The 60119-nt window shown below is 44.9% G+C and overlaps 3 protein-coding genes across 9 annotated transcripts; 1 reads left to right on the forward strand and 2 right to left on the reverse strand.

The window, feature by feature from the left end:
• The first annotated feature begins 310 nt into the window (after positions 1 to 310).
• NRIP2 (nuclear receptor interacting protein 2) lies at positions 311 to 17145 on the forward strand. Of its 2 annotated transcripts, XM_053971461.1 has the most exons (7): positions 311 to 982; positions 5562 to 5738; positions 10155 to 10237; positions 10666 to 10793; positions 12613 to 12665; positions 13477 to 13561; positions 17051 to 17145. In XM_053971461.1, the coding sequence occupies exons 1-7, from the start codon at positions 752 to 754 to the stop codon at positions 17125 to 17127; spliced, it is 834 nt and encodes a 277-aa protein (XP_053827436.1). In that variant the 5' UTR covers positions 311 to 751; the 3' UTR covers positions 17128 to 17145. The 2 variants fall into 2 exon arrangements, with proteins under 2 accessions (XP_053827436.1, XP_053827437.1); XM_053971462.1 differs by lacking the exon at positions 17051 to 17145 and having other exon boundaries at positions 13477 to 13569.
• Positions 12394 to 30644, reverse strand: ITFG2 (integrin alpha FG-GAP repeat containing 2). 6 transcript variants are annotated; one of them, XR_008435911.1, is made up of 14 exons: positions 30519 to 30644; positions 29157 to 29252; positions 28643 to 28684; positions 27629 to 27806; positions 27188 to 27327; positions 26626 to 26774; positions 25453 to 25547; positions 23631 to 23681; positions 23077 to 23168; positions 22454 to 22571; positions 21691 to 21864; positions 20561 to 21541; positions 17090 to 17210; positions 12394 to 14579 (listed from the first exon to the last, which is right to left on the reverse strand). XR_008435911.1 is itself a non-coding variant. In XM_053971459.1 (12 exons), the coding sequence occupies exons 1-12, from the start codon at positions 30612 to 30614 to the stop codon at positions 21399 to 21401; spliced, it is 1374 nt and encodes a 457-aa protein (XP_053827434.1). In that variant the 5' UTR covers positions 30615 to 30644; the 3' UTR covers positions 17405 to 21398. The 6 variants fall into 6 exon arrangements, 1 of the variants encoding a protein (XP_053827434.1); XR_008435913.1 differs by lacking the exon at positions 17090 to 17210 and having other exon boundaries at positions 20972 to 21541; XR_008435909.1 differs by lacking the exon at positions 17090 to 17210.
• Positions 30645 to 30766: 122 nt separating this feature from the next.
• On the reverse strand, positions 30767 to 51022 carry FKBP4 (FKBP prolyl isomerase 4). The gene is made up of 10 exons (XM_053969974.1): positions 50618 to 51022; positions 47051 to 47195; positions 45719 to 45861; positions 41787 to 41907; positions 41068 to 41224; positions 39940 to 40030; positions 39515 to 39598; positions 38658 to 38843; positions 37883 to 38122; positions 30767 to 34679 (listed from the first exon to the last, which is right to left on the reverse strand). Exons 1-10 carry the CDS (start codon positions 50699 to 50701, stop codon positions 34581 to 34583), a joined length of 1350 nt encoding a protein of 449 aa, XP_053825949.1. The 5' UTR covers positions 50702 to 51022; the 3' UTR covers positions 30767 to 34580.
• Positions 51023 to 60119: the final 9097 nt, after the last annotated feature.

Here is a 60119-nt window from a genome sequence, read left to right on the forward strand (position 1 = left end):
AAATGAGACTGGGCATGCCTGCCAGGAGCCTTGAGGAGGATACTCTCCCATTTACCAAGGCACTGCATCATCTTCCAGGCTGACCCGAGTTGCTGCCAGTATTTACAGAGACACCGAGAAGCGTCAAAGCTCCCCGGCAGAGGCAGTGGAGCGTGCAGGCTGCTGCCGGCAGCTGTAGCGTGTCCCCGGGAGCCGGGTACAGGCGGGCACACACACGGACACGGACACGGACACGGACACGGACACGGACACGGACACGGACACGGACACGGACACGCTCGGTGCGTGCGCGCAGCCCGCCGAGGTAAGTCCGGCCCCCAGCATCCAGCGGGGCCATCCTTCTGCTGCTGGATTTTTCCAGCCGGAGCATCCTGCCGGCTCTGCCGTGATTTATGGAAAGCGGTTTCTGACGCGGGGCTTTTTCTATTACGACACGGACCCACGGACTGGAGGAGGCAAAGCTGCAGTCAGGGCAGGAGAAGTGAGGGAGGGGAAGAGGCGGGAGCAGAGGGATACGGAGGAGTGGAGAGGACAGAGGGAGAAGCAGGCACCGAGACACTTCAGAGATGGGTGAGTTATAACTAAGAGAGCAGGAGGAAAGGCAGAGAAAGGAAGAGAAGGAGAGCCGTGAGGAAGAGAAAGGGAAAGGAGATCAGAGACTGAGTCAGCTTCCAGAGGGCAAACACCAGGAGACGAGTTCAGGGAACACCCCAGCACACCAAGAAGGACCTGTTCTGTCTGAATCTTCACGATGAGCACAAGGAAGAGCTGCCCCCTGCCTCTGGGGCAAGGAGACCAGGAGGAGAAGCAGAGCGAGGGTACTCCCGACCTGGAGCGACAGGAGTGTGAGGTGGAGCTGAGGAACAAAGCTATTCTGCAACAGAAGAGGCGCCTCAAACAGGCCACCCAGTTTGTGCACAAGGACTCTGCTGATCTGCTGCCCCTGGACGGCTTGACAAGGCTTGGCACCTCCAAGGATCTGGTGAGTCCAGTGGGACCACGTTTGGGAGGGGGTCTTCCTGATGGCCTTCATTCCAGTTGGGAGCTGCTGTCAGGCTTTATGAAAGGATCATAGGTTCAGCAAAAATGAAACTTCCCTTCAGGATGATCTAGGAGTAGGTCAGGGTAAGGGGAAAGAATTAATCTCTCCATCTTCTTGTGCCTCCCCATAGGAACCAAACTCCTCAGGCAGACATGGACTGGTAGGACTGTCCAGAACCCAAATTTCCATTCATCCAATACCTATGTATGTTCATGTGATATGTATATTTCCATGTGGGACATCTCTGAAAGCCCCCATGTATTCCTGCATGATCCAGATCAAAAGCAGAATGCTGCCTGGACTCAGCAGGGAGGGAAATACAATTCATGAAATTCTGAGAAACTTATGTTTGACCTTGTCACCTTTTTGCATTTTTCTCTCTTTCCCCCACTCTCTGGATTTATGGAGGGGCAAGCAAAGGCAGGACTGCAAACCAGGCAGGCAGGCAAATGCAGTACCTGGCACTCTGGATGACTCCTTTGGGGAGGCCACCGGAGCGAGGCCTGTGGGCATCTCCTTGTGGTGACGTGGATCAGGGAGCATCAGGGAGGGAGGTCTGTTCCAGCAGCCTTGGCAGTCTGGAAGGGCTTCCCCGAGGCTGGAAGCAGATTCCCTCAGGATCTATTACTGGCTCAACTGCACACATATTCTCCTTCCTCTGGCAGTTTTGCTGTCCAACTTCATTCCACTGTAGAGTTAAACTGCTCAAGGATGTGGAGATCTAAGCCATTTTCCCAAAAGAGTGCTCACATCTGGTTGTGATGGGGGCACAATCACTTGTTCCATCTGTGGCAGTGGGTGTCATAAAAGATCTTGTCCCTCCCTGCAGTCTGTGCTTCCCTTTGTATCCTCAGACAATCGCAGCAACACCACAGATGCTCTCATGCGTGTGCCTCCAGTCATTTCCCAGCTCCCAAGGCAGTGGCACAGGGCCACACGTGTCTGGGACCGGCAGGTCCCTGGCACTGAATGGGACCTAATCCTCCTTGCTGAAACCTTGGGGTGCAGCGGCTTGCAGACGAGGGGTCAGTGCCACGTTCCTGTGCTGGCACATCCTGCTGCTCCCACCACTCTCCCCGCAGCTCCCTCAGCTCCCTCAGCAGCTGCTGGGAGTCTCTGGCATGGCAGGGTCAAGGGTGGCTCCTCCAAGTCCCCCTGAGCTGTCGCCTCATGTTCTGCAGCTGCACTCATGGCTGTCAGCAGGGACCGGTGTGGACTGTCCCTCAGGCCCTGCGCACAGTCATGGCTGGAGGGTGAGAGCCGTGTCACATCAGTGCTGTCTTAGCGAGGAGCAGGGACTCTCCTCCCAGTGGGGAAGGAGCTCTGGCCATGCTGGAGCCTGGAGAGCCAGCGCTGCAGCACTGCAGCTCCAACATCCCCTCTGGAGCACAGCCAGGTGTGGCCCCAGGCCCGTCCCTGGGCAGGGTACGGGGATGAGCCACTTCTGAGGCTTCTAGTGCGTGTTTGCTGACCCCAGCCACAAAGGCAGGCAGAAACACATCTGCCAGCTTTGCTTTGGGATTGACTCCTGTCACACCATGCCTCAAAGCGACAACTGGTACCCTGAAGCCCTAAGGGGTTCCTTGAGAGAGACAGTCCTTGTCTAAATCACTTGCCACAGGGAGCTCTCCTGCTGGAATTAACCATTCCAGGCAGGAGAACTCATTGTATGCCAACAGTGTTCGGTCACTGCAACCCACTGCAAACTTCGTGTTTGGTCCATAACAGAACAGCTGAAACTTTTTTACCATGGACCTAGGGAGCAGTGAATAAAGCATGATGTGTTTTTCTCACATGGACATTTTGCTCCGGTATTAGAAAATAAAGTGTACCCACTGTGCCAAGTTCAACACACAGTGCCATACCTGGGGTCAATGTGGTACCTCCGTTTCTGCTTTAACTTGGAGCAAAAGAAGAACCAGGTCTTAGATTTCCAAGTGGGATTCAGCAGTTCCTGTAACTCAATGGGACACTGTGATATTGCTGCGATGCTTTGGGCACGGCAAATCAGAGTCCCAAATATGCTTTTGGCTTATTTTTCTAGACATTTCTCCAGCGCTATGAAAACTCCATCTCTTTTTCCTAAGTTGAGCTGGCTCCCTCCTGGAGGACAGGAATACAAAAAAGGAATGTACTGAAATTAAGAAGGAGTAGGATGTGCTGGAGAGTTTGATTTGGAGAGAGAGAGTAAAACACCCCTGATTCCTATAGCATTTACATTGGGAGGAAAGTTTAATTAATTCCCCAAAACAGGTCTCCATTGACAGTGCCAGAGACTCCAGCTGTGGCAGCTCCATGTCCTAAAATTAGAGCAAGGCCTCATATAATTTAAAATAAAATATCTCCTTTCTTTTGCAGTCACAGGCTGTTACTTTTTGCCACTCTTTTCTGTGTATTCTAGGTGTGCACTCAGCTTATGCAATGCATCCAGAAGTGCCTGCAATTTGATGGGCCCATCATGTCTCCAATAATGAGTAATTCTATATTTCTGTGGAGATCTCATGTTTCCACCTTTGCAACAAAAAGCATGATCAGATTTTTTTTTTTTTTAAATTAAAAAAAAAAAAAAGTAGTTACATGAGCTAAAATATTCTGGAAGTACTAAGAAGGTCTGATGATCTGGCTTCTCAACTCCCAGAAATCAGGATTCTCAGCTCATACAATGTCACTAATCATAGCAAGGCCTGGAGGTTTCACATTGGAGAACCTGAGCCTTCCCTAAATTGCACTGGGAATCTTCTTTGATCCCTCTAAGTGCCCTGAGAGGGCATCCTTTCCAGCTCCTGTCCACAACACTCACGACATCCTCCCTTACCATCCTCTAAATCTAATTGTTTCTGACCGGTCCAAGAGCTACAACACTTTCTCCACTTCTCCGTCTCACTGGTGAGAGAGAAGATAGGCAGTGCCCTGGCAGTCTGCTCTTGAATCAGATGCCTCCAAAATCCCAAAGCTCAGCTAATCCCCACCAGCACTTGGCCTCTTCCCAGCCTGAGTGACAAGAAGGGGACAGAGGTGGCAGCTGCAAAGAGCTTGCTGGTTCTGTGGGAAACGTTGCAGGAAGGGGGAAAGGTCCTTTGCATGCCGGATTGTGAGAGGCAGGAGGGAGGATGGGAATTTGGAGACCTGCTGTTTGTTCCCTGCCCTTTTCCCATGGCCCAGATGTTAGCTGGCAGCCAAACTGGCACTGTGCTCAGAGTATTTAGGGAGCTAAGCACAAGGGCCAGCTGTGCTGTGGGCCGGCACAGTAGGCTGGGAAAAGACCAGGAACAGAGGGATATTTTTACCCCATTTTTTCAACTGCTGCAATGTTTCTCATGCAGCATGTGAACGATCTGACTCTCACCCCTTGAGTGGCAAGGAAGCAGAGGCATGAGGGATGTAGCATCTTGCAAAGAGCAGTGCTGAGTGTGACCAAAGAGCCAGTGACAGCCATCCTGCACCAATCACTGGGCAAGTCTGACAAATCAGGGTGCTCCAAATTGCAGCTTGCACACTTCTCTGGCCTCAGATCTCTGGCCACACATGAAGCTAGTCTGAAACACAAGTAACCTGTGGGGCTAATGCAGCCCAGCTCATTGGCAGGTCTGGTCTAGTTCAGGTGTTTGGCCTGCCCATTGACAAGATCCAGCATCAAACTGCTGCACCACCTGTGAGATGACTTCATTTTTTCTTTAGAGAGAGAAAGACAACATTTTAAGCTGTAGCACATTAATCCCTCTAGATTGTTTGCCTTTCTTCAAACAGGCTGTTGTTACTGGGAATGCCATGGCCAGCTCAGAGCAGCTGCTCTCCTGCAGAAGGGCAGTGGAGCTGAGTACATGGAGAAAGAATAAAGCTACCTCCAACAGGCACCTGTTTCATTGGTGTTGCCATTGTTGATTCAGTAGCTGTGCAGGGACTGGATGGATCAATACCGGGCAAAAATCTAGAGCATCTGATGGTGGGGAGCAGAGACAGACTCCAAGGAACATTAGAAGCCCATTTTAGTTTTCTCCTCGAGGAGCTTTCTGCTTCACTACAAATAATTGCTTGTACACCTAAAATATCTGCAGTCCTGCCTTCTTGCCCACATGTACATCACACACATGCTACGTTCCTCTCCTCGTGCCCTCCCACATTGGAAGGTGTGAGTGTGCCTGGTGGGATGTCAGCACGCACCCAGCAGGCAGGGCACTGCATTATGCTGAACAGGAATGAGTCTCTCCAGTGCATGTTTAACTGAAGGAACAGATATGTGTAGGGAGAGCATGCATCAGGCATGTTCTTCTCCTCCAATAATTCTCCTACCAGAGACCTGCCTGTCACAGACATTCCAACACTTTAACACCAAATTAGCAGCTACCAAAAAAAAAAAAAAAATCTTGGGATTTAAAGAAAGTTTTTTTCGATAAGCATGTCTTTCATCGGGACAATCAGTTGGGTCAAGCATTTCCAACCTGCACCCCTGAGCTAGCAAATATCCTTGTCCTTAGCTCCACACTTAGCTGGGATTTCTCTTTCTTTGTGATGGAGACAGCAGCCTCATAGTGTGGTCCAGCGGCGCCTCTTGGAAGGCAACCTGAACAAGCTGCGGGGCGAGGCCAGGGGTCAGTCTGCACGAGTTCAATCTCCGCTGGCAAAAGACCAGGATGAAAAGATGGAAAAGGGAGAGGACAGGAGAAAAGAGACTTCACCCCTGCTAATACAGTGCCAGGTAAGGCAACAACACAGTGCTGCTGATTTCAAGTGATGGCAAATGCTCAGAGTTCCAGCTGCTTGCCTCCCAAGGGCCATGCTGAGTTATAAATTGCAAAGCCAGCTGCAGCCAAATAGAAGAGATTTCATACATGGCCTTTCCTAGAGTCTGGATGTAGGTTTTCCAAAAGCCAGAGGAAAGCCGTTCTGCTACATGCCTTCTAGTTGCCCATATTTGAACATAAATTACCTTAGTCACATCTCCTTCCTTTGAAGGCCAGCTTTCCCATGATATGAGGTATTTTATAACTGTATGTAGAAGCAAGGAATGTCTCCTTATCACTTGAAGACAGGTGCCTCTAGCTGATTTACATTTAACTAATTCCAGTCCAGTCTGATTCTCTCAGGTGTCAAAGGAGCTCCTCAGAAAGTGGCTAACTGTGCTCCAAATTAGCACAGCTGCATCTCTTGATGGAAGCAGTATTTTTAGCTTCCTTTTCTTCTTATATCCTCCTATACAGCAGAGCACACAACTCCCTGGCCCCTGCAGTTAGAGAAAGCACATCCAAAAGCTGTGGCCCATGGATAAGAGCTGGATGGTTAGAGCTGCACAGTAACATGCAGATATGAGACTCACCAAGATACAGACCTGTTGTACAAAACCCATTTTAAAGCTGGTTTTAGTTCAGTTACCTGTCCTAAAGAACATCTCCCATATCCAACTGTAAAGGCTACACTTCCAAGAAAAACATATATACCTTTGAAAATTCATTTAGTACAATGAATTATGATAGGAACACAGCCTGGTAGTAAGTTTCTGAAAGGCTTAGATCAGTTATCTCAGTACCAAGCAAAGTCACTGTCTGGTTTGTTTTGCAGCCTTCACTGCTGCAGGTAGGCATTGCTTACCCTGCATTTTAGACTTGAATACAGCTGGGTTAACATAACCACACCTGGGCACAGACCAGTAGGATGAATGGCTCTCAGGGTAATTTCTCCAATTACTTGGAGCCTGGTTTTGAGCAAATAAAGGTGTTTCTTTTTCTTTAATAGCCTCTCCTTATTGTTCTGCAGGAGGAAATTTAGTGATAAAGGGTGGGGTTTTTGCCAGGCATGCACACTGAACAAAGACAGGCATGTACAGGTGTTGTATCCCAGGGGCAGTAGCTAAGTCAGCATTACAGTCCACCAGTCATTCCCTTTTGTGTTTCTAATGCACTGAACCCCAGCTGTCACCCACATTTTACTTACCCTCGCAGAGGAAGGTTAATGAGCATCACAAGCAAGGAAATAGACCTAACACTGCATGTAACACTCCCTGACTTCTGCACAGGTGTTTCTGTCTTTTTCTGCCCTTCTTAGGAGCCAGTCACTGTTGTCACACTTGATCTTACACTGAAGGAAGGGAAGCTCTCCTCCCCTTCTTTTTGTCTTGCTGCTTTTGATGTTCACACTTGTGAACTTCAAAAAGCCTCTCCTGTCAGTAACAGAGCTGTGGCAGGAAATAGGACTCAGGCTGCCAGTTTATTTGAACCAGAGTGGTGAGCTGGTACCTTTTCGAGAACTGCTTGATTATAGTGCAGTTTTTATTAGAAATGGAGCACAGCCCCAGAGAAGTCTTTTTTTCCCCTGACTCCTGAGAAAAGATAATCTACCATTTACACACAGGCAAGTATGCTGAAAATCCCAAAGTGGTAACAAATGAATCACCTGACTTGTAACTGAATTTGACTAAGGAATAAACCCAAATATATGTAGACTTCAGTAGTAGATGGAGATTCAGGCAGTAAGTGGTTTCACTCTAGCAAGTTTTAGTTGCCCTATGTCTAAGGTCTTTTAAGTCCCAGAGATTACAGACAGACCTAGTCTATAACAGTTGTACTGCAGTCACACACCCTCCTATTTGCTTAGGTGGATTGCCAGATGCTACTTGAGCAGAAATGCCCCTTTTTGTGACAGTTTTTGAAAAGCACTTTGGAAAACTAGTCATGACTGACATCTGCAACATAAAATCAAGCCGTTATTTTTTGTGGTGGGGCTTGTCTCTTGTTGACTTGCAAATAGATGCTGAAAAACTTCACTGCTGCACAAGACCAGTTTTCCTCTATGCCAAAGCAACCTGGGATTGATCAGCCTTTTGTTTGCTAAAGCAGCTTCTTGACTTTGGAACTGACATCATTTCAGAAAACACAGCTCTTTATAGTGATCCTTACTGATGCCCCTTCCCCACTTTCTTGGAAATTCCCATAATTGACATTTAGATAAAAAATAAATGTAACTGGTAGTAACAGACTGGAAATTCTGGAGTAGAGATGAGAGTGGGTAAAGTGACGAAAAGTCCTCCTCTTCCAAGAAGCCTTGCAGTGCTTATGAGCTGCATTGTATTTTTGGTACGCTGGACCAAGGACTTCCCTCAGGCTCCTGGTGAGTTCTCTAGGGAAATGGTTAGTGGTGAAGAGCTGTGTACACTCAATGAGATTAAATGTTGTTTTCTACAGAATAATCACTGTCCTATTATATCCTCTCAAGTCTCTAACTTGCAGATTTCCCAGCCTGCTCTGAAACAAAACTCAGTAATCTGCCTAGTGATACAGCTTAGGCTTATTATAACAACAGCAGCTCATGCATTTCAAGCCTGCTGCTCTCCTCCCAAGTGATTCCTTAGCAATTGCTATCCATGCTCCAGGTCTTATTTCTGAGCAGAGAGGATCTGGAGGCAGATGTTTGGCATGCACCTGCACTCTGTGCTTTATCTTGCCTCTCTGCTTAGTCTGGCCACAGCCTTTTCAGGCAGGGCTGATGTGCCAGAGAGGACCAGGCAGCACAGACAGTGCAGAGCTCTAAAATCAGAAGGGAGACATTTTGCCATAGAATCACAGAATGGTTTGGGCTGAAAGGGACCCTGTTGGTATTGTCTGTTTGCAGCACTCCAGTATTTCTCACAGGAGTTGTTTTCTTTTTTATAACTGCTCACAGATAGCATAATTTTGAAAATGAAATCTTGGAAATACTGGATGTAGCTCTCAGTGAAGATTAATAATCAGACACAGGCTTAGATAAGAAATCAGGAAATTGAGACATTTTCCTTGAGCCTGCTGATGCTGCACTGAGTCCCTCATAGTCATGCTGATCTGCTTAAGGTGTTCAAGCATTTAAACTGGTCGGGACTGAGCATAAGAGTAGAGAAGTGGCAGGTCTGTTGCTGCTTCTGAGTCGTTCATGTCACACAGTCACATAGTGGATGGAAGAGAAGGAATCACAGGAAAAACACAAATGATAGTAGGAATACAATGAGCCTCCCAACAGGAAAATTTTGTGAATGGGGTTTTATTGGTGGGGTTTTTTTTTGGGTGGTGGTGTAAGACAGAGCCTTGAAGAACTAGGCCATCAAGAATAGGTATGATTAGGTACCATAGGTGAAGATGTGTTTTGTAGATGACAATTCCTCCATCTTTTCCAGTTCCTTTACTAAGTCCTGTTCCTCTTTTTTTCCCCTCAACCTAATTTTTATTGATGTCCTTGATGACCCTATGTTTTCAGACCCCTAAAATAAATGTAACCTCCTGTTACTTCATCACCTCAGGCCTGCCATTAAGGACCTCTCTGCAGAGGGGACACAAAACAGATGGCAGCCACATCTTCTTTTCCCTTTCATGTTCAAAGGGGTAAAGAAATGAAATGAGCAAAGCACTGGGAACAATTCCAGTAAAATCATGCACAGGTTACTTGGGTGCAGGGAAGTGTGCAGGCCCCTTTGCTAAATGACACCAGCTGTGACTATTGTAACATCATGTCTTATATCCTTAAAGAGCATAGGGATATGATGTAAGCCCTACACAAAATAGTCATCTCTTGATTAGGTTGTGTCTTGGATTCAGGAGTCACATGGATTTGGCAGTTATCTTGGGAACTGCCTTAAATTCAAGCTCATTTCAGGTGTGTTTGTCCTGGGTGCTCCTGCTTCTCCTTCAGACTTCTCCCTCTGGCAGCTTTTCTACTGAGAACAAACGTTTAGCTCTGGGACATTGTTCCCTGCAACACCAGAAGAAATGGAAAGATGAAACCCAGAAAAACTAGCACATGCTTGTATTCCTTTAGAAATCTTTGCATATTACTGCTCTGCTAACAAAGTCCATGTTGGTTTTATGAACAAATTCTCTAACTGTGCATCTCTTGACTGTTAAGTTAAAGTCACTAAGATAAGTGTCTGGGCAATCAAATACAAATGAAGGAAGACAAATTCAAAAAGAAGTGTTTGAGAGCAATTTGCAGAGCACTGGGGAAACCACCATTGTCTTGGATGAAACTCTTGCCTTCTGACTACTGCCTAAAGCACCACAACTTGGCTATGTTGTTCAGAAAGTCCAAGTCACACAGTTGGAGGGGAGAATATGCTGATTTTGAGCCTACAGTAATTATCTGTTGTTTTTTCTAGTGCCAAGGTCAGGTATTGAAAGCGACTGTTAACACTGGGTGTCTACCAAACCTCATCTCCAAGAGGTGTTTAAACCAGCTGGGGTAAGTCTTTGCACAGTATAAAAGGAGGGATGGCTAAAGGAAAAAACATGGCAAGAACCCAGGCACTCTGGATTCCCAGCCCCAGTGATAATGACTGGCAGTTCTGCATGTGCACATGGCTATTGTGGGGAAGATGCAGAGGGTGGGCTACAGAGAAAGGCATTAGAGCACTGGCAAAGGTGTGTGCAGACCCCAGACTCTGAGACAAAGCTGTGCAATTCTGTTTGCATGTACTGCAAAGCTGCCCAGCTGGTGGCTGGTGCTGAGGTTTTGCTGGTTGAATCTGCCTCCAGACATACGGTATGAAAGAGATTCCCCCTCTTGTGGGCCTGTTCCCAGCGAGACCCAGAAGAACTGCCATCAGTGAGAAGTCCTGGTTTTCCTCCTCTTCCTCCTCTTGAGGCAGTAACACCTCTTGTGTCCCACAGGCTGGAAGAAGTGTCTGCCATGGACTGTGGAGACCTCTCTCTTCCCATCCCCAGCGCTGTTGGCCGAGTAGAACATTTGGAATTGCAATTTGGCCAGGAGACAGTGCTGTGCTCAGCACTGGTTGTAGGTGAGAGTGCCAGCCCCTCCTCTCCCTTGTTTCTCCTGTGTCCCTCTTGCCCAGCCAAGGGCATTTAAAGGACCTTTGGAAAAAGCATAACATGGTGGAAGGTTGGTGATGTGGCCACCTCCACTGCAGGCCAACATCACCATACACAGTGAATACCCTCAATGTAACCAAAGGCAAAGGACATAGTTAGAGTACAGAGAAGACAGAAGACATTGAAAGTAGGGAGAAATTAGGTGCTTCTCCAGTCTTAATTAAGGATGTGAAAAATTCTCATTTCAATTCTAAAATGGACTTTTCATAAAATTCTGCAGATGGCTTGATTAATCCTCTGGTGCCTTATGTTCTCCTATGGACTGGGCACTTGTATCTCTGGCTGGCTGGAAGTCATCAGAGAAAGTAACAGAGGGTACAGCTTATTTCCTAGAGTACTTCTCTGTGTGCTCCTCTGCCTCTACTGCAGGGAGCACCCTGAAAGAACCTGGAAGCCCCAGAGTGCTGAGCCTCCTTCAGTGTCCTGAAGCAGGACCCTTTGAAGGAAGCAGCCATAGGAGACAAGGCAGGCCCAGAAAATGGCAGAAAGGCTGCATGTTCTGCACTTACATCAAGCTGTGCATATGCTGAAAACAACGTGGTTGTCTTTTTAACCCTGTTCTTTCTCCCTATTAGTCTTCCAGCTTGACCTTCTTGTTTTAATCTGTTTCCCCATCTTTGATGAGTCCTGCTCATCTCCCAAGGCCTCCCCTGCTCCCTCTTCTCATGTACATTCTTCCCACATTTCTAAGTTATCTAGAAAGAGCTTCCTCCTCTTACACACTCCAGCTTGCTCTTCTTTCCTGGTTTCCACTCTGCTTGTTCTTGCCCTTCACGGGGAATCTGTATTAGTACCAGCACAGGTGAATTTACCCCATTTAGTTGGAACATGGAAATGGCTGCCTGGAAGGAGCAGAATTGCTACACCTGTGTCTTACATCTCCCTGTGCACACAGTACTCTCACTTATGTGATTATAAATAAATTATAAATTACAGCCTCTGGTTACAGGGCAAGTAGAAGTGTTAATGACATTACAAGTGGCTGCTGATTCCTGCAGACTCCAGGACCTGGGAATTCCTCTTTAGCTTTAACCCCTGGCATCTTCTATGTTTGCTGACACTGAAGACTTGCAGCAGTTACGAGTAGGACAGACAAGTTACATGGAAAAAAAAAAAAAAACCTTAATAAAATTATTTCATAAGATCGGCTAGACTGCAGCCATTAGGTGCAGGCTTTGGTCAGACAACTGAACCAATAGCCTACTTGCATGTGACCCATATCCCCTCTCCTCTCCATTTTTCCATGCTTGTTCTCCCCTGATTCACCCTGCTGCTTGCCTTCTGCCTTTTGTCCTTCCCTTACACAGCCCATAGTAAGTTTCATGGGATCTCACAAGCCCCTTCTGATATATTAAATTTCAAACAATCATACAAACTCCCTCAAATTTAACTCACAGTAGTCATGATAATCATGGTTTCCTTCTCTTATCAGCTGCAAAGTTCATTTTGACATCTTCAGGACTGTGCCTAAATAGCCCCTTTAAAGAATCATGAGTGAGTGGCAGAAAAGAGAGATTTATTATTGTCACTGCTACCATCTGCTTGTTAATGTTGGTGTGTTTAACTCATCCTTTTCCTTGTTATTTTTTATCTCCTTTATATTGATTCATAAAAATTTATGAATCAGATGTTCTTGTATTTCATATCCATTTATAGGAGAGACACACTTTCTTTAATGAGGCAATATTACATACTCTAAAGTCTGATAAGTCTCTTCTCTCTTCTCAGATGATGAAATGCTGGAGTTTTGCATTGGCCTTCAGACTCTGTTGGCTCTCAAGGTAAGGAACAGCTCCTTCCTTATTGCAGGGCTCCTCTCAGGAAGCTCTCCAAGATCTGGTTGTTGTAAGCATCAGAATTACTTAATGTCCTGGTCTCTCAGGGCAACGCTTGTCGCACAGCTGCCTGACTGGGTGCAGTATGCTCTGAGTCACTGATTCCTTTCCAGTCCTTCTCAAAGGTTTTAAGAAAGAAAGCACTCAGTAGGATACTATCACATCTCCCCTTCTCTGTATTCCTGACTGTACAAGCTGCAAGCAGCAAGAGGAAACTGAAGAGGAGACAAGAAAAGGCACGAGTTGGACCTGTGCTGCCCTTTGAAGGCAGATGAGAACAAGCTGTGCCCTTGCTTTAAGCCAAATGCAGCTCCATGATCACACTCAGTGTCCAATATTTGCTGGCCATGAGTGGAAACGGTCTTTTTGTCAGCTTGGCTCAGGGTCAGTGCTCTGCTGAGCCTGGCTCCTGAGTGGCTCAGGATATGGCTGCAGCAAGCTGGCTCCTGCCTGCCACACGTTTGTGGCCACATGCCAGGCTCATAAAACAGGAAAAACAATGGGTTGAATGGCTGAGTGATGTGAGGACATCAGCTCAAGAGAGGGTCAGAGGAAGAAGGGAGGGAAATGTGTGAAGGGTTTGGAGATGAACCCCACTACATGGAACTGGAGCAAGGAGGCAGCATGTGGGACAGGGACAGAAAACTGTAAGGTCTCTACAAATCCAGAGAGGTGTTACAGGTTCTCCCTGGTCATAGACATCATGAGATTTGCTATCTGAAATGTCCAGCAAATAACTGTCTCTCTCCTTCTTTAGTGTTGCATCGACTTGGAGGAAGGAGTCCTGAGATTTAAAGCACTGAGTGAGGAGCTGCCTTTTCTACATGCCTCTGAAGAGCCTGGTCAGTGACTGGCTACATTCCCCATGTCTGGAGACTTGCTGCCATGAGAGAGAGATGAGGGTGAGGCTCCCATGCCCCTAACCTTGCTGAGTTCTAGGCTGAGGCATTCAATGGGGAGTGAGAAAAAGGCAAGTGGGTGCTGGAAGCTGTCACTGGGAGTGCCTCAACTTGAGATATCTCTCCTTTCAGTGAACCCTCTTGCTTGTCCTGATGTACCGAGTGGGCATTTCATTCTTTTTCTGCTATTTGGCCCTAGTCACTCCAATTTCTGGTTCTGTGATAAATTTATGCTTCCCCTTTAATGACTTTACAACACACTCTGCTCACATGAGAGTCTCTATGAACAATCTCCAGTTGTTCTATTGATAGGAGAACAGCGTTTTCTTCAAAGACCTCCAAAGATTACCACAAATGTTTCCCTTCTCGTTGTCTCAATGCCAGCATACACCAGTTCTGTTTCTTTGTCAGAAGGCTCTGTTTCCCTTTCCCTGTACTCTGGGAAGCTGGATTTTGCTGCTTTTTGCTGGCTCAGAGCAGAACAGAAGTATTTTATTGGGAAAGATGGCAAAAACAGTTTTAGAGTTCTCAGTTCTAAGAAACCTTCGCAGAAATGTTGAGTGCAGATGCCTAAAGCACTGACAGGGGCTTGGGCTTTGCCATTGCATCTCTGGGCACTAAGCTATATTATATGAATGGCAATGCTTACCATCTCTTGGTGTATACCCTGTAACCAGATTTGCAAACCCTGTTTTTCTGGCCAGGCCACTCCTCTCTGCACTCCAGCTGCTAGAGCTGCATCCCTCTTTCCTCTGCCGCCACTCAGTTTAAATGCTGCAATGAATTACAGCACCAAGTCTTCTGCCCTGTCAGCTCCTTTCTTCCAACTTGAAATCCAGTGATTAAACACAGACACATCATCAGCCTTGAGTCCTGGCATCACACAGCCCATCAACTTTGCTTCTCTTGCACAAAATGAGAATTTGTAGTATCAGCTCAGGTTAGAGAGCTGTGAACTCATCTGAAATGTTAAAGGTGATTATTAAGTCACTTAAAAATTGGGTTTATTTAATTTCTTTCTTTTCTTTTTAATTTCCATACTAAAGCGTAGCTGTGTTAAAAATGTATCATCTATTCTTAACTAGCTCTAGGAAAAATGCACTAGATCAGGGCTTGTTCCATACCTCATGGCTACTGATTCACTATCCAAACTGCAAAATATACCTTTATCCACCTTTAAAATGCTATGACAACCCCATTTTACCTATTTTCCTGGATTAAACACCCCTGACTCTCTTCCTTTCCTATCAAACTGGTCATTGTCCCTGTTGTGCTTCTCAAAAACAAGTGTATATGCATTTTTGCTTTTTTTTTTTTTTTTTTTTTTTTTTTTTTTTTTTTTTTTTTTTTTTTTTTTGTTACTTCTTTTCTCTACAGCTGTATGCTGTAGTTTAACACATCAGAGTAAAGCCTGGCTGATATGATTTGGGATTCACTTACCAGCGAATAGTTGGCGTGACTGGCATCTGCTGCTCCTACAAGGAGCAGCAGACTTTTACTGTTAGTCATCATATCTTGCAGCTTCTGATACATTCCTTGACTTCTCTGCCACTCTTCTACTTGTGCATCTATTTCTGGCTGCATGAACTGCTTTCCATGAATCTCTTGAGTGACACCAATGGTTCTCTCATACAGTCAGGAAAACATGCCTGCTCAATGAGCCTGTCTTCCAAAGTAGCAGTAATTCCTCCTGGATTTGTATCACTTGCATGCCTGACTGGCTTCTCAAATCTCTCTCAAGGAGTCTAGATAGCTCACACTTGTACTAAACCATCTTGTATTCTAGCTGCAGTCTATGTGGTGCCTGGGCCAATTCTGCTGACAAAATCCTGCTTGTGATAGATGAAACACCTGTTGCTATATGCATTAACTCACCCAGTTTCCAACTCTCACTGCCCTCTAAAAACAGCATGTAGAAAAAGGGCAAATAATCTATACATAGAGATACCATGTCCATTACAAATCTTATTAATTTCTATGATCCATTAAAAAAACCCTCTAAATCACAACCCAAAAGCTGACTTTGGCCCTAACCCAAACAATAAACCCTAACAATGACCCTAAATCTAAGATGTAAGGCACTAAATCCCAATCCTAAATTTAACACCTAAAACAAACTCTAAAACTTAATGCTAATTTTAACACCTAAATCAAATCTTGATCTCCTAACTATAAAACATAACATTAAAAATAACCCCCTAAATTTAACATCATAACCCCAACATTTACCATGTGACTTTAAACCCAAGACAGAAACCTAAGCATAAAGACATTAACTATAAACCCTAATCCCAAAAGCTAACCATAATCCCCAACCCTAAACTCTAAAGGCCTCTAAACCCAAACTCCAAGGCCTAAACCTAACGCCTAACTCTAAACCCCAAACCATATAACAAAACCTAACCCCAACTCCAAACATATCCCTAACGCTACACCTAACCACAACCACTTAACCCTATCTGATGGCTTTTGTCATTCCCACAAGGGGCTTTGCTTCCCTCCAGAGTGCCCTGGGGCTTTTGCTGAGTTTTGCTTTGCCCTGCTGCCTTTCAGAGTGTCTCAGGGCTTTTGCCAGGCTTTGCAAAGCCCATATGGGGCCCTGCTTCCCTGTGGGATCACCATAGGGCTTTGCTGATGCCCAGGCAGGTCTCTGCCGCCTTCCAGAGTGTCTGACAGCTTTTGCTGGGCTTTGCTGATGCCCACAAATGCATGGGAAGGGGAGGGCCACCAACAGCTCTAAGTCCTGGCCACTTCCTCATGAGAGCAGTGCCCGGTGTCAGTTTTGCAGCTGGGTCCTGGCTAGGGCAAGGGTGTAGGTGAGTAGGAGCCTTCAGACTGAAGCCAACAGGAATCTTTCCCATGATTTAAAAGGAGTGTTGGATGGTATCCTACAGAAAACTGCCATGACAATTCTGTTTTGACTACTGCCTGTCACTTGCAGCCCTGCAGATACTGCACACTAGCCGCTGCTGGAATTCACCAAGTGCTGTTCCTACATGTCTATCTTGGAATAACTGCTTTTGCTCACATTCAGAACATCCTCCAGCCTTTCTGAAGCCTTTCTGTGGTTCACATGCCTCATATCCTAAACCACTAACACTTCAGGCTCATCTTTGAATTAACATGCTACACTAGGTGAAAATGTCCAGCCCTATCTATTCCTCTTTTCTCTGCTTAGTGATTCCTTCTTTGCATCCTCCTCTCCTTCTGCTCACACTGGTAAGTGACAAATTTCCTTCAAAAAGGAATTCTTTCCTTTTTAGAGAATCCTTTTAACACTTGCCTTGTACCCTGGTTGCTAATATGTTCCCACATTGTGCCACAATCTTGCCAGCCTTTTCTCTTTGTTGTAAACAACTGCATGTATAAATTCTCAGTCACAGAGAGGATGTTTCCAAGAAAGCACTAAATCAGTGTGAGTTCTTTTTGCAGCTCTGAAATCAGCTCCAGGGCAGAAGACATGCTCCTCACCTTCCTCCTTCAGTTGGACACACAGATCCACTCAGTAGAAGTCTCTTTTGTCCAGACATTGAAGAATCTGTTGCCAACAGTTATCTTGGAACCACCCCATCAAACTTTGCTGCAGGCAGAACTTCCAGAAAAAAACCCATTTATATGACCAAATGAGAACTGCAGGTAATGATGCCATGGCAGACACCTCACTTCAACCCATTCACTAAATCACAGTCTAATCCTGCAGGGTCAGTACCTGCTTTCCTCACCAACATAGCCCCTGGTGGGTTTTCATCTCCCCAAGTTACTTGGCATAAAACAACACACTGTTACTGCATTTGACATGTGTATTCTGAATTCTAGCCCACAAACATTTTCCTTTCTCCAAATGTCATTACATCGGAAGCACAGCCTCCATTGTGAAAGAAGGAAGTCTTGGCTTTAATATGTGATTGTAAAATAGGACTTATAACATCTAAAAGAAGCCAACACAACTCCCATCTACAAACATGGTAATTTTTACGTCTTACAATACTGGGAAGCACAGTGAGTAATTTTTGAGTGGGTTTGCAAGGCTGAAGACTGTCTTAATTGTAGTTTCTCTTGGAAAAGCCTATTATACAGATACACTTCCCTACTCCCAATTCCAGTCATCTCTATTGCTTCTGGGAGATAAAGGGAACAAAGGAATAATCTAAAGGTCTTTTTCACTGAAGATCAAAAAATGCTAACACTTTCATACAGAAAGCAGAAGTTCAGTACAAACTGCCAGCTCAGAGCAGGACATTGCACATCCAGCACGTGTCCAACACTGGCTTCCTCATGATGAGGCCTTTCCCTTCAATACAAAAAAATGGAATGTTATTATTTTAGGGATAATCTCTCTGAACCACCTCGGTGCTCAGCTCCTATCAGGGCTGCTTTCTAATAGAGTGGGCACAGCAGTTGTGGCAAAGTCTGCAGGGAAACACCTGCCATGGCAAATCTCTGGAACAGTGTGCAATATGCTCAGGGTGAGGAGAAGGACTTCTGTCCTTCCTGAGAACATGCACTCTGCCAAAGCCATAATCAGGACCACTTCCAGGAGCTTGGGGTCACTTGGTTTTGAACAGAATGGGAGCTGCAGGATCCATATTCCCAGAGGCTTGCTCCTTCTTTCACTCCCAGCAGGTGAGCTATGGCATTGAAGACCATTGAGCCACATACGTACATTTGCATTCAATCCTCTTTTCAAGAGACTCCACTGGCACATGCCAGGATACACCTGAAGAGTTACAGAAATAACTAAATTATAGCAGAAAGATCATAAAAATGAGGGCAGGGATGGAGAGCAGGTTTATTATGTCTCAGGAAAATAAGGCAACCCTCTCCCTTTATTGTTTTGCTAGTAAATTGAGCATCAGAACCAAAGCCATGAATCATTTATCTGCAAATACCCCCAGTGCCTGAGAATACTGTCAGACTCCTCACTTGCTGTGTGCTGGCACTGGGACATACAAAGGTGTCCTGCAAATGCTGCCCTGTTGAAAAGTTTCCCAGCACCAGCAAGTTTTGCCAATCTGCTAGAGTAGGATACAGCAAACATTTTCTGCTGTGTGGGAAGGAACCACTTCTAATTCCAACTCTGTGGCTTGTGTTGGCTGGCAAGGACAAAGAGACAATTAGTTACAAAGAAAGTAAAATGTAACTCCATCGCTCCAGAGACAGGGCCTTAAGTGGCTCATTTCCTGAGAAGATGGACACTTCACAGAAAAACTGTTGCCAGTGGAAGTAGCCTGAACAACAGACTTCAAGAAGTATTTGGCACTTAGGAGTTCAAGGCAGGAAAAACTAAGGAAAGCCATCTTTTGGCCAAGGAATGGTACAGATGTTCAGTTAATTCTTCTGTAGACACTTTTCATTTTGTCTTGTGCACAAGAGGCACAGGAGCAAAATGCATCTGCAAGTTATTATGTGCTGCATGCAATATAAAACTGTCAGGGGAAGCCCTCAAATGTTAGTATTTTTCCTCTCCAATGGTTTTTAAGAGCTGAAAAGTTTTGGGGAACAGATGTTTTTGTAGAGTCTGTATTTTCTCACCTCTGCTTTTCATAGTGTGCATTGCCTGGGCTTGCACAGCAATTTTATCCTCAGGCCAGCAAAAGAGGGTTGGGGTGCACAATATTTGCAAGGCTTTTGCCCTGTTTTCTTTTAAAGATGGCTCTTAGAAAAATGTCATCTCTTCCTCAGCAACCGTTTCCCATTCTTTCTCAACAATTAACAGTCCAACAGTTTGACCTTCCTTTCTTGGAAATCATTCAACCTGTACAGCAAAGTTTGTTTTGCATAAAACAGTTCCAGCCATATGCACCCATTTGTACACCCCTTGTGCTTGTGCTGCTAATAAAGGTTTATATTTGGTGTTGCTAATAAAGGTTTATATTTGGCATGGACAGACAGCACTTAGTTGTTCTGTTACAAGTGTAGGCCATCCTGTTTCCCTGCCAGGCCCTATTTGCCAGAAGCAATGGTGATGATTCCTGTTGGGATGGGTGGCTGCACATCTCAGTGTCACAAGAGCTGACAATGTGTTGAGGTTACAGTCTAGGTCCGAATAGCTTCAAGACAAACTCTTTGCTTTAGCCCACGAGTAAATGGTCCCTGTGGTATTAGCTCTCCACAGCGCACAGACTCCAGCCTTGCTGCTCTCAACACCACTGTTAATAAGCTTTATTATTACTTGAAAGGTCCTGCCTGAAGGGTCCAGTTTTACACAAGCACTTAGGAGAACATTTAAAAATGCTTCTCAGCAAGGCCATTAAAATGGAGAGAAACTTCTACTGCAGTTAGAGAGTCAGAAGATACAGTGGCCTGAGAAGCAAGCTAGCAGGTACAGAGCAGGTCACACCATTTCATTGCTCCAAGCTCCAACTTCCACTGCTACCAAAGGCAGAGGACAGCACTGTCCTCTGAAAAGCTTACATAAATCTACAGAGGGAAACTGCAAAGAACAGCTAAGCCTTATTATATAAAGATCCTGCCCTTCTACCACACAGGGCTGCTTCAGCAATAGTCACTTTCACCCAAGGGCAAGACACTCCTTTTCTGTATACAAAGCATTTTCTCCCAGTTAGGGCTGCCCTTGGGTATTTTGCAGAGTAAAGCACAGCAGGTTTTCAACTGCCTGCAGGATCTTTAAATGCTGCCACTTGCTCCAGATCACTGAATTGTATTTGCTGTGACTCAGGCTGCTGGAAGGGCAAAGGGACAGCTCCATCCATCACACGTGTCCAATAAAACATCACACAAGTGAGAGGGGATAATCAATGCAAGCCAGCAGGTGAGCATGCTGCCCCTTTCCTAACAAGCTGAGTTAGGAAAGAGACAAGCTAAGAGAGGGAAAAGCACAGTAACAACAGCATGTGGAAAGTTCTTGCCTAGGCTTTTGCAAATGAGCTCCCCTTTACCAGACTCCTCATGCCAGCCCGTGGAACATCACTTCCAACCCACCTCTTTCAGTTCTGCAGGACTCAAAGCATGACGCTCTCCACAACAAGACACAAGAGTGGCATTTCCACTGCTTATTGTGGGATGGCCAAGCTCTCATAGCACCACAGATCCACAGTTAAGTCAGACTGGTCTTACTGACTGCTTCACAGCTGCTTTGTTAAGTCACAGCCTTCTCTGGGATCACCCTGCCCAAGAAGATGGAGACAAGCAAAGACTCTTGACTAGAGCTGGGTTTGCTGGAGCTGCTATCTCTCCACACCTTATTAGTGCAAGTTGTGCATGTCTCCAGCTACTCAGAACAGGCAATTTGTGAGAAACTGCTTGGTAGAAGAGCAGCAGCAAAGCAAAGACAAACAATGCATGGCTCTACTTTAAATACAGCTAAGTGGTAGAGAAGGCCCATGCCTGCACCTTCAGTTCCTCCATCTCCAATTCCTGCACTGTGATCCTGCTAAGAACTGAAAAGTATTCACTGAAGTACTTGTAAGAATAGGTCAAAATGGAGGACTTGGCTTAGCTGTTCTCTTCATCTGTGACTTCACTGCTCCTTCACAGTGACCAGTGGAGCACTTTAGTTAGCGAGGAATATGGAAACTGGCAACAGAAGGCCTAAGTGCAGGATCCTTGGCCCTTTCTGTTCTTGTAGCTGCCTCATCTAAAGGCAAACCATCCTGCCACATACAGACAAACTTATAGCCAAGAACATCCCTTCCCAGCCTGTAGACCCTTTCCTGTTTGGAAGTTTCCACCAGATAGGGAAAGAACAGTCATCTTCATCAGATGCCCAATTCCGGCTGCAGAAGAGCTTCTGCTGGCATTAAAGATGTCAGCCTTCTTGTTACAGGGGATCCTGGATGCCACTGCAGTGGGCAGAAGAATCTGTTCCAGAAGGATCCTGCGAGGGGCTGCTGAGATGGTATTTCTCAGGAAAATAGAGTGTTTTGTGAATCAAGTTTCTGACAGCAGAAACATCGTTTTTGTCTAAGGAAAAGAGAGAAAACCGGTTGTTAGGCATTCTCACCAGGCAGTGTGAAAGCCTCTTCCTCAAGAAATACTCTGGTTTCCAGCACATCATCTGCCATCTCATCCTCTCTTTCTTTTTGTACATCCTCCACTCTTTCTGAACTCACCTACATCCAGCTGCTCCAGGAGACTTTCAAACTCTGGGTCACCATCCAGGATTTTCAACAGGTTGGTGGACTCCATTCTCTCCAGCTGCACATCCCAGTAGATGTAGATCTTCTGGCTGAAGCTGACATAAACAAGGCAGGGACTGTTGCTCCCTTCTTTACATGCATAGAGGCCTGCAGAAAGCAGAAGTGTGGAGATCTGACTACCTCCAAAAGGAAAGAGAAAGCAAATAATTGACATTTCACGAGGAGGTACCAAGCTGTTACAGAAAACAACAAGCACCTGGGCAGAGATATGGGCCTGGCTATACAAAGTGCCTTTGAGACAATCCAAGAAGCTGTCTCTGAACCACATGAAGCTTGGGGGATTTGCAAGCTGCTTCTTGCAGGTCTGAGAGAAGGGATTGAGCAGAGCCAAAATTCAGACTGGCTCCATGGACTCCTTATCTCCACTTAAGAACAATTAAGAAGTCTGCAAATTAAAAAAAGCAGTGTGGAGGACAAGAGACCACTGTTGGACAGTGGTCCAAAGGGACAAGAAAAAAACCCCAAGCCACCATAGACAAGCCTCAGCATCACTTTCTCTTACCATTAGTTTTCCCAGATGCCACCAGAGGAAAGACTAGCTGGGCCTTCTGCAACATGCACACAGGGAAATTATTCCCCACTGCAGGCAGACAAAGGATTCTGGGTCTCCTAGATGGGAGCAGTAGCTTTGAGGGGAAAATGCTATGAGGGCTGGCTTTGCAGTCAGGCTTCCCACCTGCACAGAAGGCACTGACATTCTCATCTGCTTGGAATCTGGCCACAGTCCGATTGTGGTCGATGATGTATGTCTGGCCATCCCACGCACAGGCAATCACCTCCTCGTGCCCATTGCCCTGCAGGAACCAGAGGACTGCATATTACACAGGTATCACCAACTCCCAGGACAGTCAAGAATCTTTCTTGCTGGTTCAGAGACACAACACTAATGTCTAGATGTCACTTCTGGACATCTCATCTAGATATTTTGCACTTGGAGCTCATCTCTCTTCTATATGGCAATCCTTACATACTGTAAGAGCTTTTAGACAATCGGGGTGTTAGCAGAGAGCAAAACCATTCAGCTTTGCAGTAGGATTGAAGAACAGCTCGGGGACAAAAGTTTACGAATGGATGAATGGATGCTGGGTCTAACAGGCTGACACAGCTCAACCTCTTGCAGCTGGGTAGACTGACCTGAGTGCAGAATGTACTGCTACAGCCAGAATACTCTGTGTCGTCCTGAGATAATCCCAGCCTTTTCCAACTGAGTCATACTCCTTCTGCCCTTCCTAAGTTCACATACACAAAGCCATGCTGAGTTTTTGTCTTCATCTCTCCCAGCCTTGCTCAGATACTCACTGTAACATCCAGCTTTTCCAGAGCAAAGAGCTGGTGATCAACCTGAACAGACCAGAGCAGCTTGTCTGCTCCCTCCATCAGTTTCAGTGTTCCTGAAGAAAGAAACAAACAACTGTTTTGAAAACAATAAAAGAGCAAGATGTTTGCTAATGCTAGGCTGTACTCCTTCAACACTCAGGGTTGCTGAGAGCTAGCTGCTAATAGCACAGGTATGGACTTGGCTGCTAAATCCATACCGGACACTTGACTCCACCTACCAGGCTCCTATAGTCCAGATATACTGTGGCAGTACTGGGTAGGGGGCACTGGCCATGAGAGAGTGGAACATAAACAAGCATCTATCCTCACAGTGCCCTCTGTGCCTTCATATAAAATATGTCAGCAGAAGGAGTCTTGGAATCAAACTCTCTTGCCTGACCCTTGAAGGGTTTCTGAAGCCCAGCTTCCCTTTCTTTTAAAAATCAAAAGCACTGAGCCCCTGGATCTCTGCTTTGAATTAGTGACAGGCCTTGGCTGCCCCACAGGTCTTCCTCCAGGACAGTGGCAGGACTTACCATCCAGAGTACAGAGGGCAAAGAGACCTGAGCCATTATTCTCACTGGAGCCTGTAAGGGCAAAAGAAAATTACTGGTGTTTATGCCATTTTGTAAACATCATCCCCTCCCTCTTCTGAAAACAATAAAAAAGATCCAAATTGCCTCCTTTCCTTGCCCAGTTGTGTGCAGGACAGCAGTGACAAATGTCACTAATTAAATCAGAAGAGGAGAGTCCCCTGACCACCAGGCTGTTTCAGCCCTTCAGTAAACTCTCTACCTAGCTACTAAAAAAAGAAAAGACATGCAAGGTCAAGTTTTAAAAATATGACACTCTCAGAGCGAGGACTGGAGCTGTATTCAACTAAAGCTGCATTTAACCCTTCCACTAACAAAGTAAGAGAGGCACTGGCTCCCCGAGGAGGAACTCAGGAAACCTGGCAGTCAGGGGCAAGCCAGAAGAGCTGAAAGCAAGCAGGCAGTTTCCCCAGAGTCGGTTCACAACCCGAGCCTATCTCCAGTGCCTGTAGACACTGTAGCTCTAAGCTACAACCCCCTGCACACTCCCAGGCTGCAAACAACCCCGTTTCTGCAGATCAGCCTAAAGCAAAGCCAGCTGCTTGGGTGCTTAACTGCACCTAGTGATAAGAACCCAGACAGGCTCTGATCCAAGAGATCTGCTGTGTCCCCCCTTGGAAACTGGTCAGCATGGCACTCTTCAGCTGTTCCTTTATTGACGGTCCAGCATCAATGGGATTTTTTACAGTCTGCTCTTCATCCCTTATTCTGTGTGCCTTCATTTTTCAGAGACATCTCTCAATAGATGCAAGACTTCATATGCAGTGAAATAATTGATTTCATGCTCTGTTGACCATGTTGCTCACAGCAGCATCAGAGATGCTGAAAACATAACAAGCTTAGGAACTGGGCAGGAAAGGTCCTCTGAGGAATGGGAAGAGGGTGGGGTTCAGTGGATTGCTCTTGTCCACAACCTCTAATTACACTAGACAGGCTGAATCATTCTCAGCCACCGCTGCAGGAGGCAATACTTGGGCAGAGCAATACAAGAGAAAGTGATCTCGGCTGGGAGTTTTCTGCCTTCTATTATGCCCACACACTCCAAAGGAGAGTGGAAGCTTATTCTCCATAGGTACCAAAGGAGGGCCCAGCAGGTGCACCAGGCACAGGTCAGAGAACAAGGAGTTACAGGAGGGAAGCAGTGGTAGCATGCAAGAAGAGTTTGGACACAAGAGTAGTGTGTCAGGGCTGAGAGAAGCTGGCAGCTGTGCAGATTTTAGATACAAGACATGAACACAACACAGTGGAAAAAGAGGACAATAATACAGATTAAATATGGAAGCAGCTGTGGAGAGGTTGGGGCTGCACAGGAGGAGGAGGAGCAGCACAGAGCCACCAGGAATTGAGATTCAAATGCTGAGAAGCAAGAACGAAGATGAGGCTGTGGGAAGGAAGAGATGCATCTAGGGATTAAGAAGGAGGCATAAGCTGCAGCCATGCAGAAGCAAGGATCAAGGACATCTGTAGGAGCATGGCATGGCAGCCATTCAAACCAACTAAATGCAGGTCAGCAGAGGCTGCGGAAAAACTCTTGTGCAGAGTGAAACATAAGGGCTACCTAGGGAAGGACAAAGGCTATAAAAAGCTCACATAGAAATATCCAACTGTCTTTCTCTGGGAGCTGGCTCAGAGAAACTGAGATCCCTGTGTTCTTGCAGCAGCCTTTCAGTTTTTTTTCCACCACAGGAAATCTGATTTCATTCTGTGCTGAAAAACCATCAGGGGCAACTGCTGGGCTGGAGACCCCAAGCTGCTGATCTCTCACCTCGGGCAATGCTACCAATCAGATGAGTGGAGACATTCTTGTTGTGAATCCGCCCAGATGTTTGGTGTAGAATCACATCTCGAACAGGGGCCTCACTGGGGAAAAGAGAAAGACAACAGAGAAAAGTTAGGGAACCACACCTGGGACTATCTCAGAACAATTTCAGGAGCAGTGTATTCCAAAGTTCTACAAATCCAGACAGTGACAGAGTTTGTGAACAGGCTGAGCTCTTTAATGGTAAAGGAAGAAGACGCATGCCACCCCAGGTATTAAAAAAGTACCAATTTTTAAAAACAGAAACCCAGTATGATTTGATGCATAAAAAACAGAAGCTAAAAAAAAAAAAGTCAGTAAGGCCTGTATTCCAATGAAGGAATAAAAGGACAGTTTTTGTCATGACTGTTACAAAAGCCTGGCTGCTTTTCTCTCACAAAATATCTGCCCAGACTGAACAGGTTGGTGAGAGACTATATCTGGGCCTGGCTTCTGGCTAACAGGGTACCATTCCACTAAGTTCTCTAAGAGATCAAGGAAACTTGTCTAGGTCCCCTCCTGCTGCAGTTTTTTGTGTCTGCCTTGAAGTCTCACAGAACACCACAGAAGCACCCAAATTCCCCACCAGAGTCCTTCCAGCACCAGGACAGTAATAAGCACCTCACTGCTCATCCTGGTTGCTGTGGTTGTGATTTACAGCACTGGCTGCCAGGAGTCTCATTAGGAAAACTTCTAATTGCCTCATCTGCAGAAAACAAGAGAATGAGCCCAGTCTTATGCTGGGCTTCAGATGTATTTGGTTTGGCCCAGTCTCTCAGCTGCTAACCTGCAATCTGATGACCTTTCTCTGGAAATCTAGGTCACTCATTTCTCTACCTTAGCTCCCAGTAGTGAGGAACCCTCAGAGAGTTGGTTTTGCCACTCTCCTTGCCCAGTTCAAGAAGAGAGTGGGATACAAGGAAAGCAGCAGTATTCATCTTTGTGACAGAGACATAAAGAGTGTTCATGGAAGCTCGGGTGTAGGTGGGCTTAAGTGATGAGGTGCCAGCAGCACAGCAGGTCACTGAAGCAAGGACAGTGACAGGACCCCTTGCTTTGCAAGAGTGACATGGTGGCACTCCCTTTTAACAGGCATCCACAGTGGCATGTGCTCATGTACCCCTGCAGGAACACCCTCACCTGCTCGGCGCAGATCCGTCCCTTCCCGCGGCTGTGTCCCGCTGCTCCGTGTCCCAGGTGCACAGCAGGATGGCATAGCCACAGCCTGGCTGTGACACCATCAGCTCTGGTGACCCATCAGGGCCTGGGTTCACAGATAGGCTGTCCACCTACAGTGGCAGAGGAAAAACATGGATAGAGTCAAGAACTCCAAAAGGTTTACAGTGCTCCCTGCAACTAAATTTGAATATGGCAAATCCTCTGACAGAGCTGAGCAGCAGCTGAACAAATTCAGCTGGAAGCAAAACATCCAAGTTCAGTAAAAGGTTGGTTCCCTACCAAAAGCCACTTTAAAACAACACTGGTACTTCCCACTAATGCTGTCCCATGGGGCAAGAGCACCTGCTTCTCAGACCAACTACCAGCTGTACAGAAAAATCACTGGGCAAATCTCCTCTCAAGTCATCGATCGACATGACAATTGTTTTATTCATAGGACTGAGATTCTCTGCTTCTTCTCTTGAAAAAGCCACCTCTCGAAGACTGTATGACAAGTACTGCTCTGAACATCCTTTTTCCTTACCTGACCTTCTAGAAGCCATTTCTTCAACAGGATCAACTGCCCAGAGACATGGTCTGGATTCTCTGATGAGTCCTCCCAGCGGAAGGCACGGACCACCCTGTCAGTGTAACCCACAACCAACTCACACTTTCCATCTCCATCTGCAGGGAAGAGCAAAAGACAGCTGGACTCTCTCAAGCCCTAAGAGCCCAAAAATGCAGAAACCACTCTGCTGGTTTCTATAGTTAGCATCCCTGAGGACCCCAACCATAATGAAAGCTTGCACTTCAGAAAAATTCTGAAGTTCTTGTTTCTCCCTTCCATGACTTGGCTGTGGTTTGTTGGAGTGTCAGCTTCAGCAAGACAGTAATTTCCATCTGCATGTCCCCCCCACCTTCTCTTCCCACTGCCTCACACACAAACTCCTTCACCCTGCATTCCCACACCAGCTCTGTGGCTCACCAATGTCATTGATGAGCATGACCTTGGTGTTGGCAGGAATGTGCTGCTTGAACACTGGCTTCTGCTCTTCTGCCCCTGCCAACTCATGGTGGCCTGAAGCATCTGGGTGTTTTGAATTCAGAGAAGTCAGGTCAAAAAGATGAAACCAGCCTTCTGCACTCACAGCCACCACAAAATTCTGTAACGGAAGAGAAAGACCTTTTGTTTCTTCCTCTTTTAGAAACTGCAGAAGGGCAAAGGAAGACACAAGGGTAGATCGATCAAGATCAGTGACTGCTACAGAGAGAACAGGAGGTTTTTGGCCAGCATATGAACTTCTCTGCTACGGCAGGGTCCAAACTCCTTCATCTTTGTCAGACTATAGTATCAAGCAGATATGTGTGCAATCTTCAAACAATGTGTGGCTTTCTCAATGCCCACGTCAGCTCTGCTCCCCACTAGAGGAAAAACAGCTACAGTATTTCGGGCAGGGTACCTGAACTGGGACCTTTGGACTCATTGGTCCTGGTTTAACCCCCAGAAACAGCAATCCAACAAAAGGAGTCATAGTAGACCCAGTGGAATTTGCTTGGGAGTCCAGACTATTCCATGTCTCAGTCTTGTTTAGATGACCTTAAATGCACACAGCCAAGTGGAAAAAGGACCATGGCCCACAGCAGACATCAGCCCAAGAAAGGCAAAAGCCACTGAGCAAATGGAGTAACCTTCAAACCACCAAAGCCTTGTGGTGCTCTCACAAGGGCACATGGAAATCAAAAGTGTTCTCTGAAGATAGGATGGATTTCCTTGCTCTCTAAAACCCACATAAGGCTCACAGAAAAATACCAGTTATATATAAACAGAGGAACAGTTTAAAAACAGTGGTGCTAAAACTCTATGAGCAAAGGCAGACCCTGGAGAGACAGCACCTACAATCTGTCCTCCTCCACACTCAGCACATGACATGACCCTAATCTCCTGAACACCTCCCACATGCCCTACAGACACAGCTGTGAAGAGTTTGGCTCCTCTCACCTTTCCTTTATTGCACACATCTCCCACACGGACACATGTGAGCTGCAAAAGAAAACAAGGCCATCCATGAGAAAAGGCAAGCCAACCCAGCACCCTCGGATACACCTCTGCCCTACCCCCTCCTCTCCCATAAGGAATCTTTTGAACTCCTAACAGCCTTGTGAAGGACAAAGACAGCAGAGCCAAGGGACAGAAACACAACTGGCCAGAGCCCTGGGGCAAACCCCACAGCACACAGGGCAGGGTAAAGGTGGGACAGAAACCCAGTTTCTATGTTTGTGCATTAATGTCCAATTAATAATGTCCAATCTGTTTGTCCATTAATTTGCTCATTGCTTCCAGCCCAAGGGGCTGTAGGCAAAAGCGGGGTCTTGAATAATTACACAAAAGACATCAGAATCAGTTCTGGCTGCCATTCCTTTCCAGCCTACATATTCCTAGGTAAAGGACAAGGATAGCTGGCTGCACATACATGAAAAGACCCAACCATTTAGAAAATTTGTCAAGAACTGACCATTCCTTGGCAAGATCGCACAGCCCAGGGCTTGCTATCATCATTCTTGTAAACATAGAGCTTTCCATTGGTGTCTCCCACCACGAGTTCATTCAGCTGTACAAGAAAATTGGGTTAGTAGGGAGAAATCCACAATTAGATTAACAGCAAAAATTTCAGAATTCATATCTAAAAATCACTCTGTGGGAAGAAGCAGCAAAACAAAATGAGTTATACAATCTTGAATCAAAATGGAAGGTCTGGGAAAATATAAAAGCCTTAATTTTATTCTTGCAAATAAAAGAGATGGGGAACGGCTCCTTAGAGCAACATCCTATTACCCACTGCTTCTCCACTCATTGTTTCAGAGCTGTGTCACTGACTGTTTTAACATCCTGCTTGGATGTTAAAACAATCATCATTACTACATTTTCCATCCTTCAATCTAGAGTGACTTGAATCACCTAAGGAAGATGATGACAATGACAAAAATATAACCATCCAGGAAGAGAGTGCAAGAACTCGACAGATTTACACAGGATGTTCAATGTCACTGCTGAAGGGGTAAAGGGATTTCAGAATGGTGATTATTTCTTTAAAGAAGATTTCTAAAAATCATCAACTACCCATACTGATGAGCCAACTCCCATTATCCCATCTCCTGCATCATGCTTCTGTGTATTTAAATGGTGTGCATTTCATAACCCCCTGCACACCTTACCCTACAGAAAAGCTTTTTATAGGGAAATCTCTTTAATCATCTACTGCGTTGCTAGCCATGACACTTTCCAGGATAAGGCTGTAACACACCTTGACTGTTGAGGAGAAACAGCAGTTGGCTAAGCTAACCTCTTCCTAGTTACAGACAAATCAAAACCAACCACTTCAGGGGCTCACAGCAACACTCCCAATGCACATCCATCCATCACACGTGTCAAGAGAAACCGAGACTTGGCTCTACCCTGTTTGTGATCTGCTGTGCCCTGCAGAGCACTCCTACATCCGCACCGCTGTGACAGGTGAGTGTCTATTAAGCAGATGTTAAGCTCCCCTCTGGCTGTGCACCAGCCAGGGCACGTGTATTGGCGAGGGAAGCCCTGACCCGCTGCAGCCCAGCAAACATTCCCTTTGCAGGGGAACTCCTGGGGAGGGAGGGGGGGGTTGTCCAAAGCCCCGCGTCCCTGGCGCCGCCCGTGCGCCCGCCAAGCCCCGTGTGTGTCCCCGGGGCTAGTAGCCCCAGCCCTGGGGCCGCACCAGCCGCTCGCCGCTTCCCCCCAGCCCCGTGCCGACTCTATCTCCGAGGCGGCCCCGCGGGCTCCCCCAGCCGGGCCCGCTGCCCCAGCCCGGCCCCACCCCACCCCACCCCGGGCTCCTGGCTCGGACCGTGTCGTTGTCGGCGTCCCCCAGGCAGATGGCGTGCGGGAAGAGGCTGCCGGCGAAGTCCAGCGCCACGCACTGCACGTAGCTGACGGAGCGCATCCCTGCGCCAGCGGAGGCTCCGCGGGGCCCGAGCGCAGGCGCGCCGGGAATGGCGGGAGCGCGGGGCGGGGCGGCGGCAGGGCCCGCCCGCTGCCCCCGCACCGACAAAAGCCGCGCACCGGAAAGGATTTATACACGCAGAGACACACGGGTGGGCTTTACAAAGTCAGGACTGTAACTGTTTATTTTAAGCATTGTTTTGTTTTTTCTTTTTCCTCTATAAGGACATACATAACGAAGTTTATAGTTGAAATTTACATGCATGACCTCACTCACAAATACCAGTATTGCCACCTTCTGCCGGCAACCAGACCCACTTTTAAAGACAGCACGGAACATCCGCTCAGCTGCCTGAATAGGGCATGTTTAGTGTCCTTAACAGATTTACATTCTCAAACATTTCATAGTTTATGTAGTAACAACAAGGGCACAGTGGTACTTTCAAGACTGCTCACACTTAACAACAGATGCACCATTGACTAGACTTTTTTTAGGTGTGCCACAGAAATCACTTTTTGCTTTCAGAAACATGTACAACTATCATGCCTGTAGGAGATTTTTGAAAATTGCTGTTCAACAATTAGAAAATTATCACTAGGACTTGGCCCTTTACTTTAGCAGCAAAAAGGTTTCAGCCATAGAGGGTTGTATTTCCAGGAATAATTAGCAACAAATCAAGGTATTAACTTGGTGAAGAATAAGTACTCTGGCTTGGCATTCCTGTCCCCCTTAACTGTTTTTCTAGGTCTATAAATTCCTTCTTTTAACCCCAGCTGACATTCACAGTGTTGTTTCCCACAAGAAGGGGTAGTGCTTTGGTGTAAGTTTTTCACATACATAGGGCTGTTACTATAGTCAGAGCTCATGAAAATCACCTCCATTACCTGGCAACCCTAAGGTTTTATTAGGCAAATGAAATCAGCATTTCCTTAAGTGAAGTGACCTCCCAAGCAGGGAGGTCCTTGCCTCTGTCCTATCCCACCCACCCCATGAGATTCAGAGCACTGCAGCTCCCAGCACTTTAACCAAGCTCCAACCCCAGCAGCAGGTGCTGAATTTGGTGTCTGGGGCAGGGCAGCACTCCAAGCAGCCCTTGCTTGGTGACAGTTCCAGGACCCAAGCTGGGCTGGCACTGCTGCAGGACAGGTACTAGCACTCCCCCAGACCCCACGAGTTTAAGTGGTTACACAGTACTTCTGTTTCAGCAAAGGAGACCAGGAATTCACATTGTATTACATGTTAAAACAGGGATACACTCTGCAACATAAACACAAATTCCAGCCCGTGGCATGCCATGCAAAGACATCTTTCTCAACATGAAGAAGTCCATTTATTTTAATCTGAGAGAAACAGATTTTCTACCTCTCTTCTGCAGAGCAAGCAAAAAATTGCCCCTTCTGCCCCTGTCTCTAAATAGGACACTGGAGTTGCTGAATTTAACACCACGTGATAGGATAAACAACAGTTGAGATTGAGTATTATGTTCCATGCCTTCAGACAAAAAAAGCCCACCCCAACCAAAAGCTCCCACAAAATTTAAAAGCACACCCACCCCCAAACAAGACACACAAACTGCAGAAAGAAGCAGAATACTGAGTAATAGCTTTCTTGTGAAATCTGGGTAAGCAGGCATTAGAATCACTCAGGAGTTTGTAGTTCACTAAAAGTATTTGCAATATGTAAGCCATTATCACTTCCATTTCAAAGCCAGTCACTTTCAGATGTATTGGTTTGGGTTTTTTCCCCCTCTGGTCCAGTTCTACAATGTAATGGGGTGAAGAAGAAGGTAGCAATATGAACATAGAACAACCTCTATGCATAGGTTACAGACTTGCTTTATGCACAGTTTCCAGCAACTTAATTTTTCCCTTTTGAAAATATATGGGTAAATACCGTATCAAATATTGTGGGAATTTACTATGGTAACAAACAACATAAAAAAATAATCAGGACACTGGCTACGTGGACAAGAAAACACTGACCAAAGGACAGTATATTCTCTCAATTCTGTGCAAATTCCAATAAAAACCCACGAAAAGTTCTGTTTTCTTGAGTTTAATTGGAGCTTTATTACTTAAGCTGTGACTTCACAGTCTTCACCTTCAGCAATTTGCAAAGAGGAGGCATAAAAGACTACAATACTTAATGGAAGGGACTCCCTACTGAACAGGGGGAAAGAGGGCAATCCCAAGGCAGAAGAACTGGGAGCGCCAATTTGTTCTTAAGTCTTGCACGAGGACTCCTGAAAAAAGCTGATTACTTGAAGCAAATCAAGGAAATTAAATTTAGAAAGCAGAACCTGGGATTAAAGTAAGCTGGAACCAGAAAGAAAAACCCTGATGACAAAACGGGGACTAGTGACCTGTCAGCCTCAGCTCTGTGCCTAGGAAGATCATGGAACAGATCCTCCCAGATGCTATGCTAAGGCACATGGAGGACAGGGAAGTGACCAGGGACAGCCACCAGCACGGCTTCACCAAGGGCAAGTCCCATCTGAGCAGCCTAGCAGCCTTCAATGATGGAGTGACTCCACCAGTGGACAAGGGAAGGGCTACAGGTGTCATTTACCTTCATTTCTGTAATTTTCTGCCTTAGACACAGTTCCCCACAACATCCTTCTCTCTAAATTGGGACAGATATGGATGCAGTGGGTGGACTGTTTGATGGATAAGAAATTGGTTGCATGGTCACATCTACAGGCTAATGGTCAATGGCTCAGCATCCCAATGGACACCAGGGACAAGTTGTATTCCTCAGGGGTCTGTACTGGGACCAGTGTTACCATCATCTTCATTAATGACACGGATGAAGGGGTAGAGTGCACCCTCAGCAAATTTGCAAGTGACACCAAGCTGAGCAGTCCCCTGAAGGACAGGATGGCACCCAGAGCAACCTGGACAAGCCTGAGAAGTGAGCCCCTGTGAAACTCATGAGGCTTCAATAAGGCCAAGTGCAAGGTGCTGCACCTGGGCGGCTGGGGCAACCCTTGGTGTCAATAAAGGCTGGGGGATGAACAGATCCAGAGCAGCCCTGCCAAGAAGGATTTGGGGCTGCTGTTGGATGAGGCTGGACATGAGCTGGCAATGTGCACTCACAGCCCAGAAGCCAATTGTAACCTGGGCTGCATCCAAAGCAGCGTGGGCAGCAGGGGAGGGAGAGGATTTTGACCCTGTACTCTGGTAAGACCCCAGCTGGAACACCTCTCTGGGGTCCCCAGCACAGGAAGGACATAGACCTTTTGGAGCAAGTCCAGAAGGAGGCCCACCAAGATGATTAGAGGGACGAAGCACCTCTCCTTATGAGACAAGGTTGAGAGAACTGGAATTGTTCAGCCTGGAAAAAAGAAGGCTGTGGGGTGACCAAACTGTGGCGTTCCAGTACCTTAAAGGGAACCTACAAGAAACATGGAGAGAGACTATTTACAAGGGCAAGTAGTAACAGCACAAAGGTAGGTGACTTCAAACTGAAAGAGGCTAGATTAAGATTAGGTATTAGAATGAAATTCTCTACTCTGAGGGTGGTGAGGCATGGGAACAGGCTGCCCAGAGAAGCTGTAGATGCTCCATCCCTTGAAGTATCCCAGACCAGGCTGGATGGAACTCTGAACAACCTGGTCTAGTGAAGAGTGTCCCTGTCCATGGCAGGGGGGTGTGGAACTAGATTTTTGAGGTCCCTTCCAACTCAAGGCATTCTATGATTCTATGAAAATGCAAATAAACCAAGCAGAGTAAATCCAGACAGAACCCAACAGTAACAGAGGCTGAATGAATAAATAAAGTCACTAGGATTAAACCAGATTTATGCTGCCACTCAGCTTCTTGAACAGCCACATAAAGCTGAAACTGACTGTGGCATGGTGGCTTCAGCCTCTGCTCCCTTGAAGCCACTATCCAACCAGGTAGAAAAATAAAGGTCTAATTCACTGGAAATTCTTTCATTTACAAAACTAATGGAATAGGGGTTTTCTTATGCTTCTGCTTCAACTTCTGATTTATCTTCAACTCCATTCTGCGCATCTTTCATTTCTGCATCTTCAGCATGGCTTGTCTGAAGAGTAGCAGATGACTAAATAGAGAGACAAAGAAAATATATTAATACGTTATACAAAATTGCTAGCACAAACATTGTTTAATTCTTACTACTTGGAAAGCTTGTCTACCCTGCCAGACTGAATTAAGATATTAGGATCTTCAGCCAAAAGAAATCAAAAATTTTCATGCATCTAAGAAACCAGAAGCAGTGTAGAGGAGGCCGAAATATAATACTGGTATTAGGTGGTTATGATTCTTAATGTGGCCTGCACACACTTGCCACACAATAATTTCTTAGAAGTCTTTTAATGGAAATTCATTTACCAAGCATCTGCAGGAACTGCTTTTGCCCTGCTTCAATATTAATGTCATAAATTTTCAGTCATTCCCATGGCCTACCCTGACCCAACTTGTATGAGGCACACTTGCATTCAGCATAAGAAGTATCTTTGTTGGACAACTGGTTTTGTCAAGGGATGCTTCAAACTCAGCAACACTGATTTGGATGTCCTGTGCAAGAGCTTAGATGGAAGAAGATATGATCTGACAATGTGGCTGCTCTAAAGCTCTCTCCTTGTGCATCTTCCTCATAAAAAGGTGTGCAAGGCAGAGAGCCATGAGGTAGGGCTCCAAGGTCAGCTTTTACAATAGAACATAACCAGCACATCCTGATCTTGCAATGATTTTCAAGCACAGTAAGGGGAGGTGAAAATATCTTGGCTTGCTCATCTCAAAACCTAGTGCAATGAAATTGCTATTCTACCTGTCAGCCCAACATCTTGAGCTATCTGTTTTATGATGATCTTAAGACGAGAAACAGACAAAAACAAGCAAAGTCTTAAGCATGCAATGCTAGGAGAGTGGAATGGGGGGGGGGGGGAGAAAGGGGCAGAATCCTTAAAATCTTACACCAATTTGGCTGCAACAAAAACCCACATTTAAAAGAACATTCATGCATGAAAGTCAAGTTTTCATCCTTAGAAGCATTCCAAGAGTTAAGTCTTCTCTCCACAGAAGATGTGTTAGCTACCAATCCTGGGCTTAAGGTAAGGTGATAAACATCCTGACCTTCAAAAATTCACACTTTACATATGTGAACTTTTCAAATTAATGAAACGAACTACTGATGCAAGAGTGGCTGTTGAATTTAACACTCTGTGTCAGGAACATCAGAACTGCAGTCCAAGCTATTTTCTTAGCAATCAGAAGACATTTAGTAAACAAACTCTCTTCTCCAGAACTTTGAACTTCTATTACACCACCACTAACAGACACTGTTGGGGCTAGAGTAAAGCAACATTATAAATGCAGTAAGAGGAAAACAAGCTTTTCTTGAAAGAAAACTACCTCAAGACTGGCATAGGAGTAAGCATCCTTCACAGTTTATAGTTCCATCAAACCCATTTCATATAAAACCATATCCATTTAAGGCAGGCCAGATGGCTCACAGAAAAAAAACCCAGCACATTGCACATTCCCAAGATCATCTAACTTGTTGGGAAGAATTCACCAGGCCAGTGGAATCCAGGCCTGTATCAGCAATAGTGTGTCCAGCAGGATCAGGGCAGGGATTGTCCTCTTGCACTTGGCAATGGTGAGGCCACACCTCAAATCCTGTGTCCACGGTTAGATGCCAAATGATAACCTTTCATTTACATTTGGTTGGAGTCCAACCTAAAAGATTCTACAACTTTAAACTGATGCTATCCCAAGCAGATAGGGAAACTGTGACTAAGTGCCATGTTTTTCCAACATCCTAAACAGTCTGCAGTGCAAAGACTATGAGTCTGCCTTTTGCCAAGAATATTACTCTACCAATTATCTGTCTCAGGAGGAGTTGAAGAAAGCTCAAGGCTTTTGAAGTTTTAGTGGGTATAGCTTGTTTCAGCAATCCACTCTTCCTATCTCAACAGATCTTGCTGTATCCCACACCTAGTGGAGGAAGCCAGATTCCCAGCAGCTGTGCTAGCAGAAAGGATCCTTCACAACAGAGCCTGACAGCTGGCAACTAAATTTTGCCATTTCAGAAGTGAAGATGCCCAACAGTGAAATAATTCTACTTTAGTTGCTGTATCTTTCTATTCCTGAAATTTTTTATTGAAGCCTACCAAAATTAAGATACTGTGTGACTTTACATCACTGTGTCTAGAAGGACAGAATACTTGCTTTTAAGCTCCAATACACAAGGATTGCTGACATCAGGCTGCTTTAGCCAAAAAGAGAAGAGACAGAGAGAAGCATTTCATGTAGGAAATTGTCAGCTGACAATCTGAAACGGCTGAACTGTCAGGATACACTCATCTAAGGACATCACGCCTCTGGAAAGACTCAAGGACACAGTTAACCAAAAGAGATTAATGTACCAATATCTGGCAATTTTTAATGTTCTTCATGCATATTCTGGAAAGGTGAAAATAACCTCCCAAGATACAAGCTTTTGTACTCCCCACAGTTACTGAGGAAATTTATGAGTCTGACATAAATCCCTGATTTGTCTGAGAAGTTACAGGTCCATCTTGTCCTTCTAGACCATCAGATTTAAGGAAAAGAACTAGAAGGTTTTCTTAGGTTATCTGATTCTCAACAGTAACCTGAAATATTTCTTGGTAGCTAATACAATCTTGTAATAACCTGTATTCACATACTGCCATTATTAACTGAACTAGTATTTACTAAAATTCTAGTGAAAGCTTATTAGGAAAACCATCCATACAGCAGAATAATCAATCTTCTGACACTTCATAATCTATCTGTGACATTTGTAATGGAGACCATCAACCACATCCTAATGTCTCTGTGAGAAGCAAGATGGTGCTCAGCACCCTCTGTATGACAGACACAAGTTCTCACTAGATGGGCACCCCAGGCACCAGAACAGCCTGTTCTTTGTTCTAGGCTCTAGAGGGATAGGTGCTTTTTCCACTTCTAGAACTTCATGTTTGCACCTCATCACTTCAACTGCCTTCTGATTAACACTGGTCTGTGGCAAATTCAGTTGAAATAGGTGAAAGCTTTCTGTGCAATGATTGATACTGCTGGTTTTCCTGTTCAAGCAAAATGGCCTAATAATTTTGACTGTTGGTATTTTGAGTTCCATCCCTGCTCCCCAAAGGAGACTACTTAAGTGTTCTCCTGCTATAATTATCTGTAATAAGAAGCAAGGTGAGTAACTAAACCACTGTTCCTTGTGTAACACATGACACCACCTGCTGTAATGTTCAGAGTAGTGTTACTTACCTTTAAGTCTTTGTCTGCCAGCCTTTGGAACATGTTGGCGTACATCTTTTTCTCCTTCTCATGCTGCTCCCGTATTTTTTGCTGACAAGTCACCAGTTGCACTTTGGCAGCTTTGTTACTCGGATAAAGCTGTATCACTTTCTGGAAATCTGCTCGAGCCAATTCAAAGTCATTGACAGCCAAGTGAGCTTCTCCACGCCGGAAAAGGCCTTTCTCATTGTTGCTATCCAATTCGAGTGCCTGCATTCAAAAAAACCAAAATCACCTTCAGCAACTATTTTTCTTTTATAAAAATGATATGCAGTCAGAACACCAGCGACTGCTAGGAACTGTGCCTTCTGATGTAGACTTAGGAGTCTTGTCAGGGCTTACTAATAAAGTCAGTGGAATACAACAGAAGTAAGTACAAAGAGGAATGAATACAGTAGGCTATTTGACAAGAGAACCAGCAAGTCTAAGATTTAGTCAGGGAGTAATCGTGCTCTTTGAAAGGCCTTTGCCAACATGACTACCTTCACCACATCTCAAGTGTTTCTTATTTCTAAATACTTTAATATTCTTAATATAGCAACAAGTTAGTAAAAGATGTTCAAAGGGCACTAATTATGAAAATAATCTGTTGGATATTTTTAGCGCATTAAAAATTCCATACTACCTAAATGACAGCTGGTAAGAAAAACCGAACAGTACATTGGCCTGTTGTCCCTAAAATGTTTAAAGCAAGACAAACTGTCAGACTGCTTGGGCAGTTTAAGAATAAAAAAACTCCTACTACCTTGTTGCAGTTCTCCAAGGCCTGGGAGTATTCCTTGAGCTTGAGATGGCACATAGCTAAGTTAAGGTGGGCAGCAAGCCTCAGGCTTTTGGCTTTTGATTCCTCCTCCTCGGAGAGTCCTGACTCGTGCTCCAGCCATGACACAATCTTCTTATACTGTAATGCTGCCCGCTTGTATTTCCCCTCCTGTAAACAAGGCAGTTAAATTATCACACAGCTCAACACAGGAAATTTTATCTCCCTGTTGTCCCTTTTGCCTGCCTTGAGCAATACATCTAAAAAACCCCATCTGATCAAAAAGTAACTTCTATCATCAAAAATACTTCTGATAGCCATTCCTGCACAGGATCAGAAAATCCTTAGGAATACTTACCTGGTTCCCCATTAGAGCTAGGGGTATACGCCAGCATTGATACTTCACTGAACTCCTACCTTTATATTCAACTTTTGATACAAAAATAAGGGAAGATGGGGCATTCTCAAAATGCAATACAAAGATAGTAGGAAACTCTTCCTTTAGCTACTGAAATTATTTTAAACAGCTTCTCCAACATGTCTACCCAAATGAATATTGTTCACTCATTACACTGTCCCACAGCAGGAACTGAAATACTGAACACCCCACAGTGTTATCTGCAGATACAGCAAACAGCTCTAACAGAGAGCTCCCTGCAGAGTTCGCTCTTTGGATAATCCAACCGAGTTTCTTTTTTAAGACACATTCCCCTCCAATTCTCCCTGTAAAATCTCACAGAATACCATGAACACCACTCAGAAATTACAGAAGCTGTAAACATCATTATCAACTCATGACATGGACCAAGAAATGCTATTATTACTTGGGGAATGAAACTTACCTTGAAATACTGAGTGCCTCTCTCCTTCACAATGCAGCTCTGTTCCAGCTTCTCATCCGTGTTCATTTCCCAGGACTCTTTAGCCTACCCAAACAGGACCAGTTCCAGTCAATTTCAATACAACTTCTAGGGAAATCAAGTAGCTATGTTGTTTCCTACTAACAGTATGGTTGAGGTAAGTCTGGCAAAGCTTTGCACTGCTCATGGAAACTAGCCTGGAGCACAAGAGATTGCAACAGACAGGGATACAGGAAGAATAAGGACCATTTCAGCCAAGAGCTCCCAGCATGTCACCATCATCTCTGGCAACAGTGGCCTCCTTGTTTCACATCACCATTCAAGGATTCCATTGTCATTGTTTAAGCTGCACTCCCACTTCTTCCCCCAGTCCCGGATCTCTTTAGGATTTCATCTCTTGCTCTCACCTTTTCAAAGCTTTTGAGTTTCACTTCATACTGCAGCTCTGCATCTGGAGGGATCTTAAATTTCTCATTCCCAGCACTTCCAAAACCATAGCTGTAAAATGGGGGTGGGGAAGGAGAAACAAAAATTATAAAGAAGAGAGTTCAAAACTATCCATTCAGGTATATTTGCTACATAGGAAGATGGAGACAAAAACCTCATGCAAATCTGGGATGCACATAAATTATTATTACAAGACAAAGGTTTGAAGAATTCTAGGTACAATTCTAAAATTAGCAAGTACAACGTAGAAGAAAATAAGAGAAACCTAGTATTGACTTCATTAATCTTTCAGCAGCTCCTATTATTTTATTGTTTTTTTAGTTTACTTTAAGGAAAAGCAAGTAATCCCTTCATCAAAAAAAAAAAACCCAAACAAAACCAACCAACTTTCAAATTACAACTATCATATTTAATATTCATGTCTGAAACTGAGTGTTGCATTCAGAGCACCTGTATTTAGGTCTATTCTTAGAAAAGCAAAGAGAATAAATACCAAGATTAGGTGAGCAGCTGTACACTTAACACACTGCTAACCAGCTGGTAAACAGGTACTGGTAAAAAGGTACTGCAATACAACTCCAGTAAGAGCTGCATATTAGCAGGAAAACCCTCTAGATCAGATTGCTTCCAGTTTTCTGCTCTCATCAGGCCCAGTTACAGTTAAAAAAAAAATCTCAATAAAAACTGAAATAAATTAAAGTTTGATGAAAACAATCTGTGCAACCCCACTTGTTTCAGATGTATTCTCACTGTAAAGAGAAAATTCTGCCTATATCCAAGTCTACATATGGACTGTTTTACAGTAATCAGTCATGGAGAGGAATCACAAAAATCTAAGAGAGCAACAAATTTTTTAAAAAATATTCAGAAGTCAACATTACAGAGATTTAAGTAAATTTTTTTCTGGACTGCTACTGCTTCACTATGAAGTGGCAAAGCACGATACTTCTCGTACATCAGTTTTTGGGGCTTATCCAAGTTTTTACCACAGCACTGAAAAAAGCTGAAAGGCATTATAACAAAATATTTCTTTCCTGCCAGATGATTAGTATAAGCCCTTCCTGTATCAAACACCAGAAACAGCATACCTGGGCTTGAGATAGAACACAGATTCCTCTGATTTCTCCATTTTTTGAATTGCTTTCTCCAGACCATGAGGAATATCGAAGTTTTCACCTTCTCCAATCTCAAACCGCAATTCCCGCTTGTCAAAAACACGATCTCCGTGTCGGCCTTCAAACTGGACTGGTAACAAAAACCAGAACAACAGAGAGAGAAATCAGAAGGTATCTATGAATGGCAGTGGGCAGGTACCCAGGAGTGCACAGGAAGCTCTATACAGGCAGGCAGCACACACAGAAGTGCCAAAGCCTCCTTCTGAAGAGTCTTTTCTCTTTTAGCAGCTACCTATGGCATAACAGCTACTGGCAGCAAACAGAATTTCTGCTTTCAATTTAACAGCCCCTTTTTTGTTGCTCATTTAAGTGTTTGTTTTTGCCACTCTGACAAGTGCTAGAATTTTTTGTTCCACAGCACATGGAAATACTTTATGAGACTCAATCACCTTTTGTGATCAGATAAGCACTTCAACAGATTCAGTATCATCAGAAAACACAGTTGCTGCTGGAAAATGTAAACCTTGCTAGAAACAGGAGAAGGAAAGCTTGCTCTAGGTTGTTAAGTTACTTGATACAGAACAGAGAAGCTACATATTCCTCTCCCTCAGGACATGCAGTTGTAGATTGTGAAAAGGTTCTGCCATCCCTCATTGCAAATCCATTCACTATTTGTGTAACAACACACTTACTCTCTACAAGTGCATCCTCATTGGGCCTGGAGTAGCCCTCCCCTTTTTTACGAATTCTTCGGATGATGCCACCATCTTCTTCATCAGTAAGGTCCTCCCCCTTGAACTCAAAAAGTTCTATCTGTGGAGGGAAGAAAAGCCTTGCATTTATTCTCATTAGACCAATTTAGTAACTCGCAGGATTTATTCTCCAGAGATCTTTGAAACTTTAAACTCACTGCTGCAGCAAACTGTTTAGGATTTTTAAGAGCTAGTGTTAATGTAGGAGACAAGTACCAGTCTGAATCTCTGAATCTTCACATGCCCTCACAAATAAATATAAATCATAGTTTCAAGTGGGAGTACCACAATGACATAGAAAAAGAGTCTAGTTACAAAAGGTATTTGTCATTGCTGCTATGAAGTGAAAAAAGAAAAATCATATCCTATTTTTGAGTAAAACAATAGTGAAAACTATTCCTAAGCACAAAAAAGCATGCCATTATAATCAGCATTGTTTAAACTATCCAAATAAAAAAAAAAAAAAGTTCAGGGCTAATGCTGCAGACAGTCCTGACACTGGACTTAAGATAACTGGAATGCAAAAGGAATTAATATCTACCAGTACTTCCGCTTTTTATTTTAATTGCTATCTAGCAACAAATAATATTCTGGTCTTTCAGTCAGTCTGAAAAAAGTAATTCCTGAACATCCTACTGATGACCATACAGGTGAGTACCTCTCCTTTTTTTTTTTTTTCCAGCCTGAACAATACTATTCTATGGAATAACCTAGCTGTTTATATTCCTCAGTAAAAGTAATCATGAGGAAAAAAAACCAAAACCAACACCAGATCATAAAAGAAAAGAACTTCCAAATCATAGGACATGCATTATTTCTTGTCATAAAGAAATGCTGATGTGATGACACAGGTACAAAATCTCTTAATGTAAATTCTAGAGGGTCTTTTGTAAAGCAACTTGTACAAAATTTTGGAATGGGGATAGGCACTTCCAAAAGAACCCTGCTGATACTGTGTTAAGTAATAAAATGTAAACCTAGGTAAAACTAAAAGAGTGAAAACTTAAAGATACTTTAGCTGCTTGACAGTCATAGTAGCCAGAAACTACTTCAATCTAATAAACTTGGGGAAATTTTCTGGATCTAAGTTCCAACCCAAACCCCTGATCAGGACACACCCAGCACTGCTGACTTGTTGCAGCCAGTAAGCCCCAGGCTATTTTATTAAGGAAGCACAAAACCATCATAGGCAGCTTTGGTGCTTTTCTTTCTCCCCCCTCTTCCCCTCAACATAACTGCTCAGGCAGGCATTAGGGGATATCACAACTCATGAATGAAACACTGCTTTTACCTAAATGCATACCCAGAAAATGGAGGGGCCAAACTGGCAGCATCAAGAAAAGTCCAGTGGGAAGTGAATAACCTGGGTGACCGCATGGGACAGACTCAGGAGTAGCCTGATGGACCAAATCCCATCTTGCAGTTCATGCTTTTATTTATCCCAATGTTACGTATTACCTCTTGTTGAAAGACAATGAAAGCTTCTCTGCTTTCTGCTGTCCATGTGCATCCTCTGCAGTCGTGCTAAGCCCTTAAGAATGCCCCACTGTGCTGCCAAGGTAGAAGGCCCTGAGCTTTTAGCTTGCATTTCAATCACCAGCTCAGCCCTGATTACACTTGGTATCACTTGCATAGAAGCACGCAGCACTCCAACATGTGTAGTTTGATCCAATACAACTAAGCCATGAATAACATCAGATTTCTATGTAAGAAAATGCTGTTTATGAACAGCTCTACATGATAATATTTTTCAGAAATAATGGTATTAATTTTGATGTACTCAAAGTGAGTAAGCTATCATCCCTTAGTGGACACTACCTGCTAGCAATATTTTTTTAATCTTTCCACACAGAATATATCTAATATATCTCAGAAGTCTATGTGAAAAAAAAAATGCAAATACACTATCCAAATGCAAAGCAAATTCAATATCCAGTTATGTTAAGGCCAATGGCACCTGGCCTGTAAGAGCAATGGTGTGGCCAGGAAGATCAGGGCAGTGATTGTCACCCTATACTAGACACCTCAAATCCTGTGTTCAGTTTTGGGCCTTTCAGTTCAGGAAGAGACATTGAGGTGCTGGAGTGTGTCCAGAGAAGGGCAACAGAGCTGGTGAAGGGTCTGGAGCACAAGTCCCATGAGGAGCTGCTTGAGAGAGCTGGAGGTGTTTAGCCTGGAGAGAAAGAGGGGTCTTCGGGGGAACCTTCTCACTTTCTACAACTCCCTGAAAGGAGGCTGTTGCCAGATGGGGTCAGTCTCTTCTTCCAAGTAACAAGTCACAGAACAAGAAGAAATGGCCTCAAGGTGCACCAGGGGAGGTTTAGAATGGATATTAGTATCAGAACAGGCTGCCCAGGGAAGTGGGTGAGTCACCCTCACCGGAGGTATTTAGGTGTAGATGTGGCACTGGGTTGGGTTAATGGTTTAGTGATGGACTTGGCAGTGTCAGATTTATGATTGGACTCGATGGTCTTGAAAGTTTTTTCCAACCTAAATGACTCTATGTATAATTTACCCTTCTTAACACATGCTCGTTGTTTCCAATAAAATCTAAACAGACTTTCAGTCTTTGAATAACTCCATGAGCTATTTTCACCTTTTTCAGATATTAGATAAAACATTCCATCTCAGAGCAATCATCAGTTTTAAAGCTTTCCTTATGCCCCCAATTGTAGGATTCCATTCCATTAATTAAGTGCTTTAGAGCAAAGTAATTTTAAAAATTACACTTAAGAGTCTGCCTTCTCTCAGGTAGAATTTATTTTGATGCAATTGTTAGCAAATTGAACTGTTTCTACAGTAAGGAAAATACATCCCCTCCAAACCCTGTTGAGACTGTCAGGGTATGCTCCAGAAACAACTTTTATGTCATCCTACATGGAAAAATCAAATACAAGTCTCAGCATTCTGAGTAACCATTCTCACTTCTGAAATAACACACAAGAGACAGCTGCTGTCTCCACCCCCTTTGGGAAAGGAGGGGGAAGATGTGGAGGAAAATTACTTTTAAGGTCAGTAGGAAATAAAATCTCTCCTCTCCTGGTGAGGCTGAGAGACACCAAGGATATCTGGCTCCATGCTTACTAAGACACGCAGCTCATCTCCAGGAGAGCAGTTGGCCATGTGAGTTGTCGAACTGGGTTACCCAGCTGCCAAACTCAAGACTGCTGAGTCTGTCACAGGCACTGAGTGAGTGCACAGGACTTCATCTATGGGGGCAAGATTGATCAGTGTAGCCTGGGTGCACAGAGAGACTTTGGTAATGAACCAGCAACCTGAATCCAAACTGGTTTTACGGTGCTTTAAGGCTGACTGAAAAGCTCAGTTCTAAAGAAAAGAGTTTGTAATTGCAGGGCTGTTCAAATATTGTATTCTAGCAGTTCCCAAGGGGCAATTACCTCTTTTCTCCCTGAAAGAGCTCATAAGAGGTAATGTTAATGTTGTAAAGAAAACACAAGTAAGTATAAAAAATTTATTACTGAGGGCATTGATTGCTCTTCCTGTTGTTGAAAACCTCACAACATTTAATATATCATTACTCTGAATGTTATTAAGTGGATTAAAGATTTCATTTTAACTACTTCAGTCTATCAGTGAAATAGTCTGCCCACCCAGCCTGCACTTTACTGCTGCAAATCACTCAGTAACGGCAGAATTACAACTGAACACTGAAGATCATTCAAGTGTTTTAAAAACTCAGAGAATGGAACCCAAGCCATTACAGAACAGAAGCAGCCAGACTAAAATTTTGTACACACTACCCAAAACGGACCATATTATTTTCCTTAGGAAACGTAACAATCCTGTTTTAAAAGGAAATTGCATCACACATTTTTTCAAGCATGTAGTTTTAGTGACCATCTCTCACTTACCTCAAAAATCAGTGTAGCATTGGGAGGTATCTTTGGGGGACTCCCAGCTGAGCCATAGGCATATTCTGGTTTACACGTAATCCGACAGATTTCACCAATCTTCATAGTGGCCACAGCAATGTCCCAGGCTTTGATCACCTCACCTGTACAAGTCAAACGCCAATCACACATGAAAGACATGATCAGGTGAAACTGAGCATCATCACTTTTAGTATACAAAAGTTAAGGCAGAAGAAATACTGAAGAACTTGTTCTCACTCTCACTACATACATCAGTTTTAAGCCTAATCAAATTCTGAAGTTTCCCAAGGACCCAAATTAGGCCCAAACATTTCTTCATTCCAGGTGTAACAATTCTTTTTATAGAATAACAGAACACAGACACCAATTGAAGTGCTTGGCACAGTCCCAAGTGTGAGGAAGTAACAATAAACTCTTCCGAGAGGAAGGCCTTAGGGTGAGAGATTGCCTGCTCCTGTTTTGAAAACAATCCAAACCAGCAGCCTTTTCTGTTCATACTTTATCAGCTGGCAAAGAACAGCACCAGTGGTAACTAAAAGTTACACACATTTGTAACAGAAAGAGAGAAGAAAGTAGTAGCATTGCTTTGAAAGGGAAGAAAAGCTGTAATAAAAAAAATCCCCTCTCTTACTCAAACTGTTCTAATTGCTGCTCCTCTTGACTCATCAAGCACACTTTCTATTAGTCTTGTATTAATAGGCACATTTAATATCATCTCAAATTGCAGTACAATTAATTTACCTCTTTTTAAAAAGGAGGTATTATCTATTTTTTAAAAGCAGAAGGTAAAGAACTTCCAGGGAAGAATACAAGATTGAATAATAAGATTTGCAGGAACAGCGATGCTCAAATTTTCAAAAAAATGAAAATATTTTGATAATGAAGAGATGCACTGCTCAAAGACTCATATTTGGGTTAACTTGAGAATTTTATGGAAAAGAGAGTATGTTTCATCATTAGACAGCTGACAGCTGCCTCTGTGTACCCTGTCACAATTAAGCACTCCTGAACTGAGGTCTGGCCCCCAAAAAAATGCATACTCTGGCTATTTAACTACCCTTTATCTCTACATTTTGAGACAGATTTGCTCCCCTGGAGTGCTTTGTCTGAGGCCTGTGAATTCTTCAGCAGGCCTTTTAAGAGGCTACACAGTTCTCTCATTCAGAGAAATCTCACATTCTGATGGGACCATTCTAAGAGAATAAACTCTGAAAGGAAGTATAAGTAGCAATTTTGAAAAGCAAAGGAGTCACACAAGGGAATCCTATCTCAATTATTAACAAAACTGATCAGCACCAAACAAGATATTACCTTTTCCCAAGTCAAACGAGAATTTGTCTCTTCTGTCCAGACTGGAGTCAAATTTTGTGCCATCAAGAAGCCACCCCGTGTAATGGACGGTCACCTTATCACCTATCATCGGAGACTCTGTCCCACTGCCTTCTCTCTTGACAACCTGAGGAAAACAGCAATTAGTATTAACATCACAGAAATCAAGTCTGCCTGTCCACTGGACATGAATCACAAACACCTAGATATGCATGTTATCATCCTTAGACAAAGGATTTGCAGGTTTCTTTCAGTCACCTGGAAATGGACTGGCTGTTCTTTCTGCAGATTAGCAGCACTGCAAATGCAGAACCTCAAGATGGCTGTGCTGTGATACAAGAATTTAACAGGCAACAGTTGGCAGCAGCTTACAGATCTCTGCGTTAGGCAGGGTTTTTTCTCCTTTATTCAAGTATTTACCTCATCACCTCTCTATCATCATGCCTGAGTTCAGTGTTCTAGGCAAAGCACTTAAACAAGAGAACGAGGTAGTTCTTTCCATGAAAAATCTATTCCAACATGTAATCTGAAATTATTCGAGTTAAACCAGCCAGTTTAAGGAAGGTTAGCAGTGTCTCACCCCAAGCAGGTTAGTTCTATCAGCCTACAGAGTAACACCTGAAAATTATTTATCGCAATAATTTTGTCTCCTCACAATTCTGACATGGATGGCCAGCACCCTCGTCTCACATACAGCTGCAAGGATTTAATTTTCTTCTCAGGGTGTTCCCCAGCCTGCCCAGCAAGACAAGTTTAAAATAAATCTAGACTATTCAGAAAATGGGGACAATCTCTCTGGTGTTCACTTGAAGCTTATATAAAATTAGAGAATAGTGACATATCTCACAGGCAAGGATGTGAGGCTTTGCCCATAACAGGATTCCTGAAGTTCAGATTTGAATTTTGAATTTTTCCCAATATAGAATGAAACCAGCTAGCCCTAAGCCAAAGTTCTGCATTATCTTAGCCAGGCAAAAGGGGACCAATGGAGGACCCTATTTGCTTGCATCATGGAGACCTGGAAAACATTCTGTTATGGAAGATAAACACCTATTCAAGAGCAGTTGCAGGGAATCCCTCCTTTAAATTTCATGTTTCTATATCAATCATGTTTTTCACTGAACGAGGTAGACTTTTGGGAGTCTCCTTCACAAATTTCAGTTTCCTGCAACCCACCACAGTCAATCTCCCACCTGGCCTCCCACCATCCCTGTGACTGACTATCCAACTGACCATATTTGGACTCTCCATCCAAAACCAAAGCTTCACTACTGACAGCTTCTGTCAGACTAACAAGCTGAAAGCATAAAACAAAAAGTACCCCCACACACAAACAAAACCTAGAAAAAATCCTGGCTACTTCTTTTCTCAGGAAAGGATGCTCAAAGTGAAAAGGGATGCCTGACCTCACAGAGCACACCATCCCTTTAACCCCGAACCAGCACCCCGGGCAGTTATTAGCATTACAAAACTAATCTATTGATGTGTCCCCAAGGAAGGCAAAAGTTCAAGCAACCATTCTCACAGAGATAAGGAAATAGAGAAGTATGAGAAAAACACATGAATCAGGTAAGCAACCTGACCTACATCATGCTTAGCAGATGCAATTTGCCAATCTGCATAAAGCAGATGCAAAGTAGCACTTTAAAGCAGCCAGTCTAATGTAGTTTTGAAAAACTAACTGCATTTAATAGAAATTTACTAAATTCTACCAAATGCCATATTCTTGTAGTGTCATAGCAAGGTATTCTAGAGTAACAAATATCTCATTTTCATTATTTATACAGTTTATTCTTTTGCATTTGTTCCATTTTGAAGAGACTGAAGTTTCACTTCTGAATATGGCAATCTTATTTTCTGTAAGGTTTACATTTCCTTTTCAGATGAAGAAACAGGATTTTTCAGTTCATATGTCTTACAAATGGTTTATTTCCAAACTTAATTACTTATTCTAGGAATTGTGCAAGTATATTCAGCAATATCCGGTAAAAAACTGTGGATACTATTCTGATATACATTTAATGAACAAATAAACACGCTTCTGCAATCACTGCAACAATGCCAGTACAAAACTGGTGTAGGTTAGTTCAGAGCTAGACGCTTGATCTCAATAGATGCATTTTGCACTCCAGCAATTACGTAAAAAGAAAATCCATGAAGGCTGGACTTTGTGACCTCCATGGTATTTTACTTATCATGTCACAATCTCAATTTTTGTGATTTTCACAACCTCACTTCGTTTGCTAGTGTTTTCTTCCCCCCTTCTCTAAAAAAAAAACACCAAACAACGCAAAAAACACCTGCTGCTTCTCCATCATCAAAAAGTAGGCACTGCATGAATCAGGCAGACCCGCACTGCCCTTCTACCACGCTCAAAGGACCTGGGCTGCGAGAGACCTGGGCAGCCATGCAGATGAGAACTCTGACCTGATACTCTACGATGTGCAAAACCCAAAATGTCTCACCTAAACATGCTAGCAGGAAACATGGAAAAGCAGAAATATAGCAGCCAACATCTTTAATCTGCTCCCTGATACCCCTCCTGAACGGGAGACATCGCCTCTGTAATGAACCCAGAATTTAGAAGACTCTAAAGGTTAAACCCAGAATTTTGCCTTTGCCGTAGTGCCCCTTTCTCCTCCTGACCACCGTAACTTCGAAATTTTACTGCGGTTGAATAACACTTCTAAATAATCGCTGAAGTTTTTAGCAGAGCCTAAGGAAGTTTCTAGAGATATGGAAATAGGCAACGTCTGACAGAGGAAGTTCGCGCAACTCCCCCTCACGGTATAAATCCCGCTGCCCTTATCGCCAGCCTTCCCAGTACAAAGGAGAGCAGCCGCTCCGCCGCGGCCGCGCCGGGGACCTGCCCGGCCGCCGGCCCAGCGGCACCGAGGGGCGGCCGGGCCGCTCCGGCCCCCGGACCGCGCACCCCGGGCCCGGGGGCTGCCCGGAGCCCGCGCCCGGGGCCTGAGGGGAGGCACAGCCGGGCATGGCGGGGACGGGCACCGAGCGCACGTGCCCTGCCGGGGCTCCATCTTTAATTCCCAGCCGCGGACACGTGCTGGGGGGGCGGGGATGGACCCGGACCCTCACAACCCGCGCTGCGAGCCGGACGGAGAGCCCGGCCCGCCTCCCCCTCCCGCATCTTCCCCTAAACGGCGGAGGAAAGCCCAAACGCAGGGGGAAGAGCCTTTTCGCTGCACAGCCCCCCTGTGACCCCGAGCTCTCCCGGCGGGCAGACCGGGCTCCGGCTCGCCCCGGGAGGAGCGGGGAGCCGCCGCAGCCAGCCGGGAAGCGCTTGCGCAGCCGGGGCGCACTCCCGCCCTCCGCCGCTGTTGTTTAATCGCCCGCGCTGCGCCAGCTCTGCCTGGATGCCCGGGGACCGCCTCGTCCCCTTGCCCGCGGGGCACACAATGGGCCCGGTAGGGCCAGGGCGCCCGGGGAGCACTCGCTCGCAGGCCAGGAGGAATGCCCCCGCTCCCCGCCGGCGCGGGGACCCCTCCGAGCTAGCGCGGAGGGTGGGGATGGGGAACAGCCGCCCAGTACCTTGAGGACGCCCTCATCCTGCTTGGGAGTGATGTCCACCCCTTCCAGGGGAGCCCCGTCCGCTTTCATCTCCTCCGCCGTCATGCCGCCTGCCGCTGCCACCTCTGCGCAGGGAAGGGCCGCCTCACGGGCTCGGTGCTGCGGCTGGGAAAGCGCCTGGGATAGCGACTGGCTGCGCCTCCGGCTCCGGGCAGCGCGGGTGGGGGCGGGCGCCGCACGCCTCCTTCCCTGCTGCTCTCGCCGCAGCGCCGGCCCCTGCTCGGCGAGGAGGAGGAAGGGGAGGGGAGAGGGAGGGACCGAGAAGTTTCTAGAGCGGCTGCCGCAAAGCGCCCGGCTGTGCCAGGGGCCGGGGTGAAAGTGTGCGTCGCCCCCGGGGGCGGAGAGGACGGCGGGGGTAAGGCAGCCGCCTGGCCGCGTTATACTCCGGGGTGATGGGGGCGCAAGAGAAGAGGAGGAGGAGGAAGAAGAGCTTATTTATGGCAGGAGGGAGGGCTCGCTTTTACAGCGCTGAGCTTGCCGGGCAGGTGCGCCCACCTCTCGCTGGTGATGCAGGGGAGCCCGGCCCAGCAGCGAGGAGGAGCTGCTGCGTCCTGCCCTGGGGAAGCTTTATTGTAAGCTGCACTTGCAATAAAAGTAATCCGTCTGACTCCTTAGTTTTAGCAACCCTGTGCAGATGCATGGCTTATAATCTTTTTGCCCACCACGCGGCACTAGGTGGTCCCAGGAAAGGTAGTACAAGTGGGCACAGAAACACCGTGCCGACAGTAAGCATGCAGCCAGAGGAGTTCGGGCATCCCTTGGTTGGGATCCTATTAGGAGCCGTGTGCTTGAAAGCCATTTGTTACCCAGGACCAGGAAAGGTAAAGACATGCTTAGGACACAGAGTGTAAGCTCTGTGGCTTGCCCGTCTGTATCCATCCAGAAAAAGTAGCACCGATTTGTGCATCAACCTGCTGTTGGAGTATTTAGGGATGCATAAATAGAAATAGGTGCTCCCTCTTAATATTAAGAACATTAGTACAAATATGCAGGAATTAGCAGACCTATTTCTGGGCTACTCAGCATCTGTACATGCCTCCCGGATGGTATGGTACATTCAGACAAATCATTTGCAAAATCCAATAATATAAAATCAGGCTAGAAGAGTATCCATCACCTTCACTATAAATAAGGAAAGCAAAAGTGTTAAATAGGCTCAACCTTCCACTGCAAGCCTTGAACACCCGCCCCCCGGCCACGCAGCTGCAGCTTTGCCCACTCCTCGCATAGGGCGGCACCTTTCGCGGCTGTTCTTGAACTTTCCTTCCCGCCCGCTCCCTCTGCTTTCCCGGTGGGTGCTGGGCGCGGGGCCGGCGCAGCGCAGCTCCGCCCGCGGCTCCGGAACAGCGCCGGGGCCGCGCCCCCGCGGGCGCCGGGCAGCGGGAGCAGTGCGGAGCCGCTCGCCTCTGCCGCGCCCGCCGCGCCTGATGCTCGCTGTGCAGCGTGATGCTTGAGCCTTGAGTAACAAAAGCGGTGACTGACAGAGATAGGAGGCTCGCAGGCGGGCGCGCAATGTCCCGGAGCTGCCTTTCCAAGCCGCATTGCCGTCTCGCGGCGCTTCCAATGCAAATCCCTGGAGTGGGGGCTTGCGCTGTGAGGAGGGTACAGGCTGCATTTGACCTGACCGGGGCTGTTCTGTGCCAACATAAAACTGCATCTGTGCCTGGTGCACAACGACTCCAGCAGCCTGAGGTGGGCTCTGCCGGTGCCAAAGGAGAGGAGTAGCAAAAGAGACTGAAAGAACCTGTAGTTACTCTGGCAGCTGGGTGTAAACTGCAAAATCTACAGGTTTCCCATGAGAAGGAACATGATTTTCAACCCCACGCAAACGTACACTTTAGTTTACTTTCAATCTGAGTAAGAAGGGAGAAGACGGAGAAGGAGAGAGTTGTGGTTTCTGCGTGCATTTGGTCTAGAAACTTTTAGCTGCTCACAATTTGCAATTTAACATGGATGAGTTACTTGATTGCAGATTAGATCTGTAGGAGGTACAAAGCTGGTTCTGTGCATAGACTCTAGACCTTGATACACTGAGGAACATGGAGAGAACCATCTAAGTTGGTTCTGGTCCCACAGGTCTAGCAGGTCATGTTGGGGGAGGCTCAGTAAAAACACAGGAGATAATTCTTCATCAAATGATTCTGTAGGGTGCTAAATTTACAATCTCCAGTCAGCATTACCACACAAGTTCTCCTACGCTCTCAATTCATCTGACACCTTTTTTTCATCAAATTCTCATAATAAACCAACTATATGTTGGTTTAAAATAAATCTTTGCAGGTCACTCTGTCTTATGTTTGGCAATGAAGTTTTTCTTTAGTACTGGTACTTTTTCAGCTGCATGTTTTCTACTTTATAATCCAGCATTTGAAAATTGCAGTATGTGTAATTGGTGCTAAATTATCTACAACTGCCAAACATTCTAGAAGCAAGTTTAATAAATTGATAAGTAGTAGAAAGGAAAGGAGATCTTTTGGTGGAGATCATTTACAGATGTTACACGGCTCGTATTTCCAGCCATCCCCTAGTTTTCAACATAGCAGTGCAAGCTCTTACATAAGTAATTTAAACCAAGTACTGCAAGTTATGTTCCTTAGTAATTTTTCAAAGACTGTTTAGACACTATTTGAGGGCCTCCCTGAAGGGCTGTATGTGCAGGGCTTTATGGAAAAGGGAACAGAGACAGCAGCAAAACAGCAGTGAGTGTCTGGGGTGATGTCAATGCCATAATGCTTCCAGTAGGATGTGGATGGAGGGAAGGCAGGTCAGAACAGTCTCTTTTTTAAGCCTCTTCTAAGGCTTGCTTATAGTACCACAGCATTGTAAAGGCACGTCATGTCAGGCCTGTTCCCAGAAGATACATTGCAGACACAAAGGAAAGATTTCAGAACTTGATGGATATGCTTAGGTGAAGAAAAAATGAAAATTTTGGCTACAGCTTTCAGGCAGAGCAGAAGAGAAGTGAGATGATTGGTTAAGGCAGCAGAGAACATTCTGAGCAGTAAAATGTCCTGAAAAAACAATTTCCCGCAGGAGTCTGGAATGGCCTCCCAGGACATGAAGCCAACCTAAAGCTGGTCAGCAACATGCTAGATTTAGGAATAGGTTTATATAAAGACTTGCTAAAGATAACAAGGCTTGGACTTAAAACATAAAAGACAGCACAGGGCAACACAGCTCAAACACAGCTTTATCAACAGGTCCTACACAGGTAACAAGGGCAGGACTCAAGGTGGCTTAAAGCTCATCAGGAAGGGAGGACCTGTCAAAGGGTTGGCTTCCCAAGTGTGCCATGGCTGGAGTTACTGCGCTGTGTGGGTTGACCAAAGCCCCACTGTGGCACACTGTGGCCTGGAAGTTCACTTGCCCGGCTGTGTTGATCATGCTGGCATGGCAGACTCCCGGAACTGGGAAAAGAGCTGAGGAATGCATGTCTGTACATGCTCAAAGATGACATTTCGAGATAACGGCAAACAGAGTAACCAAAAAAGGAATGACCCTGACTATTACTTAGCGATTGGAACAGGAACTGAAGCCATCAAGAGCATTGGGTTCATGCTTGATTGGCTTGAAAGGGCCGAGCACAGGGTGTAAGGAATAAAGGCAGAAGCCACACACTCTGTGTTGACTGGCACTGGCCACCAGCTGGCAGGTATACAGACAGCCAGACATCAGCAGGGACACCCTGGTGCCAGCTGCCAGGGAACACAAAATTCAAGCCAGCATAGCTTGAGTGTGGTGAAGCTGGGGAAACTAGTACAAATAAGATAGCTCATACACCATGGGCAACAGCGATAATTTGTGCACCCATGTTATTTGAAGTAAGGCTTTTAAACATTGATTGATTGTAACAAAGGGTTATGTAAACTTGTTAGTTGTGGGTTTTTTTGGTTTTGTTTTGTTTGTTTGTTTGTTTGTGTTTTACTTGGCATACCTTTCTTCTAAGGGATTGTTTGGTTACTGTCGAAATCCCAAAGAAACCCCAGATGTTCATCTGTTGGTGTGTCACACTTATACTGAACTGGAAAAGAATGTGACTTAATAGATCAGGGACAGCTTTAATTATTTCTATTTGCTGTATTATAAAAAATAATGGTGATAAGGAGGAAGCAATGCTCAGTTTATGGAATTGCACATTTTTTGTGCAATTTTTTTTGTTACCATAAAAAATTTCTTTCTTATAGCCAAATCTATGAAATCCAAATCTACCGTCTTTCAGTTTAAAACCTTGTTGCTGATCAACAGACAATGAAAAAAAGTATTTTTGTCTCTTCAGCAAATGCTGTCTCTTCACTGCAATAAGCAGTGCTGCCATTGAAGTCTGTACAAACCTTCATCAGTCTCACCCTACACTCGTATTTTGTGTGACTTGTCAGTGATAGATTATTAAGCTGCCCATCACCTGAGTTATGCCCTGCCTGTTCTTCAGTCTCAGCTACACTGAGCTGTCCCAGTATCCCTTCTTTCCCTTGCTCCTCAACAGGATATAGCAAATTAAATTCTATGCCATCCTTTTGGTTTGGGAGGGATAAAGTTATTGTTTTTCCATATTCATGACCGCGTCACTGCAGACTGCAGTAGATTGGCATGGCCCACACACAAAGACCATCAGACCTCTTTTCTGCTCCTTTTCAAACGAAAGTGGTGTTCAGTCATCCCCTGCTTTAAAACCGAGCAGCATTTACAGGGAAGTGATCTGAGCCGTTACACAGCAGGCATGCAAATGAGACTCAACCCTTCCAGCGCCAGACTGGAAATGGGCTCTGTGTCTGCATTTCCCAGGGATTTCTGCGCTGCTCAGCTCCCTGTTCACCAACAGATGTCAACGCTTTTCTAAAATTACAGACCATAGGACTTATAATTAGTCAAGGTCTCATTTTTTAAAAATTGTTTTCTAGTTAGGTTATGATTTCTTCTGTGCTTCTGTACATTGATTTAGTGATTTCATTTATGTGGTATTTGCTGTCCTTTTTAGATCCCAGGTAAAGATTTTCAAAAAGCACTTGTTTGTATAGGCATCTCTTCTGATTCAGTGTATCCCTGTATTTACCAATTATAGCTCATTAGCTAACTTTCAACTTTCAACTTACAGAAATTTAGTAGAATGAATTATAATTAAGACATTATTTACCTTTCCAAATGCAAAATTAATTTAAACATACCTGATCACGTTTCATCAGTTGCTTTCATTTTGTTCTTTCCTTGCCTTGAAAGCAATTAAGATTACTGGACAAATGTATGTTTAGACATTCAGATTTTCTATTTCTTTGCATCTCATTAGCCAGTGAGTGTACCCTAATGTGTGCATGGTAACACCACCAGAAAGGATGGGCAATTCGTGTTGTTTTTTCCTTAAAGCACTGGAACATTTTACTAGGCTTGGAAATTTTAATGTTTTATAATCTATTGCTGTAAGTGCCACGTGAAAATAACGCCAATAATAGTAATTACACATGGTAATTGCCTAATTGATTCTGCTGCACTTTTACTAAAAAAATATTTTTTTTTTTTAGGTTTTATCAATTTTCAGTATGTTTCCTAATAACTCTTAGGACTGTCATTGCTAAAAATAAATAAATAATTGCAGTATCTTCCTTTGTAATTGCTATCTTGATCTAATTTTAGAGTTCTCATTAATTTGCAACCTAATCTACCTTTTCTTTGGCTCTCCTTCCTTTAGACGTATTTAACTTTGTTTTTTCTACTTTTATTATGTAACTCTGGAAGGGTTTTCTTAATGTATTTTTTCCTAATTTTGTGTTTCCCATGCAGGCTTTCTTGCTTGGCTTCCTCCTGCTTCCCCATCCCTTTTCTCTGGCTGTGCCAGAAGGTCAGATTGGACGTTTGGATTGTTACAGTGTCTCATTACTGTTACCATAAAAAATTTCTTCCTTACAGCCAAATCTATGAAATCCAAATCTACCCTATTTCAGTTTAAAACCTTGTTGCTGATCAACAGACAATGAAAATAAGTATTTTTGTGTCTTCAGCAAATGCCATCTCTTCAGCAAATTCCTCTCCTTGCTCAATTTGTTGATAAACATGGGAAGAAGCAAGAGTCCATCAATTCCTTACTGCTTACAGATTTTGCAGCATTCTTGATTCTTAGTTATGGTGCAGACAGCCAGATTGCAAATCTGAAAGAGAGGAAAGACTGGAAAACACATGAGACCACCCTAATGAGGAAGAACAGCCAAATTCCTAGAAATGGTGTGTCTCACTCACTTTGGCTGCCTGAGTTCTTAACAGGTGAGACATCTCAGTGTCTGTCTTGCCTCTTTTGTCCTATACTTCACAGATACTGCACAATCCCATAATTTTTACTCATGGAAGTCCTCCCATATTTTGTGGGAACCTTAAAGACTCGCCTGAAACCTTAAAGACTCACCCGAAAGTGACTGACTACTTAACACACAAAATCTATTGCCATATTTACCTTCAGAACTTGCCCAGGTCCTCTGTCTCACAGATTCTTTTCCTGAGTGGACCAAAGGGTGTTCCTTCCTTTGAGTCATACCTCTTTTGCCTGTGTGTGGATAGCTTTTGGACAGCAGATGATGGAATCTTAAGTCTGCATTTAATGAAACTCAATTACCCTCCCATCACATTTTTTTCCCTTTTCCAGAGACAGAAGAAAGACTAGGACAGATTTAGTCATCTGGCAGGGTTTATAAATGTTTGCTCCAATACCTACTCTCACAGTATTCTCAGCTCTGCAGGGAGTAGGAACTCTCTGGAGATGAGAGGTGGAAGGTGCGGGAGGGAAGACAAGGAATTCAGAATCTTTGTCTTGAGATATTGTCACGGAGAATTTTTACTTCCACGTTAAGAGGGGAGGCAGCTAAAAGCCAAAATCTTCCTTCTGTATAGGCCCAGGTCTAGTGGTTGTTTCCTCCTAACTGATGTGAGAGACAGCCAGCTCAGTCTTCTGCAGCTTCCTTCAATTCTTATTAGACATGTATGTTCTCTGTTCCTGCTGAGTTTTCTCCCTTCTCTCTCTAGAAAGAGGAAATCATCTGTCGTTGTGCCTGCTCGGGGTCTAATGTGTGCACTTCTCTCCACTCTGAAATGCTTCATGCCATTGAAATGGAAAAATTGTTATTACATAGGAATTGGGAATTCTGTTATATGCTCACAATTGCTTTCAGTCAAGAGAGTTAACATCCTTTCCAAAACAGCCACTCCTTGTTCTGGATAAATGCCAGGGAGCAGGAGTGTTCCTAGGTCGAGAGTGTAGAGTTAGCTTTCAGATCCTGTGATAAGAAGAAAGGTGGGGGCTAAGAAGTTTGCTGATCTTACATCAAACCTAGTCCTGTGGTTTGTCCCCATGTAGAATAACTGAGGGACAATCCCAAGCACAAATACAGGCTGGATGGAGAACTAATTGAGAGTAGCCCTGCCAAGGAGGACTTGAGGGTGTTGGTTTGACCAGAAGTCCGACATGACCTGGCAATGTACATTCACAGCCTAGAAAACCAACCGTGCCCTGGACTGCATCCAAAGCAGCATGAACAGCTGGGCAAGGGAGGGGATTCTACCCCTCTGCTCTTGTGAGACCCTACCTGGGGTGATGCATCTAGCTCTGGGGTTCCTAGTAGAAGGAAAACAGAGAGCTCTTGGAACAAGTCCAGAGGAGGCCACCAAGATGATCAGAGGAGCACATCTCCTGTGGAGACAGGCAGAGAGAGTTGGGGTTGTTCAGCCTGGAGAAGGCTCCAGGTGGACCTTAGAACCCCTTCCAGTACCTAAAGGGGGCTACAAGAGAGCTGGAGAGGGACTTTTTGCAAGGGAATGTAATGAGTGACAGGACAAGGGGGAATGGCTTGAAAGAGGGCAGGTTTAGATTAGATGTTAGGAAGAAATTCTCTACTGATGATTATAAGACACTGGCACAGGTTGCCTAAAGAAAATGTGGATGCCCCATCCCTGGAAGAGTTCAAGGCCAGGTTGAATGGAGCTTTGAGCACCTGGTCTAGTGGAAAGTGTCCCTGCCCATGGCAAAAGGTTTGAAACTATATGTTCTTTTAAATCCCTTTCCAACCCAAACCATTCAATAGTTGTGATTCTATAGCTTAATATGAGTTGCTGAAACTATCCACCTGCTTTTCCTCTTCCTTGTACCATGGTCAGTGTGTCAGTATAGGTACATTAATATCAAATCCACAGAAACCACCAAAAACACCTTCCGTATTTTCCAAGGCTGTGTTACTACTTTGCTGCATGTTTCGTAGTAAAACACCCTAAAGCACTTAGACCTTGTACATGTAGGGCTTCTTCAAACCCAGGGACACAAAGCTGGGGTTCAGACTAAGCCAGCAATCAAGCACTTGGTTATTGGGCATCGTAGTTTTTATCCTATGTTAATCAGCAGCTTTGACTCATGACTCATATGCAAGACAATAGTGGAGTCCCATGGTAGTTTTGGTGAAAAACAGCGCTTCCAGACCAAATGACCAGAGAGGATAAGCAATACTGTCATTCTAGATCCAGTTGCTGTTTCTAAGCACCCTGGGGCTTGTGACAAATCCAGATCAAGGATGCAGCTTCTCCAGGACTTGCCATTTTCCTGTGTTTGGATGACAAGGGTTTGCTTTCAGGGTAGCCAAATACGAGGTGTGTGTGAAGCCTGGTGTTTGGCACGGGATGCTGCCAGGGAAAGATCCACGCCCCTTCAGAGCAGCTCCTTCCATTGCCATAGGTGTTGTGCTCAGTCACTCATCTGAATCCTGAATGACACAAACTGGGTGGGACTGGGTCAGACTCTCATACCTCAAAGCCTTCCTGTTTGCACAGCCACAGCTGCCCCAGATCAGCAGAAGACAGCTTCAGGAAAAAGCTGAGCCAAACTTTCAAACCAAGGGAGCCTTAACAGAACAGTGTCACTCACAGACCTCAAAGGGCTTGGCAATCGAGGTCAGTACACTCTCCTTACTTCACAGGTGGGAAAACAGATGAAACAAAGCTATGGGAAAGAGAAATTATTTTATTGAGATTAACAGTTTGGATCAGGGAACTAGGTCATTAATCTCCTGTGCCCAGACATGCTCTCGTGGGTACTATGTGCTTTAAACTCACAGTTATTGCAGGGAAGCTGGTCATCTCCATAATTTTTGCTGACTTTCTATCTCCCTCACAGCCCTCCTAATATTAAGCACAGGCTTATAGTGCCTAAATGGAGATAGAAAAGTACAACATGTTGCAGCAACAGCATGTAGCTCTGTACATATCCAAGTAGGAGCTAAATGTGAACTGCATGTTTGAATTATATTGTGCATTGTGTTGATACAGCCTTTTCATTTTCTGGCTGTTCCTGTGTAAACCACCTCTACCATACAAGTTCCTAGTAGATTTCCTGGAGCCTCTGGCACTTCCCCTCTTCAAATAAATTGTTAATAGGACAGTGAATACCTTTATTTCCCTATTTTCCTCCATGGTGCATAGCAGAATTTGTTGAAACAGTCAT

The sequence above is a fragment of the Vidua macroura genome, chromosome 2 (genome assembly GCF_024509145.1).
Source record: "Vidua macroura isolate BioBank_ID:100142 chromosome 2, ASM2450914v1, whole genome shotgun sequence".
Lineage (NCBI taxonomy): Eukaryota > Metazoa > Chordata > Aves > Passeriformes > Viduidae > Vidua > Vidua macroura.

Excerpts from the sequence above, each read along its gene's own strand:
- NRIP2 (XM_053971461.1), top strand. The coding sequence starts at position 752 with ATGAGCACAAGGAAGAGCTGCCCCCTGCCTCTGGGGCAAGGAGACCAG. Across the intron at positions 5,739-10,154 it reads CCCTGCTAATACAGTGCCAG|TGCCAAGGTCAGGTATTGAA; the intron begins GTAAGGCAACAA and ends TGTTTTTTCTAG. Across the intron at positions 12,666-13,476 it reads AGACTCTGTTGGCTCTCAAG|TGTTGCATCGACTTGGAGGA; the intron begins GTAAGGAACAGC and ends CTCCTTCTTTAG.
- ITFG2 (XM_053971459.1), bottom strand. The coding sequence starts at position 30,614 with ATGCGCTCCGTCAGCTACGTGCAGTGCGTGGCGCTGGACTTCGCCGGC. Across the intron at positions 28,685-29,156 it reads TGCGATCTTGCCAAGGAATG|CTCACATGTGTCCGTGTGGG; the intron begins GTCAGTTCTTGA and ends TTTCTTTTGCAG. Across the intron at positions 27,807-28,642 it reads ATGTGTGCAATAAAGGAAAG|AATTTTGTGGTGGCTGTGAG; the intron begins GTGAGAGGAGCC and ends CTTCCGTTACAG.
- FKBP4 (XM_053969974.1), bottom strand. The coding sequence starts at position 50,701 with ATGACGGCGGAGGAGATGAAAGCGGACGGGGCTCCCCTGGAAGGGGTG. Across the intron at positions 45,862-47,050 it reads CTCGTTTGACTTGGGAAAAG|GTGAGGTGATCAAAGCCTGG; the intron begins GTAATATCTTGT and ends TGACTTGTACAG. Across the intron at positions 34,680-37,882 it reads TGGCAGACAAAGACTTAAAG|TCATCTGCTACTCTTCAGAC; the intron begins GTAAGTAACACT and ends CTCTCTATTTAG.